Genomic DNA, 71,873 nt, shown 5'->3' on the forward strand with positions numbered 1-71,873 from the left:
ATGGAAATTTTCAGGTCTCCTGTAAAAAATGTTAACACTACATTGCAGATGACTTCCTGTAATCTTTGTGACACAGTTTATGCACCAGGCCCCGGAGAATCTTTGTGTCCAAAAAGCTTCCCTTGGTGGATTTCCAATGATGCAGCTGGGAGGCAAACTGGGTCCATCTCATTTGTAGCAAGGATTATTGCAGTCTCTGTTAATTCTTGTTTCCTGTGTTAATGATTTCTTTCCGACAAAATGCTCTAAGAATTATTTTCTCGCAGCATAAAGGGTAAAGGATAAAAATACACCCTCCACTGCCTTGGGTCTGCTGCCCAATTCTGCCAAGCCAGAGTGAAGATGGAAGCAGGAGATTTTTGTCATTCTGAATTTCTTGGACAGTGGGGTCTATTTGTTTTGTTTTGCTTTTCTTTCTTCCATATGTTTTTTGGATACCTTTTACCCATTTGGAATTCAAGTCTCCCTGTTTCCTATGCTAGTAATCCTGCTACCTCCAGCTGGGATTCTGCAACACAAAGTACTTACAGGCTTGAACCAGGAGTCTTTAACTGCCTTCAGAAGCATCTCAACCTATGCAACAGCGTTAGATAAATCCCTGAAGTATGGAAGCTGGTGCCATTCTGGCCCAAATGAGTTTGTCTTATAAGTTTGATTATACCTGCAGTAGTTAAGGGAAGTGTTCATAGTTTTCCCATCCTGTAACCAGGGCTGGCACCAGTGCAAAAGCCCCAGGACTTCCAGATCTGGGCTGCTTTCAGACCATTCTGTGAGTACATAAAGAGATGTTAGAACTGGGCATGCTGCAGTAACTTTACCATGAGTTGCTCAGAAACATCGTAAAGTTCATATTTCACAATCATTAGCCTCAGCAGTGCCCATCTGTTAAGCACTGGTAACAACTGAAGTGTTTCACAGCAGATGTTCTCCCTGAACAAGTGCCTGCACAGAGTTTACTGATTTCCTGGATCACAACTGTTCATCCCAAATAACCCTGCAAATAATTGCTAAAAGTCAGAGTGAATGCCCTGTCTTCTGGATTTACACTGGTCTGAGCAGTGCAGAATTACACCCACTGCACTTCAGCCGTGTTCTCAGATACTGATACAAATCAAGAGGAGGGTCAGTGAAGTATAAAACAGATGGAAGTGAGATCAAAATAAATCCTTCCACTTTTTCCCTGTAACACTTCAGATCACAGATGGGAGAGCTGGGATGCAGACAAAATATGACAGGAGGTTACATGAACATCTGGAGTCCAAACAAATGCTTCTTTATATAAAATAACGTTTAGTAAAAAATGCCTAAGAAATGTGAAAACTGGACCCAGGCTTCTCATGGAAGTCACTGCCAGCACTCTTGTTCACGTCAGCAGTCCTGCTCTGATGACATTACAAATGTCGTGTCTGAGTTACATCCGATGGTAAATTGAATTTTAAAAGTTTTCTCTGATTCTTTCTGGTAGAATTGGCTTTGCCAAAAAAAACTTCACAAGGATATTTCAGGCAAGACACAAATGTCCAGTATTTGGACTCTCTCTTCAAAGCCACAAATATCTATGAGGTGTCCAACTCCTCGTGAGAGCCGCTGAGAAACAAGCACTTAATTCTGCTTTGTACTTTTAGAAATGTCTCATCCGATTTAAATTTTGACTTAACTGTTAAAATGGCATGGCAATTTAAGCTAACACTGTGGTCCAACCATTTGTCATAGAGCCTCTTTCAATGAGAAGAGATTCTCTCACAACTATCCAGCTATGGAACAGATTTAGACGTCTGCTCTTCATGTCTTCCAGTGCAACACCAAGTTGCTGCTCAGAGACAGTACAGGATAATCTGGTTGGCTTTGCACTTTAGCTGTTGAGGAGCACTCACATGGGCTGTTTCAGCAGGACAATAAAAAGGGAATGTCACAGAATCAAGCCTGCTGAATGTTAAAGTCTCTGCAGGTGATGCTGCTGTACTTACCCAGATAAGAACATCTACACAAAGCCTCAAAACCAACTTTCTTGAGAACCTGATCTTTTCAGTTTAGTTGGGAAATGTTGAGCATAGAATAAGAACAGAAGTTAGTTTGTATAAAGTTCTAGGAAATAATGTGTTAATAAAGAAGGTCTTTGGATTGCAGAGAAGGAATCTGGAATTCTTGATAGATGATTAGAGTGGACAAAATCTGTGTATCCTAGTGTGTATATTTATGGTTTGTATAATGAAGGACAAATAGGCAGCCCAGCCTCTACCCAACTGGAAATCTGTGTGTGATTAAGGAAGGAAGATGTGCTACCTTCACTGCCATTAAGTGGGTTTCTCCCTTATATCACTGTCATGGACCACATTCTGATTTAAACCACATGTTGTAGCTGGTAACCTCAGATAAATCAATGTTTTGTGCCCTTCTAAGGTATTGTCTGTCATTGTAGGGCATTTAACAAACTGCCTGTAAGGGAATTGCTTGTTTAATCTAAAGCAGAAATACAGCCATCTTGGGGAGAGAAGGCAGAAGCAAGACCAACAGGACTCGTAACAAATACGTGAAAAGTACTGAAGTGGCTGAGATCCTCTACTGAAGGTGGTGTCCTGTGTGCATGAGGAGGAGGGGATTTCTCTGCACTGAAGGTCAGATATGCAGTGCAGCTATACCCAGTCAAATAACACCAACTGAGCTCAGTCCTGTCTGCTGGATCAGGGGCATGGTGACAGAGCTTCCCGTAGGTTCACACCGCTGCACGGCGCCTTGCTGACACAGCTGGAAACTGCAGCCTAATCAGAACTACCCCAGCCATGGTGCCAGTCACATTGCTCTTTTGGGTGCTCTTGGTATGTTAGCAAGACTATGCTGATCTTGTAGAGCTCTCAGGCCTAGGTGATTGATTGATCTTTTGGTGGGATTGTCTCGGGGCTTATGTACTTTAAATTCACAGATCTCCTACTCATTTTGCTGCAAACTTTTAAGTGAGGAAATTAGATGAGATACAGATTTTAGGCAGCTCTGGATGAACAGTACTCCTAGTTGGAATGCTCATTCAACTCTTGAGAAGGGCAGGGATGGGGAATGAGTATACAGAACTTACTTTTTGTTTATTACCTCTTCAAATGTAAAATCCTCAGCTGTGATCCAAGGGGAGTAGCCATTTTATGTTCAGATGCAGCCCAGGGGAGACATGCGCCTGCACCTTAGATAGGTTCTTGTTGTTCATTCAGATTCAACTGAATCTGTATTTTGAGTTTCAGCTGCTGACTATTTAAAACAACCAAACTTAAATGTGCCAAAGCCAAAGAGGTTGTCACTAGAATAGACATGTTATGTACAGTGTGTGCCTGTCATTAAATGCTGTTAATTGCTTTGGCTGGGCAGCGTGCTATTCCCCAGTTGATTTCTGCTGTAATCCCAGCCTTTGTTCCTCTTCTGCAATGGAAACATTTCTCTCTTATTTATTTTTGCGTGAGAAAACATGTTTCCATTCTGAGCCTCTAGATACCACTTGGGTGCCCCCCTGACCTTTCCTCGTGGGCCCGGCCTGTGCGAATGACCAGACCAAGGAATGTGGACAAAGGAAGTGCCATAAAGTAGAAATATTGCTGGCTCGTAAATTCCCTCCACCACAGCAAGATTTCAAAATAAACAGAGCTACAGTCCCTAGGACAGCATAACTCCGCAGTGCAAAATTCATCACTGGTTCTTGCGCAGGAGAGCAGCCTGATGTCAAAATTAAATTCCTCCAAGGGTCCCATCTGCCCTCGCACCAGATCTGCATTATGTTTACATGTGGACTTCACCTGGCTTTGCTCTCCAGGTTATTCCTCTCTGTGGAACCCATATCAGACTGAATCCAGAGTGGGAAGCTGAACTATAGTTTTTATTCAGGTCACCGGGATACAGTGGCCCTCATATCCTCGTGGTGACTTTTATAAAAATACCCAGTTTTTTATTTAACTGCAATCTTCCAGCCTACGGCATGAACGTATCTGTATTTCACATATCTGGGAGTTCAGCCGTGAGAACTGCCCACTGCTGAAAACCAGGATTGCTTAGGCAGATCCAAGCATCTTCTCAGTGTTGGATCTGCTCAGCTGCACTCTTGCCTCTGCTGTGGGGATACTTCTGTCTCTTTCTATAAGGGCTCGAGATCCCTAGTTTCTGAAGTAAGGTTGTATCCAAACACCAGATAACTACCACATGATTGAAGAAGAGAAAGGTTTATGCACCACACTGCTCTCAGCTTCTGGGTGCAATATTCTGTCATCAGCTGTCCATAAGAAGATGGAAATTCCTCTTCATATTGGGAGCTTTTTGAAGAAAAGGAAACTTTTTCCTACCTTTTCCCAAAAAATAAGCCCTAGCATAATTTTCAGGATTTTTCAGGATATTCAAAATATAAACCTTACTCCAAAAATAAGCCCTAGTTACAGTTCATTTTAAAAAGTCACTTTAAGTAGCGTCCAGGTAGCTATACACATAAAAAAGTAAGAAGTTTTGGACCAAAAATTAATATAAGGCCCTGTCTTATTTTCAGGGAAACAGGTTAATATTGCATAGGCTCACTCTGATAGACAATGGGCAAATAACTATCAAGTTTCCCAAAATCTCATACAATGTGAAGAAGTGGGATCAAATTGGGATTACCTGAAAAAAAAATCAGCTCTGGAATATAGGTAAAAGCATGTATCTCAACTTCAGGTACAGTTCACAAGTTCCCACTCAGAAGCCTGTCTTACGAATAAGAGCAATAGAGTCAACAGACTGGCAAGCAGACACCAGTCGTTATTTTTCCACACTTTTTTGGGTTGACATTAGAGGTTTTCAGAAGTTGAAATTAAGGAACATTGTTGAAAAATACTCCATTTTGACACAAAACATACTGCCTTTCCACTGAGAACCAATATCCTCCCGTTCCTCTCCCCTGACTCTGTTGTTCTTTTCTAAAAATAATTTTGTTTACTCAGTGAGAAATTGAATGTTTCCAAGGGCACTGAGACCTTTTTTCTCTTCATCAAGAGCTCAAATGTCCACTGAAGAAGCTTTTATGATAAATTTTCAATCAGATCTAATGAAAAAAGAGATGGGGGAGGAAACAATGATACTTATTTTGTTGAAGCACACAACAGAGTTTCTTAACATCAGTTGTGGGAATGAAGAAGAAAGTGTCTGTCTTTGATCTGAAGGGAATCCTGTAGTTTTCCTGAATTCTACCAGCTGCTCCAATTCGGCACTTCCACTCAGACAAAACCCTACATTATGATTGAGCCTGAGACTAACATAAACAATCCTGTGCCCTTTTAGCCCTGCTGTTAGAAAATGGAGTATCAGTAGAGCTGAGAATTTACTCAGTACGTCTAAATGAAGCGTAACCTTCCAGAGTTAGATGGCATCAGCTAGATAACCTCATTCAAGTGGAAATAGATGAAGGATGACACTGAAGATTGCATGACGGGGCTGTAGCTAATAGTCCTGCCTTTGAGTTCTGTACTAACTACACTGGACATACAAGCATCAAAAAGTTTGTAATTGCTAAATCTACAAAAATCTCCCCAAAAGGCCAGCTAAAAGTTTTGTCTGAAAGTCAAGGAGAAGAGATTCATGACACTATAGACTGTATAATGCAAGAAGAAATTTGGTATAAATGTATGAAGAAAAAACTGAGGTAGCAGTTAAGAGAAAGTCCTTAATTATTCAAGCATCCAGGCTTTGGAAGTCTGTCAGCAGACCAAGTGAGAGAAGTGCAGAATCAGAGGGTAATTTGTGTGATAACAGGGTCTGGACTCAGCCCAGAAGATCCTTCCCTGTACTGCGTAACCTTAGAGTCCACAAACCTTCATGTACTTTTTAACCTCTGCAGCTATATAGCTCTTATGAATTAAATGTTCTCTAAGAGTGTGAGAGAGGCACTAGTATTGTCTGAAGGTCATACAGGGGTGCTGAAAGAACTGTCCAATGGGACAGGGACAGTCCCACAGACTAGAGGACATGGATGGCAGATATTTCTGAGCCCTCCTTCCTGAATGCAGGACCATTGCTCAGGATGGGTCTTATGGGATGTCTTAGGCAGCATCGTGTAAGGGTGCAGGTTCTATGTGCCCAAGTGCAATGCCAGTGCTTGCACATCTCTAATGGACCACGTGGGACCTACTTTTATAGTAGGTGCTTCCAATGGAGTAGAGCACCTGGAAAGGGTAGGCTTTGGATAAGAAAAGGGAAAGGCAAAACAAAGGCAGAGAAAAAAGTAGAGAGAAATGGAGAGCTGAAGGAGAAAATAGAAAAGCAAAACAGAAAACAACAGAGTATAAATGTGTGAGGCAGGCTAGGGGGTGGGAAGGAGGCTGAAAGGATGGCAGAGATAATAAACTGGGGAGACTGGACAGAAAGACCAGCTGTTGAGCATGTCCTAAGCAACCTCTGGCCTTGCAGGCAGTGGAAATTAAAGAAGCTGACATTTGAGTCAGGTCTCAGTGCAAGTACCAGGTAGCTGTTGTTCACTTGACTATGCCCCTGTTTCACAACAGTGTCCTACCTTGCTGCTCTGAGCTGTTTTCCCTGTTGAGTACGACCCTTCCCCTCTCTCTTCCAGCTTCCCAACCCCAACAGAGTAAATGTTTGGGAAATTCCTGTTCCTCTTCTTTTGTAGCATCTGGTGTTAGGGCTGAATAAAGCTCTTCAGGCTGGGAGGTTTTGGAAGGAAGCCCCACACTCACTGGGCCTTTTGCCAACAAGTTAATCCTTTCTGTATTGACCCTTCTAGAGGCAGCAGTCCCAGGCCACCAAGGATCTGATAGCCTTGAACTCTCCATGCCTGGAACTGTGCTTGCTGCTTTTTAGTGCTGATCTCTTCCCAGCAATTTCCTTCTGAGGCCCCACGCAGCAAAGTAGGGGCAATGCAGATCAGTTAAATCATTCCTTATTTTCTCAGTCAGTGCTCCAGAGCGACTGTCATTGTGTCAGTCAAGATAGAAGATGTTATGCCATGTGCTTTAGCTGCTTTTGTTTACGATGCTGCTGCCTTTCATATGTACATGCCAGAAACTCTACATTTCCCCATAGACACCCAAGGCGCTTTCCCAGGGCCATTGACTGTAAGCTGTATAGATCATTGCAACATCTCTTACGCCCCTGCCTCAAGCATGGAACTGAAATCAAGTTGGGCTCAGGCAGAGCTGGAGGTACAGAGCAGTTAAATGGTGCTTGCTGAGCTGTATGTGTACGTGTGTTTGTGTTCATGGGTGTTAAAGGCAGCACAGACGCATCCAGAGCAATTCAGTGCAGTGTGCATGGGCATGCATCTGCTGTGTGGATGTTTGTCCTGTGTCCCATGGGGAGCCTGGGGTCAGTTCCATGACTTGGAGTAGGTAAATGGAAGACAGAGGATATTAATTATATTTGGCAATGTCTGAAAGTCTCTCAGTTTTCACAAGGAGCCATTGTAGCTGAGGATCACTGCAGCTATGGCAGTAAACTGCACTGCTTGAGAGCCCAGGCTTAGCATTGTCTTTAAGACAGACTTTCTATGTAATCACAAATTCCATAAATAGCTCTTTGAGTCATAGTCCTCCTTCAGCAGCTGTTTTCCAAAAACCAGAACACTCACACCAGGCACTGAGTCCAGCTGGAGCTGGTAGCGCTCAGCATCTCCAGCAAGCAAGGTTTGGTCTCCCAGAATCTGCTTCACTCCGAGGGGATGCTCTTGCAGCCATTGCCCAGAATAACACTCCACCTTGGTTCTTCCATCCTTAAAACAGGAATAAAAAGCCATAACAGAATCATTTCAGTGGGATTTGGGTGCCTGGATATAGTTTCCTAGTGCTGTTTGGAGCAGCTCAAGTGTGCAGGATGCCTGTCAGGTGATGATAAGCTTATAGACCCATGTATTTCTGAGATGGCAGCTGGAGGCCAGGCAGGTATCCCACAGACTTAAAATGACCTGATGTATGCATTCAAGGAACTGATGCCCCTTTCTTAGGGTCTGAGAGGTCCTAAGACAGCCCCCAAAAGAACTCCATGGCAATGTCTATGCAAAGATATGCTTAATACAGTCAATCGGTTGATTTCTTCTTCACCTGTGTTACAGACAACTCGCAGGCAGGCTTGCTCTCACTAGCACATTAGGAGGAGTGCAGAGAAGCATCTGCCACTTGAGTTTTTCTTCCACAAATAAAAGCTAAGCCCAAGGGTTTTTACAACCTTTAAACAAGTTACTCTTGCTCCTGTATCCCAGCTGCAGGCAATCCACCTGGTCAGGGTGTTTGCTTGGGAGGAAAAAGCTGCCTTCTGTGGGAGATCTGAAAAGCTTTTGTTTCCACACCAGTTCTCCTGTTTGAGAGTGCATTCAACACCTCGAAGAAATGTAAAAGGGAAAACTATGGCCCCTGAGGAACCGACAAGACTGTAAATCCAGAGAAAATCTTCCTGTGTCATTTACGAGCCAGCACATCAGATACTGGCCTCTCATGCAGAGTGGCTTGGTGCAGGCACATTCCTTCCTCTCCTTCTCCCAGTTACAAGAGCAGGGGATGTTTACTGTCATGTTGTTCTGGGAAAGGAGATTGCAAGAAACAACATTTAAATCTTCAGATGAGCACACTACAGAAGTTTGTTTTGTTCTTCTTCACAAGGAAAACTAGTTAGCTGTAATCTGCCAGACAGACATAGGGAGAAAGTCCATCATAAACTCCTGGATTTAGCATTCTAGAAGCGATGATGCAAGCCTAAAGACTGCCTTTTCTCTGAATTCCCTGGCTTTTTGGTGCATGTTGTCCTGGGAAGTTTACTATTTTGGCTTTTCCCATTAAGTTATTGATAAGTGTTTTACTGCAGAGGGATACTGCCATCAGCACTTGCTGCGAAAAGGAAGGTTCAATATTACTCTTGTTTCTGGATGTTCTTGACTTTGTCTTCAGGGCAGACATTGACTATTTCATAGATTACATCTGCAGGTTTTCAGATATTGCAGGAACTGGAAAAAGCTCTTTATAATCAGGGGTGGGAAGAGGAATGAAGCTGGGTTTTGTTTTTCAGGGAGAGTGGTGCAAAATTTTTAAAAAGTAGAGTCTATACCCCACAGTTCTTATTTCTACTGAAGTTTCTGATTCCCTGCTAAAATAAAATGATGTGAGATCTGCTTGGAATTGCTGAAATCAGTGAGAAGTGAGGAGCTCCACATCCTTGCTGGAGCTGAGCCCAGGCTCTTGGCCATGTGCCGAGAGGGCATGCTGCAGGAAGTTTCAGCCATTCTTGCCCTTGAGCATCTGGTCTTGACCATGACTGGAGAGAGGATTCTGGGCTATGTAGACCTTTGATGTGAAATAGCACGGCCTTTGTACTGCTCTCATCCTCTGGATTCTTTGCATCTGTGAATGCCATAGTGTATGTTAGCTGGTTGTGCTGTGTCAGTGATGTCCTTCTCCTCTATAAGACACCAGGCTTGTGTCCAACACTAGTCCTGCCCCCGAACACCACTGAGGGAGCCTCACCAAAGCAGGATGAGAGCTAATGCACTGGGTGAACTCGTGTTGGGCATTTCATTGCATGCGAGGAATTTCCAGCTGTGAAACTCTAAAAAAATGTCAATGCCTCTGTGCTGTGTTTGCTCTGTGGAGTAGGAGCAGGGCCAAGGATTGGGTCCTCAACCTGGAACATGCTGTCAGAGCTTTGTGTACACGTTAAATTAACACACACCAAAAAAGATGTAACTCAACTGTGTTACAGATGTTGGGGAACTGATTGTATACATGTGTGAAGGAGGTAACTATGCCAAATTTAAACACCTATTTTATTCCCTTGTAGGAGGCTGATGTTCTTAGAGCTTAACTTAGTGTATGTCACGAAACATGACGACTCTCACATTTCTCATGGGAAAGGAGGTGCAGAGGCTTACATACATACAAGCATTTTGAGCTAGGTCTTTTTCCTGAAAATGTGAGCAATCACCATAAATGAGGAGAAATGCAAAACTCTATGACAAATTTTCTTCTAAGTCACCTTGTTGTTTAGATCTCAATGTTTTTTTACTAAATGAAGTCAGTCTTGAGGAACCAATTCCTGCAGTCATACAGTATGACCATCCTGATTTTTTTGAAGGTCAGTAATTTTGAATTTACTTCAGCCCCTAAAATTGAGATTACAAGATCTTCTCACATGTTTCGGTCAAATATTTATCATTTTCACAACTGTGTTCCAGTCTGGTTAATTAAAATAATGGCTGAACTACTTGAAATGGAACTCAGTCTGGATGAGTCCCACACCTTTGTGCTCTTTGTTGAGTTGAAAATAGCATGCCAAACTGCCTTCGGTGAGCTAACAAAGCCACAAGTGCTTAAAAATATAAAACCACCTGCACATCAGCAAATATCAGTCCTTATTTGTGACTTAGATACAAGAAGATCAACATTTTTTGGGACTCATGATATTGACAATGAAATAACATGTGCACTTATCATTTTGTTGTGTGGGTCAAAGATAAAATAGAAACCATCTCCAGAGAGGAATATTGTAAAGTAGTAAATGAGTTTAAGTAGAATTTTTACACTCCAGAAGGGAGGAATTAAAAATAGAGACATTAGGGAAAAAAAAGTTTTCTGATTGCAAGATGTATTGGACTATAGAAAGACCTCCTGGGGGGAAGAAATAGAAGCTGACTCTCTAAAAACTTTTAAGCACAGATTGAACATAGTAGCAACAAATCTTCAATCAGAAACAACCCTGTACTCTGAGAAAAAAGGGCTAGATTGTTTTACTATACTTCTCCAAGTCTTGTAACTGAGTGACTCTTTGATGCTCTTTGTGGATGGTTGAAGTTTTATAAGCAGCTGGAGATCCATTAGGTTGGAAGATACTGTGAGAGTACCAGCTGGTCTCATTCCTTCTGTGTTTTGGTATGTATGGTGATAATCCCCTGAAACATATACCCAGGCCCAAATTCTGAAGCAGAAGTTAGGAAGAGTAGCTATAGCCACAAGACCAGACCTACTCAAAAGAGGAAAAATGAGGAGCTGATACTTTTGCCAACATACTGAGGGAGCAGCAGGTCACAGGTATGTACTTCAGGGACTGATTTCTGGCCGAGTATTTCCCTCTAAGTGAGCAAAAGGGAGCTGACCTTGAAAACCTCAGTTTACGCAATCAGCTATTGGTTACAGGATCCAGAAAGGATCTGAGTAAAACACAACTATGACAACCAAGCCAGTGATGGAATCTGGCACAACCCAATTGCCCACATCCCAGTTTGGTCTGGTCCTGTAAGACACATCCTTGTTGTGTAAGTGACACGTATGTTAAATGATGTTAATGGTTGTTTATTATAAACGAAACATTTTTGCCATCTGGCAACTTTATATGACAAATGTTGGATCATTTCCAGCAAATGAAATGTTTCAGTTACCATAAACACGCTGTTTGCTGGATCTCGCTTCAATGTGGTATTAATACAGCTGCCCATAGCCCCGAGAACAAATCTGTAAATGCAAACTAGATTTAGTTTACACTGTGTGCCTCCTCAGCCCTCTGTGTATTCAGTGTACAGGTTGCCCAGGCTCTATTGCCTGCTCCAGGCACAGAGCATCCTATCCTTTCTCTCCCACCTGATATTTTTTTTTTTTTTCTTGCTTGTTTTTATCTTACCTATTACTCTGGGCTTTTAGGTGATTAAACTCTCTGGTTACTCTTCCCTAAAATGGCTATCTTCATGGTTACATGAACTACAATACAGTAGTATTATACATTTTCAAATAAACACTAAAATAATCAAATTTTTAAATTATAAAAACTCATTTTTTTAATCAATCCAACTTTCAGAAACTTCTTGAATATTCACAGAAGGAGACGGAGGGGTGGAATTTTCAAACCCCAAAGGAAAGACAACGGCACTTTGAGGAGCGGCTTGTCAGGGCCGTACCCGTCTCCCGTCACTAGAGGGCGCCCCGACACACGGGACCGCACGGCCGCGTTCTCGGAGCTGCGAGTGGGGTAAGTGGGGGAAGTCGGACCCGACTTTTATGGCCCTGAGCTTGCAGCGACGTTGGAGGTTTAATTGAGAGCGGGGATGTGCTTTTGGAGTGGGCTTCTCGAAGCCCTCTCTCTATTCACTTTGCATCGCAGTGCTGCCTCTGAGTGGGTGATTTCTATTGCTTTGGGATTAAAGAAAGTGATAAAATGAACTCCAGAAAGGCATGTACTCCAGTTGCTAAATTGGAATGCAGTCGTTAGGACAAGACTACAGCTAGACTAAAGAACACCCTTGAAATGGGACAGAATGACTGCTTTGCTCTATAGATCTGTTCTTACTGCTCTGTGCAAGTTGTTATAATAGCATAGGCAAAATCATGAGGCCCCTACACTTTGCTGAGGGAGAAGGCAGCTGGAAAGTTTGTTTCAGAGCCTGAAAATCCCCAAAGTGTGTAAATATTTGAGTTATGGTGTTTCATTCATGCCTATATTAAATTAAAAGCAAATAATTTAAAAAATCCCAAGAGACAGGTGACTCATATTTGTTTAGTCAAAGGAAAGCCTGAAAGAAATGAGATGGGTGCTGTATGGACTTCTGACCATTTTGACCTGGCTATCAGGCTAAATCTTTTACCTGCAGACACAAGTCTGATCAGTTTTAATGCTCTGGTCTTCTGTGTATCAGTTTCCCACGGAGAGTGTGCAAAGGCAGAGCTGAGCTTGGCCCTGGCCAAGCGTCCCAGGTGCCTCTTCTTGCTGGAAATAGAGAACCTTTGTTGTTGAGGTCTAGGTTCCTTGAAGTGGCCTGCAAGCTCAATGAACCTGAACACTCCAAGCGAAACCCAAGCAAAGCCACACAGTTTTAAACACTCTTGGAATAAAATCCCCTCTACACCGGTGGCTGGTGCTCAGGGGGAGAGGCAGAACATGCCGAACTTGGCTCTGCTTTACCCCAAGCTTTCAGGAAACTCCTCACAGTAAGGCCAAGAGCTATGTTCATAACAAAACTTAAACCCAAGCAAAATTTATCACGTTTTGAGTTTCTTCTTGAAAGGTTAGACCATCTTGGGATGTGCTTTGCTGGGATAAGAGGAGGGATGGATTCTGCCCTTAAGGGCCAATTTCACATCCATTAAAATCCCAACAAAACTCCCAGGGAAGCAAGCTTAAACCTTTAAACACTGAAAAGCAGCTACCACAGTTCTCTGTCACTCTAGTTAACCATCTATAAACAGTTACTCACTTGACCTTCATTTGATCTCTCCTTCTGCCCTCCAAGGAATCTTTTGGAGCCAACACACATTATGGATATCTTTGTGTACATGAGCATTTGAGGCTATTTTACTGCAAGGAGAACAAACGTCTTGCAATTCTATCTGTAACTTGGTTATTTGGGGAGATTATTTTTTTCATTCTGCTTAGCACACAAATCCAACAAGCTGCTTCTATTAGTTTATACTAATTTTTGCAAATAATTAATACTGAAAGTCCTGTTCACTACACATGTAAAGGAGGAGCTTGGAACCCTGACATGGCAATAAGGAGGGAAAATGATCCTAGCACTTGAAACAAGAAGGTCAATGACAGGAGTCAATAAAAATCTTGTTTGTCCCCTTCTAGCTGCTGCTTGGATGTGCAGCAGGACTGAAAAGCCTTCAAGCTTTCACCTGATTAACAGTCTTGGGAAAAACAAACAAACAAACCAAAACAAACAAAAACCCCAAACCATTTAGGAATGCCACAAAAATAAGATGGCTATTGAAAAAAAGAATTCTTTAGCAAAACAAGAATGTCAGTAAGATAGAGGTAAATCTAAGGGCATAGCGTTAGTAACTGAAGAAAGAAGAACTTCATACGGTTGCCTTGATTTTTTTTTTTTTTTTTTTGGAAAGTATGATAAATCAAAGAATTTTAGAGTTACAAAAGAATATAAATACATAAAAACATTGCAACACTGAAAATTTCCAAGCAATCTCAACTCTGCAGCGTAAGGATACCATGCAATAGTTAATGTCAATTGTAACATTTTAGCTTAATTTATTTCCTTTCCATCACAGCATCATACTATGTGGCAATAAGCAGTTTAAGCAACCATGCTTTCAAAAACGTACCTTTAAAAAAAAAAAGTTACCTCTGCAGACAGAGGTACTAAACTGTTGTACTCATTATCATGTTGCCTAGTGGATGATGTTACAAGGCAGAGATAAGGTTGATTTGGTACTTTAATTGTGCAGTTTCACAGCCTAATATATATAGATTTCTAAATGTAATTATCTTTAGCTCTAGATCACTGAATTTCCTGGCACTAACATGCTTGGTTTGTATTATATTTTACTTTAGATTTCCGAGATCTGCTGTGAATCTTAACTCCACTTAAACTTAGATTCTGTGTGAACACTATTGCTGTCCAAAAAACGATGCATTTAGTTACAGTTAATAAGTCCAGGAAATATTAAGGAAGATCACAGTCAAATAGTATTAATGAAAACTAGATGAAAACAGGGGTACTATTTTCCCAATCTGAGCACATTTAGTTAAATTCTTAACTCACAAAAAAGTTTCTTGACAATAATAAGTTGTGTTGTACTGACCAGAAATGACTTACTTTAGTCTATGGGGATTTAAAACAACTTCATATAATGATGATTTCATTGCTGGGTTATGCCAGTCTAAAACTCTAAGCAATAGAATTGTTGCCATCTCCTCATTTAAGAGGAAATGTAATTTGATACAAACACACTAAAAATTTGGAACATTGTATTATTAAAAAAGGCTGTCTGAGGCTGTGTTGAAATCAACAGTAGGTCTGTTTAAGGTTTCTGAATTCATCCTTTCTTTGTTAGCATTCAGATAAAAGATTAAATTTACTGGCTATTAAGGAGCTCTGGCTGCAGGTGTTTTGTGGAGGGGTGGGATCCAGCCAGCTCATCGAGGGGTGCAGACTGGATTTTTTGAGCTCTGAGATAAACACTGGTCAGTTCTGTGGGAGTTAACATGAAGTTGAAACGAATTTTTCAAGGAATTTAACACTAGCTAAATCATTTGATTTCCTTTTAAAATATGCAATTCCTTCAGATTTCCCTGAGTTCGTAATTCTAGATGGGGGGCGGGGGGGAGGACGCAAACCATAAGACCTGCATAGAGGATTTTTTCCTTGTTTTGATTTGCTTTGTTGTTTTGCTGCTGTTTAAATCTTAAGCTGAGAATCGTTCTACTATAAGCAGCAATATGTTCTTATTGGGAAAAAAAATTGCAGTTCATAAAAATTGCTCGGTGTTCAGATGACGTCGGTTATTGTATGAAGATCTCTTCTTCGTCCCAGTAGCAGGAACATAGCGGTGAAGTCGAGAAGGCAGCCCCACGGTGCAGGGCTGTATGTTGGTCGGGTCTTTCCTCCCTCCCTCGCCCTGCAGCCTCTTTCAGCGCTTGGGTTTGCTCTGGCCCGAAACAAAACTCGTTCCCTTGACGAAACCCAGCGGGGGAAGCTCTGGGCACTGAGCAGGCTCGGCTGGTCCGGTAAAATTGCCCTGTCAAAATAACCCTGAAACTTGCTGTGATTTCTGATTTTTGTATAGTAGAGAGAATACCTATAGGTGGGAGCAGATGTGTGTGTGTTCGTGGGGACGAAGGAAACGGAACACAAAATACAAGCGGTTCAAGCGGCAGCCGTCGAAACGGGGCGGTCCAGCACTGCAGGGTCGCCTTTCCTCCCATCAGAAGCTCCCCGGGGACTTTGCCCAGCACCCAGCGTTGGCGGCGACGGAGCTCCGCCTCCAGGTGGTCCCTGGGTCCCCCTCACCCTCCGCCGCCAGGCGAGCGCCGGGACCCCCCCGCCACGCCGGACACCCCTCTTCCCGAGTGGGGAGGCAGCTCCGCGCTGCCGCCGCTGCCGAGACTCAGCGGGGCTGGCCCCGGCGGTCGCTGCTGCGGGGGCGCGGGAGGCGGTAGAAGGATGCTGTCGGGTGCGGTGTCCCAGGTACTCCTTTTCCCTGCTCCTCGGGAGACGCCGTCTCCCACGCAGAGGCGGCTTGGCAGAGAAGGACAGCACGGGGAAACCGGGCAGCCTCCAGCTCTAAGAAGGAGAGTGCGAGCCCTATTTGAAGCTGCCTGCACTCGGTTGTCGAGGGGTGTAGGGAGAGCCTGTGTATCTGTGTGCTGCATCTCTTCAAGTGGGCTCTAAAGGTCTGTCCAGGTATTTGCTGGGACTCAGCCAGTTTTCCCCTTCAATTATAACATGTATATATGTCTGGGGATGCCGAGGGGGAGACTGCTACTCAGATTTAACTCTGATCTCATTCTGCATCCATCCAGTCTTTTTTATTAGATCCTTGAATTGCTCCTCTCTGTGCCTGTAGCAACGGCAAAGATGCACTATTACTCATGTGAAGGGCAGTGTGAACATCCCCATGCGCCAGCCAGAGCACTGGTGGGACAGCAGTGCTCCTAGTAGTGTTTGCAGTGGGATTAGGATTCACTTCTTGCATCCCTGCAGGATGTCACAACTGTCACAGCAGTTGTGGCCAGGCTCACAGCACTCATTATATGATTATGGGCTCTTTCAGTGCATCAGGTTCCTGCGCTACTATGCTAGCTTACCTAAAAGAAAGAGGGGAAAGCAAGATCAGCCTAAACAAATTCAGTGCTCCTTGGTAAGCAGGGACCAAGAAATCCAAATTACTAGGTTTAGGGAGCTGGATGTGAGAAACAGCTTCACCAGTGTGTGTCAGGGAAGGAGCCAGTTCGCGGCGCAGTGTCAGTGCAAGCATTTGCCCCGGTGTTAGAAACAAGCTCCGCTACGTGAAACAGCACAGGCACAGTATTTGGGTTCCTATTTCCAGTCTGCAGCTGAGTTTGAAGCTACTCAGGGTATAATCTGACTGTGCTGCTGTCTTTGGTAGTATCGTGGACCTGTCCTGTAAATACTCAAGACCAGTATTAGCTCTACCCACTCGGCCTCCCTCTGTCCCAACGGGCACCTGTTTTAAACGCAGCCGAGGGGTCCAAATTCAATCAAAGCCTCGATGTTTATTTAAACTATTGTATGACTACAAACAGGGCCCTGTGGGCTTGGACTGCAGACAACGAGGACATGCTTAAGTCAATTACACTTGACAATGCTGTAACAGCTCAGGGTAAGCGTCACCCCTTAGACCTCCCGGCTCTGCAGCTCTGTCGGGCTTTCAGCCGAGGTGCCAGGGTGCCTGACGGCATCTGCAACACAAAGGAAGAGAACTGTGACAGCAAATGTACAACTGGGGTCCAGCTAATACGGGGAAAAGGTGGTGTTTTAAGCCGAACATGCGGAGGCAAAAACTGAAAGCCTCGCTCTCTCTTCCCGCCGTCCCTAAAACTCCCCAAATAAACTTCGGGGAAGATGCTTCGTATGAGGTACTGGATCTGAAGTCCAAGACACCACTGTAAATATAGATTCGCCCCCACGGGAGTGGAGACGGATTTTTCTATTCTTCCTGGTGTGAATGCTTAGACGTGACAGGGTGCCTCCCCACAGCTGTCCCAGCTCCAGCAGCTCTGGTTCAAGAGCAGCGTGGCCGGGGTGCCCAAAAGGAACCTGGCTGACATAGTTTGGCGAGGAAACTTTCTCCCCCGTCCTGGCTGGATGGGGTGACCGTGATCCCGGTTCTCCGTCGCAGCCCTCTGCCGCCGTGCGGGAGGAACCGCGGGGGAACGCGCCGCCGCTGCCGTCCCACTGCCGGCTCGGGTCGCGGGGCTGCTGCGACAAGCGCTTTGCCTGGGGGAAGACTGCCGGGCTGACGGAGCGGAGAGAGGAGCCCTCGCTCCTTTGGTTCATTTCCAAACATTTTTGACAGAGGAAGGATGTAATAACATGCCACGGGCAATAAATCATAAGTTAGCTACTCCCCCTGGCTCCCCTCCCCCAGCCCCGGCGGTCCCGGCCCCTCTATAGAGGGAGGGGCGGAGGGGACTCCAGCAGAGCGCCGCAGCCGCCGGGACCAGCAGTCCAGCTTCTGCCTCGCGCCCCGTCAGCCGCCCAAGCATGGACCTCCGAGCCCTGGCTCTGCTCGCCTTCGCCCTGGCGATCATCTGCCTCTCGGAGGGTAAGTGCGTTGCCGGGACGCCGCCGCTCTCCCCGCCTGCTCGCCGCCTGCACCGCTGCTGCTCCGGGCTCCAGGGAGCCAGGCCGGGGGCGACGGTCCCGCGGAAATCCCCGTTCTTCCCCCCGTTTCCCGCAGCTCGCCCGCTCTCCTGGCTCTGGCGCGTCTGGCGATCCCCGAGCGATAGCTGTTGTGAGCTGGAAGCGGGCAGGCTCTGCCTCCCTGGTTCGCTCGCTCACTTTCTTCAAAAGAAGGCTGACTAAAGCGGTCCTCTTTGCCAAACTTAGCCCAGATTGAAATCGGCTGGGGGAAGACTTTCTACAGCACTCCGTCTGCAGGGAGGTGGTTTGGTTGCAAAATATGCGTATCGATTTCTCCTTAAAAAAACCCGAGAAGTTACAAGACATGAGAAACATGCGGTTGTTCGGTTCCTTTTCTGTCCTTCTTCGTGATCTATCTTACCTCGATCAGGGCAGAAGTGCGTCAAAATGGTCACTCAGCAGGAATTCACTGCACCCCCTGCAAGGGTGCAGGGAGAGGTTTTGGAGGGGCGCGGAGAGGTGCACTGACGAGAGGTCTAGGGAAACGCGGGCTGCCAGCCGACGAGTGCTGCCGCGGTGGCAATTATCGCTAAGGCAGCGACACCGGAGCCGCCTTTCCCGCACCGCGGTGCAGCGCCGTCTCACAGCCCGCCCGCCCCACGCCGGGCCCCGCGGTACCGCCTGTCACCCACGCCCGCAGCGGCAGCTGGCCGACTTGCTTTCTGACTGCCCGCTCTGGGACTCGCCGGGCGCGGGCGGCCCCGGAGACCGTGGCAACCTGCGCTTCTGGCTCTGCCTCCTGCGGGCAGCGGGGAGCCCAGTGCCGCGGAGCTCCAGAGGAGCGGGGACGGCGCGGGACAGCCCCGCTGCCCATGCGTGGCGGGACGGGGGTCCTTCCCGCAGCCTCTGAGCATCTTCCCGGCGCTCCTTCTGCGGCTGGCTTCTCGCCTGGCAGAGATCTGCCGCCTTTTGTCCCCTCATCGGAAGCTTGCTAGCTAGGTAACGAGCGTCCTTTCAAACTCCACTCTCGTACCGTTCTCCCATTCTGGCTCACCGAAACTTGGGTGTTCCCCACCCAGGGCGGCAGAGGATGCCCTCCGGTGCCCTCTTTGTTTAGCCTGAGAGAGTTAATTGCTCTCGATCATTTTGCCAATGCCTTTTCACAGTGCTGTCCCAGCAGCAGCCCAGTCCCGGGGAAGCACACAAAAAGCCAGCGCAGAGCAAGCACCTCCCCAGAGACTCCCACAGGCAGACCCGGCCAGGTGGGCTCTGGTCCCCGGCGCGTTGGGGCTGCGGGCTGGGAAGCGATCGTGCAGGTAGCGAAGGCAAACCCCGGGGGCCGTAGGTGGCAGGGCCAGCTCCGACCCCTCGTCCCCCTTCGCCACCAACCCCGCGGAGGACATGATGTTCGGGCACCCAGAGAGGGCTCTCCTCCCCCTTCGATGTGGGTCTGCAGCGAGGTGGGAGAGCGCTGCCGGCCTGCACTGGGGCTGCAACCCGGACGGGAGGCGCAGGCATACTGGACCGGGGCCGGCGGGGGCTCAGGGGTTCCCCCTCAAATCCTCTCTCCTCGGGCAGCGCTCAGCACAGGGCGGAGGGGCTGGCGGAGCTGCACGGCTGCACCTCGCTTTGCTCCCTGCTCTGCAGCACTCCTCAGCTGGCAGCAAATGACAGTAGGTATCCTCATGACAGAATAAGCGTGCCCGAGACCTGGCTACTTGCGTGAGGAAATGGCTTAAAATGTTGGAGAAAAACTAACCTAAGGAGAGAGACCCCACCGGCTTGCAGGGATCAGAGTGCAGTTCTTTGCCTACGACTTTGCATGCCATGTAGTGCTCTCAGCCCTGATCCAGATGAGGGCTTGCAGGGCTACCTTGTTCTGGAGGTCAGGTGAACTCTGAATTCTTCCTAGCCACTGTGATAAAGCTGTATCTGCCTATCATAGTCTCAGAACCCAGGGAAATTGAATTGTTCTAGTCTTTAAAAGTTGCCAGCCCTCCCCTGATATTGACAAATTCACCCTTGGATGAACAGAAGTAAAACAAGGCTTCCATGAAATGTGTTGTGTGTTCACACTCAGCCTGCTCACCTGGATAGAGCTTCCCTCTCCACTCAAGCACCCCGAGCTTTCCAGGTGACACAGAAAGCTACTGGTGGTAACTTTGTGGCAGACATGGCAACTCACTTGTTCCTTTACTGTGCCCAGTTCCAGCCTGAGTGAGGCAAGCCAGATCCCAATAAGGTACCATCCAATGTTGGTAAGTGGCCACTCTGTGAGGGAGATTTTTGCAAGTGCTTTCTTGCTAGACAGAATTTGCCAGTAAAAGTGGGTGTTTCGAGCCAGCAAAACTCAGCTTGGAATTAGAAAACAATAAAACTATTTATTATTAAAAAAACCCAAACCACTCAACACCAAGAACCTTTCATACCCTTCTAGTCAAGATCAAAAGAGGTGTTCTCTTTTTCTTTTTGTCTGAGGAAATAAGGATGAAGGAATGACATTGAGATGTCTGAACAGCCTCCGGCTCTTCTGTAACTTTTGACTATATTGACCCTTTTTAACCAAAAGGGCCAGACAGACAAAGGTCTTAAAAGCTTTATGTGCAGAGAGTTTCATGAAAACTAGTGTTTTAAAGTAACATTGCAATTAACAGACTACATGAATTTATCCTGCTGAGAGCAAGGCTTCAGTGTTGCTCAGTGCTTGTTAGACATCAGAGAACCCACAGAGCATTAACTCATGCAGTACAAACCTGTAGAATAAATGACTAAATCAGCTTTAGTGTGCATGGGACAATTGTTTCAAATTTTGAAATGAGATAAGGAAGATGTTTGTCAGCCTCAGGATAAGACCAAAATATGGCCCCCAAATGGCCCCTTCCCCCTTCTACTTTAGGATGATAAGGGTTCATGTGTTCGGAGATGCCACATGCACTAATTTTCCCCGATTTTAAGCCTTGCTGAGAGCAGAGTGAGCTAAAGCCGATCTCTCAGAGCCAGAGTGTTAGAGGGACAGTGGCAGGACACACTGTTTTCTTCTAAATGATGCTGAGAACAGATGCAGTGCCTGTGCTGCTGCTCTGTGGTGCTTGGTGCCTGTTGCTGATCATCACTTGGGGGCACAGAAATGCTAAAGGGGTTCTTGTGCTGGGAGGGGAGCTGTCATTCCACCTCATGTTGGGGTGTCAGAAGAACACTGAATGTTGGGGCTTCCCTTCTTTCTTGCTGTGTTGGATGCCAGGGAACAACTTGGGACTCATGGACGTGTTACTCACGGTTAAATTTGCTCTGTTGCTAATTTCAAGTGAGATGGGATTTTAAGTCTCCCTCCCAGTCTCACAGAGGGCAGGGTTGCATTCCCAAGTCACAGATCTGAACAGTTCATCTCTTGTGTCTTTAGGGTAAAGCTTGCTTAAACTTGGTTGGTACAAGCTGGCAGACCCACTTCCACTGCAGCTGTGCTGAGCATTGTAGTATGACTGCATTCAATTTCAGCGTTCCTTTCAAATACAAACTCACTGATGTGTAGCTATCAGGCACAGATTTGCAGTGGGAAATCCTAGTGCCTTTCTCTTTCCTTTCCACATTAACATTAGTCAGTCTAGTGCATATTTGTGAGGCTCATCCTGCAGATGGGACCTTCTCCTCCCATTTATTAACTCATAGAGGATATAATTGTTTGGTCTGCCATAAAACTGATAGAATAAGTCCTCCAATTTTGTTAACTTATAGGCCAGATCTTGGTGGAACTCTGCTTCCACTGATGAATTCCTCTCATGTCTACCTATCTGCCTGTGGGATCTGATTCTGGCTCATCTCTTAGTAGAGACACCTGGAAAATAGGGTTTTCCCTTCTGAGAACAGAGTGATTTTACCATGTTGTCTGCAGTTATACGTGCTAGAGACAGGCAGTGTGCAATCTCTGCGGATCCACTGCACTTTGAAAAGCTGTCTCTTTTCTCACCTTTCTAGATGGCAGTTCAGGGATTCCAAGCCTTTCTTTGCTCTTTAGCTCTCCATCTGTCTTAAAGGGAACTGGATTTGGACGCTGGGTGTGTGTCTGTGTGGCTAAATAAACAGAGCATCAGATTGCCTTGTGGGATCTAAAGCCCTGTCAGATGTAGATCTGACCATCTACAGCATGAGCCAGACCTTATGGGTTAGGAGTATGAATTTTAATTCCTCCCGGAGGCTGAAAACTGCTCCACTGAGAAATTGTTTAAAATCCTAGGCAGCTCCTCCTAGATTTCCAGGCAAGGCTTCTGTGTTTGTATTTTAGTGTGCATGGGGCTTTGAAGCTTACATACAGAGTGAAGACCTTATTTATGTGCACTTATTTGCCTGTAATTAAGTTCTTCCGTGGAGAAATCCGGTAGCAGAAGGACTGCATCAGAGGGTGTGGTAAGAGCCAGGCTGATCAGTTCTGCATGCATATTCATTGCTGATTTTTAGCCTAGAGGGCTAAACATTAAGAATTAATCTGTCCCTAGTGCTGCCAGTGACTAGCCAGTCTGGTGGTCTCTGATTTGTATATGAGGAGCCCACTGCCCGATAAATATCTCCACGATTGCTGTTACTTTGCCACCGGGTGGGAGTTCAAAAGACTCCAAATCTCTCCTGTGAAATCACTGTGATCTCGCACCAACTCGTGTGAACATCTCGTCTGGGAGTAAAGGTTGGCTGTAGTGGGAAAGGTCAGCTGCTGGGCCCTGGGAAAGCCTGAAAGACTCAGGGCTTTTCTGTAGCCAGTAAGTCCCCCGTGAAAAGCCTGCACCTGAGCTGAGCCGTTTTGATCTGAACTGTTTGGAATTCATCGCTTTCTTCTAGCTACCTTCTAATTTGGCCTCGGGTCAAAATAATTTGGCAAGAACAACACCGAGGACAAGTGCCCCCTCTTATGGCCTTTATCTTGTCTAATTACCAGGAGCATCACTGCACAATGGAGCAGTTCCTTATTCTAATCTCTTGTTCTTTACTTATCTCCATTTTCTCTCCCTCTTCTTTTGTCTTCCAAAATCCCACGCATCATTATTGAAAGGCTGGGTACTGGGGTAAAGGGACTGTGCTGTGAGCTGTGGGCAAATGCCCTCCCAAAGCTACAGCTTTTCTATTGCTTTTTTTCACCTGCATATTTGGAGGGAGTTTCTGTCAGCCCTGGTCTGTGTATCTGTGCTGCTGATGGGGGAGCAAGAGTGAGTAATGTGTCCTTTCTCTCCCTGTGTTTCACAGAGAAACCTGTCAGCCTGACTTACCGGTGCCCATGTCGATTCTACGAGAGCAACGTGGCAAGAGCCAACATTAAGCACCTCAAAATCCTCTCCACACCCAACTGCTCACTTCAGATTGTGTAAGTCTCTTGCTCTTTTCATCTGGTTGCAAATCTCAGGTATCAAAAGGAAGAGTCACAGAGCTGGTTCCTGCTTTGGTGGCTGCAATTCGTTCTGTGTGTCATGCCGTTATTTCCAATTCATCTCTTCACCCCATGTGTCACATACAGCTGGATCTTGCTTTGCCTCACACAAAGGATGTCCATTGCCTTAGATGTGGAACTTCACAGCTTGAGAAAAAGACTTTACTATAGTCTGAGTCTTCTAATGCTCCACTTCTCCACAGAAAGGAGATAAACAGGGAAAAGGAATTACCAGATTTTGTGTAGCCTGCACAGGAGGTACAGACCCTTAACATGTGCTGAGCTGATCTAGGGACACACGAGGTACTGACAGACTCTGGTAAATCACAGATCACAACAGGACAGAGATTATAGGTTCCCCACGGAAAATAACTTCTTTGTTTTTGTTGTAAAAGAAACACTGATTTTCAGAAAAAAATAGGGTTGTAGACTTCTGAGTATTTGTGTTTTTAGGAAGGTCTTTTTGGTTCATTTGTTCTTGGTTGACCCCCTCTCTCCTCTCTTCAAAATTTAGAATCTTCAGAAGAAAAACTTTAGCATTCATCTTTTCATTGCAAGGGAGCTCTACTGCCATCAGCTTCTGTTAGTCTCTGTAATAGGGTCTTAGTGACTAGACAGGGTTTCTGCTCAGTGCTCCTAACACTAGTTTTGTCTTTGATCCATGTTGAGCCCTTCCAGTTGTAACTTACATGCTCTAGAAATCCATCTTTTGTCACGCAAAACATTCTTGTAATCAGAAAATTGATGCAGTTGCATGAGATTTCTCAGGAATCTACAGATATATTGAACAGCATGCCTCCATTCATGAACCAGTTTTTATTCATATAATGTTTTCCTTTTTTAAACCACTCTGGGTAGATCATACACTTTTTCTCATGCATGCTTCTGCCTTAGGGTTTGGTAGAAGACGGTGAGAAAAATGTAAGACTCAGCTGAGAAATAATTTCCTTTCACAAAAATGGCAAAACCAGCTGTGACTAACTCTGATCTCTACCTATAAACAATTTTAGAGGCAAGCATCCAAAATGCAGTAGTGTATGGATTTGTGCTCTGGGATTGTAAATGGATGTCATAAGGGTCCCAGCACTAAGACTTCGTAGAGGATTTGGAATTTTCTGGAGCCATTTCAAGAAAATGACAGGCATTTAAGACAGGATAGAGTATACATTTGTCTCTTAATTAACATGGGATTATAGTAATTAGAAATACATAGGAGTATGAAATGCAGAAACACAAACAGCTCATGTTTGCAATATGATTTAGTGGCACACAGAACACATGAACCTATGGTTGTTACTTTAAAAAGTAAGGCACTTAAAAACTTATCTCCGAATACCCCTGAAACATCATGAGTTCGAACTAGGTCTTTATCAAAACAGAAGCTGAAATGGAATAAAAACTAACATACAAATTACTCATCTTGGTGGTTGTAAGCACACTCTGAATTTAGTGGATAGGCATTTTACAGTGGAGTTGTAATTAGAAGCTACTGTTTTCAGGAATAGAGAATCTCAATGAAATCAAATAGTTTAAAGTTGTTTGGTTTTGTTTGTTTGTTTTGTTTTGTTGTTTTGTTTTGTTTTGGTTGGTTGGTTGGTTTCTTTTGGATACTTTTGCACAACTACAGTCCCTTTTATGGTTGAGGGGAATTGTACCTGAACAAAAAGCCTAAGAGCAGGCTTTTGTCTTTGCTTCTGTTGGAAGTCATCTCTCCAAATTCAGGAATCTGCTCTGTCAATGTCTACTTCTACAATGCTCACCCTAATTTTCCTGCTTTTCATTATGGGGAAATAGGCATTTTTTGCATGCAATTAATTGTATCTTAAAGTAGACACCTAAACCAGTTCAGGTTAATACTCCATACAATTGCCTAGGTCTCTGCCATGACTGTACAAGGAACAAGGGTTAACAGGCTCAGAATTAAGTGTCTAAAAAAAATCCTGGGTGACAGGAATTGCATTTAATGTGGCCCAAGGCTGGTTACGTGTGCTTTTGGTTCTGTACCCTGTGAGGCCAGCTCAAGAGTTCCCAGGCATTGCTAACATCAGCAAATCCATTCTTGCTCTCTGTTGGTATCACTCCACTGGAAATACTCCAGCTTGGCACTGCTGTAAGGGAAATATGAATTAGGCTCATTCATCTTTTTTATTGGCACAGGGCTTGCAAGACTGAATCTTCGATGTGTTTATGTTACAGCTGTGTTGTTGCATAACTTCAGACCAAGGAGTCTTTTTGACCTGTTACTTCTTACACCATAGTTTCATATTCTGCAGATTTTGTTTTATAAAGCAGGGAACATTTTGGCTTCCATCCAGCAAAATACTTTAAAAAGCACTGAACTTATTCCTATAGGCATTTCCATGAAACTGCTGTTTAAGAGGAAGTTTCTAAGCAGCTGAAGCAGTGGCAGAGCACTTTGGGGAATGTGGGAGATCACAGATCTCTCAAGAAGCCCTGATATCCCTGGAGGGTCAGACCTGCTGAAAGGCTATTTATACTGCTTCTGTAGAAAAGACGTAGATAGCCCAAATGCCAGTTTCACAGGAAACTCAAATTAGCTAAACAGTTCGGTGTGCAAAGTACAGCTTGGATGCCCAGGAGAAACCCCTCAGGAGGTTTCTGCTTTTGTTTCCAGTGCCGAGCAAATACATGAGGAAAAACTTGCCTCCGCCACTATGGTACTGCCAGTTGTCTTCCTGCCTGCAAACTGTTAGTTCAGACTTGTATAAAACAAAAGGCTAGTGAGTGACCAGATCCTTTCAGAGCATCCAAGAGGTATTATTTGGTGTCTGTCCCTAAAACATGTGAAACTTCAATTTTGGGTTGAATCCAAAAGCTGTTATTAATTAATTAATTGAGAAAATGACCTATATTTACCATGTCAGTATTTCCAAGTGAAATTTAGCTGTTGTCAGCACTGAGCTCATAACAGCCCAGGTATGAATTGGAAAACTTAGATTCAAATTCTGTATCTGTCCCACCCCCACATGCGTCCCAGTACAGACCACAAGAATCAGCATCAGAGACAGTGCTTTGAAACCAGGGCTATTTATAATAGGTACCTCGAGGATGGTGGGCATAACCCATCCTCTTCATGGATTAACTTAGAGTAGCACTGACACTCAAGGAAGACATAGCTCTACTGTCCCTAATAGAATTGCAAACCTGTGTGCAAGATCAGGCATCGGGAGGTGGGTGTGGACCGAGGAGTATCACACACTAGACTCACTCTGACTTTTCTCCTTTGGCAGTGCAAGGCTCAAGAGCAACAGCAAGCAAGTGTGCATTGATCCCAAGTTAAAGTGGATCCAGGAATATCTGGAGAAAGCTTTAAACAAGTAAGGCAAGAGACAAATGGACTTAACAACTAACATCCAGAGTTATTAAAGGGTAGAACATTGAGGGCTGGCTCCTACCATATGGACAAACTACTCGTGGAATCAGATATTGTTTTGAAGATGGGTTTGGAGTTGACCTAGTCTGTATTAAAACAACGGCTTCTAGTATATCCTAAATGTTAAAGGGAGAGTTTTCCCAGGATTTGAGGCAAAATCTGTCCTAATGAGTCCATTCTGGGTTCCCCAACTCATCCTCTTTTTTAAAAGAGCCATTCTCCCAAGGAAAATACTTCCTTTATGCCCCCTATTCCTCAAGCCAAACTACAATGACTTAAAAATCTATATTGTTCCAGTTTCTTTGGAGCCCCTTCTCCATGTTACACTGGGAGTCTGTTTGCACAGGCAGCTGAGGCTGAGGGGGTCTTCATGCTAAATATTGTTTCTGTTTTGGTAAGTGTGGAGTGCTGTTCATATTGGCCAAGGCAAGATGTGCTGCATGAATAAGGCTCTCCCACACGGCCAGATGAAAACCAGCCACACTGGGCAAATTCAAACATTTAAAATCTATTTTTATTCCCTTTGAAAGTGGGTGATCAAGGCTATCCCAAGGTGGACCCAGCGTATCTTAGTTCAATTTTACACTAAGGAAGAGCAGCACAGAGAACATTTCTGTGCTGAGCAGCAGGGGAGGGCTCCAGCCTTCCTGGGATGACTTGTGATGGTACAAAGCATTTCCTTGCTTGCCCAGGCCCCTGCGATTGATCCTCCAGCAGTATTTTGGCCAGCCAGCCTACCTGTGCACTCAGTACCCCTTCCACCCTTGCCACCACATTCCCATCCCTCAGTAACCGCTGTAACCATGCTGAACCTTGTGCCCCTGCATCTGTAGGGTAAAGACAGAGCTGGAATCCAGTCATTTGCAAAAGCAATGCATTCTTGGAGAAATGTGAGGAAGGGTATGGCCTCAGGGCAGATGTGAGGCAGTACAGGTAGCTGAATGCCTTCCACTATTTGCTTTGCAAATGCATCTGCCAAACAAGGGGTAGAATTGGGAAAAAAAAAAAACAACAACTTTGTTCCCTTGTACTTTTACAATAAGCAAGGCAAGAAATGCTTCCAGAGATTGCGAGATTCCTCCATGTGGCCCATTCAGGATGACACTGGGGCCAAGAGTGAGGAGGAGGAGGGAAGGAAGCCAGCTAACAAACTGACTGTGATTCCAGCTCTGACAGCTCATCCCATCTCATCTGATGCTCAGTGCCTTCTTTGCCGCCAGCACCCAGCCTCTTGTCCTTTGGGCAAATTCTCTGCAGAGTTAATCCAGGTTAATGCTGCCAGGATGGCTGTGGATTTAGGCACAACTGAACCTGAGAGCAGGATGTGGCTCATGCTGACTATCCTAGGGGCTCGGGCTACTTTGTTTTCCAGCTTGGGAAAGTTCTCAAGCCCCTGCCTAAGTTTCTGCTTGCTGTCAGCTCCAATGAACCCTTGGTGCTGTTCATAAGATCTGAAACTTAGGAGGCACTTAAGAAATTTGTAGGGTTGGACAAATGTGATTATGTGCTCTGATCCTGCCTGCCTAACTTAGGGGAACAGCTCAGCTGGTACATGTTCTGCTCTCACTTCCACTAGTGAAGATCTAGGGCCAGCTCTACTGAAACCAGTGAGCTTGTGCCTGATCTCCAGCCAGATGCTGGGTTTTGTTTACCTAATGCTAATCCAGAAGCAGTTCTGCTAATTTGGTGGACTTCATCCTGGTTTACATTGAGTAACAGAAGATAATTTGGTCCTAGCTCTGCTGAAATAAGATGACAGGAAGCATGTATCTCCATCACCTAATCCTGTAATCATGACATTGTTTTCATTTTCCAACTAGTAATGATAGCACCAGTGGCATTTTCATGCTCCACAGACAGTCAATGCTCTGTCTGTAGTATTTTCACAACGCATGTTTTTGACATATTTTAGTGCACAGCTTTGACTTCTTCAATGAAACGTACTTTGGAATATATTTATAGCGCATCAAACAATTCATATATTTGAACTGGAGCCATATGAATGTTGGTAGTTTAAAACACCGATATCCCTCTAAACTACTAACAACTTGTAAAATAAATATATATAGATCTATAAATGTTAATGTAGCTATCAATTTCAATCAGCCATATATTATATTTTTTCACTTGTACTGAAATTGTATGAAATGTGACATTACCCTATATGCACTAGCAATAAAATGGCTAATTGTTTCATGTTATGAAAACCCAATTGTACATGGGAATTTATTTTTCTGGAATAAAATCAATACATTTTGTAGAAAGAGCTCTTGTAATTGCTTAAGTAAAATCCAAACTGTCAAGACATTTTAATCTATACCAGTGCTTCAATATGAGAATATCTTTTGTGTTATAATCTGCAGCTAAGGGTAAGGAAAAGTTCATAGAATATAGTAGTCCAATGCAGTTGATTGTGAGACCAGAGATGGTTTTCAGTAGGGAATTTTTTTGCTCACTAATTCTGCTTAGCCTTTATTATTGCTTGATATTCATCACATCTCCATGTAATAGACACACTTATGAGACATCAGTAAAATACATTCAGGCTGTCAGGAATCCAGATTCCTTAACTGGCTTTAAAAATCATTGTGCGGCTGCTGTGTCCAACACCATTCAATGTTCATCCATTTAATAGACAAGGGGCAAATCAGTGTTTTCTTGAAATATCTAACAGACCCTTTATCACTTCCAGGCAATCTCAGTCATCATTTACAGTCTATTGACTGCCTTTCCTTTTTTCTTCTCCCTTTATGCAAGGATATGCAAAACCATGCCCTTGCAGAGTTAACACAGCCCAAAATAAACGGAGACCAGCTTGTCTACTGCCACATTATATAGTCCCACCTGAGAAGTTCCCTCACTCTGAGGTGCTGGAGTCCATTAAGCTCAGTGGCTACTGCTGGCATAGATGAGAGAGCTGATGGATTAGGAAAAGATAACAAATTGGAAAAAAACTTTCCCTTGTGCCCACTGGGAGACAGGAAACTCCCAACTCCTAGGGGCTGGCTGTGATGGGAGCCAAACCCTACTGCTGCCTTCTTCATAGTGTTTGTAAATCCTGGTGTGGCAGCTCTTCCTAATTTCTGACCTCATTTCTAAATAAGGGCTCAAGTACATGATGCCAAAAAACTACCTTCCAATACCCCACCACACATGTGCTGTGGTATAATGTAGGTGACTATCTTTACCACCTCGTTTTAAGGCACCGAATGCTCACAAATCCTATAGAGTAGCCACTGGTTCTCATTGATGGCAATGGGAATGCTGGGTGAGAAGCCAGAAATCCAGTCTTCCTCTGCTTTCATTGTAGCTCAGGGGGTATTGTGTGGATAGTGAGGCTCCTGGCTGACAAGTTCCGGCAGGCATTTTGGGGAGCTTTGGTGTTTTGGGGAAAAGAGTTGTTCTGGCCTCAGAATTTGCAAATGTCCTGTCACCAGGGCACTTTCATTTGCCCAGCGTTCCTCTGAGGCAGAGTGTATACAAAAGAGGACGTTATAATCATTTGCACCCTGCCAACAAGATGGGAAGGGATCATAGGATAAATGTGAATAAGGCCTTTGTATATGGATAATTCATGGCAGTCTTTTTGTATTTTTCTTTTAATTTAGACCACGTCATCGCACTCATAAAAAAAAGCAACAGAAGAAACGGGGCCCACTCTGCCCTTCCCGTGCAACACCACTAAAGTCTCCAGGGAGGAAGAATGGTAGGAAGCATTAGTTTCTGAGCTGGGATATCTCATGTTCAAGTCCCTGCTCTTCCACTGACCATCCTATGTGATCCTGGGCAAATATATTAGCCTGTCCAGACCTCCATTATTTTCTCATATTTGTAGAGGATAACATCTGTAACCTCCCTGCAGAGCAGTATTATATAGATAAAATTACTAAAACAGGGTCAAAGTTCAGCCACAACAAAGGTGGGAAAATTTTCCCATTTTACAGGTGGGAAAATGGACACCTAAAGAGGACAAAATAACCTTGAGGAAAAACCAAAGTCAAAAGAGGTTAAAGGTTTGGAAGCCATATTACTTTTAGCTGGCCATGTTCTTCCAATACCAAATTGACAGAGTTAAGCAATAAATAACAGCTGTGAATTTGTCACTGGTGTTTTTTAATGACAAATGCAGCACTAGGTGGTGATAACATGATTCGATGCATTGGTGAGTGGTTGACATCTGTCCTATGGGAGATGCTAGGCAAGTCCCAGAGAACAGTGTTACATATGCCAATGCTCTGAATGTCCCAGGTTTATTTTATTTTTTTCCACCAAGGTGTTGTGTCCTGCCTTTCTGCACAAAAAGAAGCAGGGTTACTGGTGTGGAATATTGGCAAATGTATCTTCAAAGAGGAAAATTTTGCTCATGACTTAAGTTACCCTCTTTATGCCTGGATGAATTTTCCAAGGCTACCTTCAATGAGAGTAGCCACAACTGTCTCTGACTGTGGTCACACAGTCTTAGCTGTCCAGCAGGTATTGAATGGGAAGCTTGTCCTGATCCTGTAGGCTAGACAAGACATGCTGGGACATCAGGGTTTTTGAATACCTGGTGTTTACCCTCTAACACTTGTAACTCAGCCTTAGTTACCTTATCTATATTGCAAAAGGCTGATCAACCTGGACCAGAAGTAAGGGTCACTTCAGACAAAACCCAGAGGCCACCAGCACAGCCTGGCTCCCTGTTCTGAGTGAACCCTGCACACAGTACACTTGCACTTTGCTGTAATGTCTAACCCACCACTCCCCCTGGGTACCATGCTCACACTGATCACGGGAGACTTGATTTGTCTGCCTCCTACCCTGAGCTCCCTACCTTAACACTTAATGCCTCACACATTTACTATGCAGCTCGTGGCTGCTCACCCTCTGCCACCCCACCTTCCCTGGGCAGCTGGTCACCATGAGCTGTGATGTTCTCCCCAGCTGCCCACAGCAGGTGAGGTCCCAGAACAGGGAAGCCACAGGGATGGCTTCTGGCTGGGCAGTACACTCAGCAACCTCTGGTCTACAACCACGACATGGTGGCAGCTGAACACCAACAAGAGCAGAGCGTGGACTGTCCTCTGTGTTCCTCCATCCCCACAGAGACGTGGCACCCTGTGGAGCTGCAGTCCATGATCTCCAGCACAGCTGTGGGGTAGGGGCACGTAGAGGAGGCATTCCCAGTGTCAATTGCTCCACTACCGGACTGCTTACAAATGATTAATCCCCCCTTTCCCTGCTATTTTTTGTTTTTATTTTGTGTGTGTGGTGTTTGTTGTTTTTTTGGTTTTTTTTTTTTTTTTTTTACCTCCTGAGTCTCTTTGCCCACTTATAATTCTCTGCTCTGACTTTCAAATCCAGAATAAGCTTCCTAGCCAGCGTCCCTCCTAAGTTAGCTCTGAACACCTTACTAACTGTGACGAGCACAACCTGCCCAAAATAACTCCCATTGCTGGCGTTGTCCTGCTGGGTCGCAGTAGCTCCTTGTGGAGAACTTTCCCCAAAATATTTAACAAATACTGGTTGGAGGGGCTGCAAAAGAAATGCCTTTGTGTTAGTCCAGACACAGATTTGCTGATTGACTAGGCCTGATATCAAAGCTTTTACAACTGAAATAAACCTTAATAGTGTTTCACTCTGTTCTTCATCAACAGGAGGTTCAAGATGTAAGAGGCAAGCATTGTAAGCCGTCTACAGGATTTCTTACTATAGGACCCAGAGAGCAGATAACCAGTATTAGGGAATGAATACATTTCACTGTTATCATGCAGCACAAAAGCAACGCTTCATGCATTTCCAAAGGATTTTTTTTTTTTTTTTTGGGTTTTTTTGTGATTTTTTTTCCCCCCCGCAAATTGGCTTGCTTTCACAGTGCTATTTTTATATCGTAAGATGTAACTATTTGAGAAAAACTATGTTTTTATACAGGTTGTTTTATTACCTAGCACTGAGGGCAGATATGAATTTAAACTAACCCTATGTTATTATATAATATTTTATTTCCTTTGCTATGTAGAGGTCCTGCTTTATTTAACTTTCTTTTGGTTCATGCAAGTCTCCTGGAGTTTTAAACCTAGAAGGACATGAACTGTACAGTGCAATGATGTTGTGTAAGTAGTGGGGGAACTCCTTGCCTCCAGAAGTCATCAAGGCCAAGAACATAGGAAGGCTAAAAGGCATCAGTCATTGATGAATGTGAATAGCGTTACTGTGGGTGGCATTTATAGGTATATTGTATAAGGGATCAAACTCAGGTCTACAGGGCTGAAGCCCTTCTCTGAAGATCAGAGACCTTGGTTACAGCTGTGAGCAACTGGGTCAATGTAAGGTGCTAGTACTTGGTTTGTAGCAGTTGTGTGTTTTAGGAGCCACAACACTGGCCTGATGTCGCCTGGCATTTCCTATGTTCCTGTGTTTCTGATGACAAATTTTAGCACAAAAAGGAATGGGTTATTAAAGGTCTAACCACACAATCATGTTGGAAATCGCTGGAGCAGTCGAATATGCTGCCATGCACCAGGTGTCTCTTCCCACTCATCCACAGGAGTTGGCATCAGCTCATCTGGCTAGCTTTGCACTGAAGTATGCAGAGATGCATTCACATGAGCCTTCACCAATGATGCTGTAGCCTTGGCTACTGAACAGTCACACATACACGAGGGCAGTAACATCTCTGATCACTCCGGAGATACCTAGAAGAGGATGTGTGGCCACATCTTTGGCAAAAAGAGATGCCTGGGCAAGAGATGGTCTGCCTAGTTTGTGGAAGGAGTGGTGTTTCCCAGATGTGGAAATGAAGGCCGACACTGTTCACCAGTGGTCATAGCTCTGTTTGCTGGTGAACAGGATGGCCTCTGCAATTTCCTTTGCAAAGTACACCTGGGGACAGGTACCATTTCTTGCACCAATTCCCTCTCTTAGCCAGAAATGTCTTTCTCCTGATTCTTACTTGTATATGCACTGTCTTTGCTATATAGTGTATGGAAAGACACTTGGAGTACTGCAATAATCACATTGTGCTCTGCGCCTGGATCCAAGGGAAAGCACATTTGTGCAGCACAATGCTTGTGTTTGTGTCTATCTGTGTGTGTATTGTAAACAAAAAGATGTTATAAGATTGTACTTTTTTTGAGCGGGTTACTTCAAAAGGAAACCTCCCTCTTTGCAGCCTGTGTTGGGAACATTGAGTGTTTCACTAAGCACTCCTTTTTGTGGCAGGCATCTTCTGTGCCTAAGAGGCACTTTGGCTAGCCAGAGACTACCTTATTTCTATGTGGATTCAGGTAAAAATCTTTGAAGTATTTTCCTCTCTGCAAAACAGTGCTATTACAGAGAGTGCTTCAGTTGGGACCATATCACCTCATTTGCTTTAAAGAAGAAATCAACTGCTGTGCCTAAAATGTATGTGTTATGATTTTGACATTCCTTCTATTATTATCATTACCAACTTGATGCTTTAAGTATATTGTGTCTCTATTTTGAAAGGTCTGATACCACTATACTTGATGAGAATTGGAGTGTTGATTTAATGTGAGTAGGATCAGATCGTCTGTTGTAAAGGTAAAGACCGAAAGAACTGTTATAAGAAAACCAGAGTTTCTTGTCTCCACCCTGCACTGTACTTTATATCCCAGGGTCCATCTCTTGTCCCCACAGATGCACCCACAATTGCTAGTGGTTTGCCAGAGGTGGCCACTTGAATGTCAAAGCCAAGAATGACTTTGGGGAAAGAGTGGAAGAAACTTGGTTTTGACACAGGTGGGGAGCTTGTCCTTTTCACCCAGGACAGTGCATTCTTCACAGGTGTTTCCCATCCAAGGACAGCTTGAGATCTGATCAGTTCTCATTGGAGTAAAAAGATAATTAAATAATCCTAATTTTGATTCAGCAGCATACCTTGCTAATGATTATAGAGGCCATGAAGATTTTGTTTTTAGGGGAAACATAAGTTTTCAAGTTAAAAGATGGGGTGGGTAGATGTGACTGTACAGTCTTGCCAGAGCCCTGCTGTAGGTAGGGCTTCGTTAACAGGGGGTGCATGTGGGGTCAATGCCAGCAGGGAAAGGTCTCTGGGCACATGCCAGCCCCACATTACAGCCTGGGCAAACAGACTACTTTGATAGCAGCATTGAGATGGGCAGTGCTGGAGCACCCTGGCCAAACCCTGGGGTCTCAGCTCTGGACAGTATAAGCCAGATAGTGGAGGTACTGCAGGAAATGGGGTCACCTGACAACCTTCTCTTCTGTGCCACACTAGTGGGCATCGCAGGGGCAGACTGTGCTAAAGGGAGAGCATTTGCTCCTGGGAGAAATGCATGAGTAGCAGCAGGAAGGGACTCCCTGCAAGGCTAGGGAGCACTGACAGCCAGGTGGTGGTTGTCTGGGTGCCTCGTGGGCTCTTTGCCTTGGGCATTTCTTGGGACTTACACTGTGACCTGGGCCCTGACACAGCTATAGGTAAGACCACTCAGGGCATGGGGCTGCTCTAGGGAGCTAGCACCATGTCCCTCACTGGCCTGGAGCAAGGTTGAGCCCAGTGTGAATGCAGGGTTGCCACAGACCTGGCCAGGAGTAGCTGAAGACTTAGTGAGAACCTGGTGAAAAGTTTCTCATTCTTTGGACCAAAATTCAACCTTGAGTAGGAAGCTTTGCTTTTTGCCTGACATTATTTTCATGATACAATGGGAAGAACAGCCATGCCCTTCACACTAGAGAAATCCATCACTTGGCTGCCCCTCGCTCCCTGTGCTGTCCTGTGCATGGCACACTGTTCCTCCCTTGCAGACCACGGTCTTTGCAGGTTAAGAAGCATTAGAAACCCATTCAAGGGGAGCACTAGGTTTTTCTCTCTGCCTTTAGATGTTGACCAAAGATTGAATCAGGGAAAGGAAGTGTGGGCAGATGGGAGTGACACAGGGACCACACGTGAAAAGGAGGGAAGAGATAACACTGAACTGGTGCTGAAAAAGCAGCTTCCATAAATGTGAAATCATCATGTGTGGTATTTTCAAAGTGCAGCTGTCGAATCCTAAGGTTGGATTTTTTCTTTTTTAAATAGAATTAATGGTATTTATTGCTGTGCCAATTTTTAATTTATATTAGCTTTACACTTGTATGTATATCTTATCCGAATTCTGCCCAAGGAAGAATGAAGGGTGACTTTTTGATGTGTTTTTAACTAAGGTGTTTGAACAAAGGTGATTGTTCATTTTGCAATGAAGGCTATATTTGAAGTGAAAGATACACATTTTTTGGAAAATGCAGTTCCTATAGAAGTTTTTGTTGCCATTTCCCCTTTTTAGCATCTAGAGAGTCTTTTTTTCTGGCAACTTGTGAGTGATGTGACCTATAGTAACCAGGGGGTTCTGAGAACTCATAATCTAAAATCTGAATTATTTTCTTTACCAACATACTATCAAGACAAGCCTTGTCTGCAAACATGAAACTCTGGTGGCCACAGAGAAGAAAAAATGTATCATGATTAAAGGGCTGCATGAACCTCCTGTTTTCCACTCCTTAAGAACTTGGTGTTGTCAGAATGTGGTAAATACTGTATTCTATTTTTTTATTAAGTAAAAAAAAATATATCTTCCCAGATAATGTGAAAAGGGTTTTGTATTTGTGTTCCTGTATGGCAGCTTTTCTGAAGGAGTTATATTATGCTTTTGAAATTACTCCTTTCATAGAATATTTTGAAAATAAACACTTTTATATTGTTGTAATTTCTCCCATAAATGTGTATGCACTTAACATTTTCTTAATAAAAATGTTTATCTAAATGAAATTATTACTTATTTCTAATTTCTTTTCCTCACATACAAACAGCTAAAAGGTTCACAACAGAAAAAACATTCAGATGTAGTTTAAGTGTCCAGTTTCAAGGATGCCTCTGTGTAGCCCCATGGGCTCAGACTCTGTGTGGGGAACCTGAGGCAAAGTGGCCACAGGATTTGGCAGGGAGGGGCAAATATGCCATCTTCAAAAGGAAAGGCTTAACCATTTTCTTCCCAAACAGAAACCTAAACTTTTTCTTTTTTTCTTCCAACTTGTCTCCTGCAGCAGGTTGACTTCAGTGGAACTGGGAATCTTGAGCTGTACTCATTCTAGCAACAGGGAAGCCATCGTCATCTGTGCTGGGGGAAGGGATGGGAGTTTCTCTGAAGAGCCTGATGGGTGCCGGGTTATGCATTTGACAAAAGAGCAGATCTTGTGAACAACACCCTCCTTTGGGCTCTTTTTTTTTAGGGCACAACAGGGTTAACCTTCAGTTTGAAGTAAGGAATGTTTCTGAGGTTTTTAGGACTGGCTTGAGATCCTGGAGGTGTAACGCTAACATGGATAATGCCATAGGGAATTTGCTGTGAGCTTCAAAACCTGAGTTGAAAACTGGCTTTTGTCAATGCCTTCACTCATCTCTGAGTCCCCATGGTAGGAGGGAAGTGTTTCCTCAGGTCACCCTGCTCCCTCCAAAGCTTTCCTGCTCAAACATGCCAGTTCTCCTCCATTCATCCACTGCCACACAGGTGAATCCCAGCACCACAAGCAGCTCTCGCTGGAGCAAAAGTTAGGGGTAATATAATGTCTCATAACAGTGAAACAGTGCTTAAGCCTTACTGAGCTTCTTATTCAATAAATATTTCTTGGCCAAATTGATGCAAGGCAAAAGACATGTAAAAATGGAAAAAGGAAACTCAGATGACTGATTATTCCTCTGCAAATCCAGCAAGAATTTAATAAGAGATCATGAAAAATTGAGCAGGTAATTGTGAGTGCAGATGGTCAATGAGAGATTCCCAGGCCACTGGGAAATCCACTGTGAGTAATTAGCTACATTACATGTTAATATCAAGAAAAGGCTCCATGTTACATAGAGCACTTTACTATGACTTCCATCAGGTTTTTTCTCTTGAATGTGGAAGTTTTGGTTCTTAATTCTTCAGCAAAACATCATGGCAATGTATCTGTGAACTGCCTAGGAATTAGTGGAGAAACCACTTTATTAGCACATCTGGCTCTCTTCATAGGCAGATTTCCAACATTTGCAAGCTGAAGGAAATCTGCGTTCATGGTCTCAGCCATCCTGACAGAAGACAGCATGGGAAATGCTCCTTCTTGGGACCAGCTGGGGATGTTGCCACTGAGGATGTTGCCCAGGAGCTGCTGTGATGCCACATGACAAGGGTCAGTCCCAGCTTCTGGTGAATATCTCCCTGTTTTATAACCAAGTCATCCCAAGAGTCCCACAGACAGAACAAGTGCATAGCTTTGAGACTAGCAAAGGCAAAATAGAGAAAAAAAGAAAAAAAAAAAAAAAAGAAAATAAAGGGAAAAAAACCCCAAACCAAACAAACACAAAAAACCAACCAAACCAAACCAAAAAAGGAAGGTCTAGAACCTGAAGCCAGAGAAATTAAAACTGAAAACGGATTCCTAAGTGTGGAACAGATTAGCCTTTGAAATACATTCCAGAAGAGAATGAGGGGAAGAACCAGTCCTTCCTATGTCTTCAGAGCAGGTCTGAGCACTGTTGTGGTGTTAGCCACATACAGCTCCCTAGGCTCTCAGGGGACACAGGGTGAAATTCTGTTGCCTCTGTTACCAATAGAATCAGATGAGATGAGCTAATGATCCCTCTGGCCTCAGAAATCCATATGCAGAAAGCCCCAGCTCCAAGGGAGCATTCCTCAGCCTGTGATTAATAACACCAGTACATCATCAGCCATCCCAGCTCTGCTTGGACCGAGGCTGATGATGACTCCTGCTGTTACACAGGAAACAGATTTGGGGTAAAAGGTCTTTGGTCATTAAGGTTGCCCTCCAGCTGCAGGGGCAGAAGCATGGCAGTGAGAGAAGGCTGCAGCTCTGTCCCTGCTCCATGCAGCCCCAGAGAGGGTGATTTGCTCACATAAGTCCCCTCCAGCAGGAATGCTCACAGTGGTGATTTTTCCATGTATGAAACCCCCAAGTTTCTTCTTTTGCCTCTTTTTTCCCCTGACTCTTATTTGTTCTTCATTCTGTCCTCTGGCTCTTTGAGGATGTCCTCTTTCCTTTCAGCTGCAGTTGACACAGCTCAATCAACAAGTCTTGCTGGTTTAAAGCTGTCTGTCACTCTCTGCTAGTCATCAGCATTTTCTTGCTTTCTCAGCCTTGCGGGTGCTCTTTGGTCCACCTCAACTCTCCGAAAGAGGTGGTAGGACTCTTTCCTTTCTGTCCTTTGCAGTCACTGTATCAGAGCAGGATCAAGGGCCCTTTAGGAGAGGAGCTGCCTGAACACTGCTGCTGAGCTGTTTGGCTTATGGTCTTGGGCTCATTCCTGAGCATGATGTCTGGTCCATGTGCCCCTGCCTGCCATAGCACCATCCTTTGTCACTTAAGCGTGTTGCTGGCTCAGGTGCCTTCCAGCACCTCCCTTTACTGTTGCGCACAGTAGCTGCCGAGGAAATCGGTGACCTGCTATTGCTTCCTTCCCACCGCCAGCAAACAGAGATCTGAACCCTGACACTCTGGCTTTGTGAGCTGGCAGAATCAAGAGGGTGCTTTAGGCTTTTGGCAGATCCAAGCCGGACCATTGTGGACTGAATGGAGGGTGAAGTTTAGCACAATCTGTTAAGAGGTGCAAGAACACAACCTAAGGACAGAAGGACAGAGGTTTAAATGTTGCTGTAGCTGACTGAATCCTCAAAAACATGTGTGATTCTTCCACTCCAAAGATATACAATAACTTCCAGCTGCCTAGCATGCCGCGTGATTTATTGCAGTGCTTGGAAGAAGATTTTGGCTGTGGTGAAATATGTTTCTATGTTGCCTGTAAAAACAGCAAATCTGAAGAAAGTGCTCTCTGGATGTTGTTCAAATTGCCAGATCGCCAAGTCCTTGCACACAGTACCACAGAAATATAAAACTAATATAAATTTAATATCTAGCACACGCTATCTGTTTGCCTCTGAGCACCACAGAGAGACTTAAAATACTCCATACTACACTATACAATTCTTACGCAAAGGGAAGACTACTTACATGAGCAAACGCCAAGCCCCATTGCATAGCCTGGCCCGGGTTTTCTAAATTAGAGCCTTCCCACAAGGCAGAACACTAGTAAAATAATTCTGTAGTAAATATTTGGAAAAAAAAGGAGGAAAAAGAGAGGAAATAGCTTTTTATTTCAAAATCTAAATACTATGAATGCAAACAGGAATCAAATCCTGTGTGCCAGATCTACAGCCACAAAAGCAGCTGGATGACTACTGTCGTGCTAAGTGTCCACATTCAAAATGAAGGTCCTCACAGTAATTTTTACTGCTTTCCCCAGCCTGGTTATCCCAGTCTTTCTCCTTCCTGCATTACTGCCTGCTAAGCAATCTACGCTAGCTTTGTTACTAATGGACTGGTACCTCTCCCTGCCCCTTGAAATCCCTGGAGCAGACATCTAGTCTTACCAAGGAAGGGGGGAAATTCAAGGGACATTTCCAGAATATATCTATTGTACAAACTTGTACTCCCCTAGTCTTGCATCCCATCTCCTCGTTTGATTTTCTCTCTGTCCACTAGTATTATAACTGGGAAAAGTCCCCGCTGTTCAGGAGTTGCATAAACACAGAAAGATAGAGACACTCCCTACCTGATTGATTTCATGGTTGAAGATCTGCTCTGCTGGGCTCTTAATCGAACATACATGTTGCAAGGAGTGCAAGTTGCTATGTCTTCGTTGGGTGTTGGAGAAGCATCACACCAGGTGTAGGATGGCTTGTTAAGCAAGTGAAGAAGTACAGATCATCTAATGCCACATTCACCTCTTTCACCATATGTAAGATTTGGTTAACAGAAAGTATTTCAGTTCCTTGGAGGGGTGGAGTAATATAAAAAGATAATAGAGAAGTGACAAGGAGAAGCAAGGTTTCCCAGTCATTCAGTTACAAGAGATAAAGCCTGGAGAGGGATGCTCTGCAGGCGGGAGGTGAGTAGGTCTGAGTGGCGCAGCTTGCTCTGCAGTGTTCCCACGTGGCTTGCTCCCATGTGAATCTTAACAGTGCTCACCCTGTGTATCACTGTTTTGGGCATCCAGCCATCAAGGCTCCTCCCCTTCTCTCCCTTCCCTACTCTTCTCCTCCCTCCTTCCTCACTTTTAACTACTTTAAGATTTCTGTTTCCTGCTGCCATATTATTTGCTGCTGACTTTGGACATTCTTTATTGCCTTTCATCAGGCTTCTCAGTGCTCGTACACTCTATGTTGGTTTGGCCCGCTCTGCCTTTTGTCTGTGCAAAAACAAAAGCTTTATCTGTTGCCCAAAGACCATGGTGACTTGAGGGCTTTCCTAGTGCCAGCACTTAATTGCAAACAAATGGAAGTCCCCTGTTATGTCTCCAGCCATACTGTGCCTTGGTTGGGAGGGCCTGATTCTGCTCACTCTGCATTATGGGACTGGTGAAATGCTCTTGATTTACAGCAGTGTCTCTCAGAGTTCCATCTGGCCTACAGCAATCTAGCTGCCTTGGAATAGAATTCATAAAAGCCAAACGATGATCATAACATAAATATCTCAGATGTCTGTTTTCCCTTAACATCAATGAATAAGGGGCAGTTGATTGCAATGGGCAATCTGGACACTCTTCAGAAAATCCTCACAGAGCACAGAAGCAAATGCCATGACGTTTCCACTCCATTTCTGCCTCCTTTGAAACCCACAAAGGGACCATCACTCCGTGACAGGGACTGCCAGAGAGAGCATACGGAGCAGGGCATCAGGCTGCAAACGTGTAGCTCACATGCTGCACACAGACACTCCTCTCCCCAGCATGCAGAGCTGCTTGAAAATTAAACTTTCACCCAAGAAAAAGAGGGAGAGATTCTCAATAATCTGACATTTGCTTTATTCCAAAGCAGGACAGAAAAAGTCTGAATATCATGTTTTTCTAATGGAATGGAAAACTTGGAAATAATTCAATCAGGAAACGACAAAGTAAGTTGTTCTGCTCAAACTTACAGAGAGTTGGGTTTGTCTAAGTGCCATAATGACTCATAGGAGTTGTAGTTCTAGCAGTCCACCCCGTCCCGGTTTTCCCAGGCCGGACTACATCTCCTATGCTTCATTGCTGCTGTGGCCCATCTATGACTTACTAGAACACATCAGTCAAAGGTGCTTCATGGGGTTTACAGTTTCTCCACAACACCTGCCTCATAAAAGGTAGTGGGAGAATGAAGAATATGGGAGCTGGGACAGGGACTGAGCACGACGGATTTAATCTGAAATATTTTCATTATGATTTTCCCCCTTAGCAGACAGTATAAAATTTTCTGGAAAATTCCCCTGAAAATCTTCAGTTTCATGAAAGCTATTTTTAATTGCATAAATAATCTGACAGAAAATTCTCAATCACCCCTGCATTTCCTGACAAGTTATGACTTAGCTGTTATTCATTGTTTTATTCGCCACTCTTCAGCTTATTCAGCTTCACTGGGGAATCATTCTTAGGTATCAATCAGTAGATGAACAACCCCAAGTCTTGCCAGCATTATTTCTTTCTCTGTTGCTCTCAAGTGCCTCTTTGTTCCTTCTTCTGGTGGTCTGCACAGGCTCATCCCAAGCAGCAATCTCATCACCCTGTGTGAGGGCAGGTAGCAGATAAAGGAGAGGGAGGATTATTCTTGCCTGCTCTCCAGCAAGCAGATTTGGATTTTTTTTTGTCAGGCTGATTTTCTTGGAATCCAAACATCAAGTGGGAACATGGCCATGCTGGTTAAATTTTAGTGGGAAAGTCCATATGCTCTGAGGTAACTTTTTCATTCTCTCTCAATAGTGCTCAATTGTTTCATTTTCATAATATTGAAACCTCTAGTTGTGATAAGGTAAAATGACTTGTTTTGACTTCACTATTTTAAATATGACCTAATAATATAACACAGCAGAGCAACATCAAAAGTAGATGTTTTTATGTTTTTGAAATTAAATATAGTCCCAAATAAAATAATTTTTGTGGAAATAGTCTTCCTGCAAGAAGTCATGATATTCTGACTTCCCCTGAGCCAATTAGTAATGGAAACAAATGACAAAATATCAGTAGTTCTCAGGAAAAAAATAGATTTTTTTTTTTTTTTTCTTTTTTAATCAGTTCTAACAGCCTCTCCAGACCATGGTTTTGGAGAGAGGAGCTTAAGAGGAACAGAAGACCAATTTTTCCATCCAGCCATGCTGTAACATTGAGGGTGAATCCCTGCAGTGCTTCTGGGATCTGTTACTAGCAGCAGGGAGCCTTAGTGGTAAGAAGGGGAAGGTATGAGGGTGCCCAACAATGATGCTCTGTCAATACCAGTGCCTGAAAACCGTGGAAAGCAGCAGCCAACCTGGATGAGTCTTTCACATACATTTCCCTCTGGGGGCTGTTCTGCAATGGATTTGAATTAGGTGCAAGATATGAAGCTACAAATGTGGTATTTTTTGTCATGTTGCCTGTTTTGTATTAAATCTCTGCAGCTTAGCTTCTTTTTCTTTTTTAATTTTCTTTTCCTGCATTTTAGTGGCTGTGCAGGATACAGAGCGCTGCCTTAACGTGTCTTCAGAAAAGAAGACAGAAGAGTCATAGGAGTAGGGGAAAGGTGTAACATTCTCCTACTGGAAAAATATTTGGGGTGTCAGCGGTGGGTGGACTGAAAGAGTAGAAAGGTGTTAATCAGAGAAAAAGGCCAAGTATCAGATTCCAAGTTTTGTTCATTTTAGAATTAAGGAAGAGCCTCTACAGGCAAAAAATAATAGATCTGATTTCTGGTTTTCTGTGGATCTGAGAAGGAACCCACAATCAGATATGCACAGTATGCCCATGTCCTTTAGTCCTTCTTGGTCTATAAATTCAGGACCCAGATCAGTGAATGCTTTTACTTATCATACAAACCAGTCTCTGTAAAAGCAGAATGAGGTATCAATGACTGCAAGTCATTTTGTCGATCTAGGGAAAAAAAGAACAAAAAACAAAAAAAAACAAAAAAACCAAACCAAACAACAACAAAAAACAACAACAAAACAACAAAAAACCCAACCAACCAAATAACAAAAACAAAAAAACCCAAAAAACAACAAGACAAAACAAACAAACAAAAAAAAAACCCCCACACCAAAAAAAGCCCACACAAAGAAAACAAACAAACAAACAAAACCTCAGGGCCTAAATAGTTTCAGTTATGTAGATTTAATGATGTGAAGAACAAAGTCAGTGGACTTATTTTGGATTTATACTGTATAACCAATACCAGAACTTTGCCAAGTATCCTCCCCTTGGACTGTTCATTGCTTTGTTTTACTTTAGGATCTGTGGATCTTAAGTCTTTGAACATTTGCCTTCAGAGGAATTAAATTAGATTATTGGTAGCTTTCATCCTGCAGTCCTAGTTGCTCAGACTTTGGCAAATGTCCTTCCACAGAGGAGCAACCTTTGGGACCTGAAGAATAAAATGCAGAGAAGGCTGAGACAAAACCCACACTAATACACTGTGAGGAGTAACAAAACAAACGACTAGAGCTGGAAGGTGTGCTGTTCCCCAAACACAGAGATGTGCCTGGTCTCTGTGAATAAGATAGGTGCTGCCATGTTCCACAGCAGCATAATGAGCAGTGCTCTGTGCTGAATCTTTCTCAGTAGATTGTGCAACAAACTTATCCCAATGCATGGAAGATTGTCAGAGGTCATGGCTATCGGTGTGTGTGCGTTTGGTTTTTTGTTTTGTTTTTAAGGGATAGTTTTGATATGGGAAAGAGGAATTTCTAGGCAGGTGCTGATAGATTGTAGTTAGGGAAGATTTTCACTTCTGAGAAGGTGGGATTTCCTTAGGGGGATAGCATAAGCAACCCAGGATGTGTAAGAGCAGTTTGCTCTCTGTTTCTCTCAGGGGCTGCATCTTCAGCAAAATGGTGTCAGGTGCTAAATGTCTTCCTACATTGCCTTCTCACTTCTAATCACCCTTATTTGCTCTGCTCACAGGAGTTTCTATACAAGATGGGTTCTGCTCTTCTAATGCATTGTCCAAACTTGCATGAGCAAATCACTTTAAAGAATTGCTTAAGGAAGCCATTTAGGAAAACTCCTATTGAAATGAAGTGTTGCATGACCCCTTCAGGGACCAGCTCTCTCCAGTGCCGCAGGACAGCGGAAGCCTGTGCTCTCCTCAGAGATGTCTTCTCCTGGAAGCTGGCCCAGAACTGGGTAGGAGCAGCCAGGGCCTTCTGGCTTCACAGCTCCTCAGAGATAAATCACCAAAGCCCCCTTTGGTAGAATCCGAAGTACTCTGCTTCAGAGGGGACAGTTTGCAGCTATGATCTGCATGATGTCTCCCACAGCTCCTGGACCATTCCCTGCTGCCGGGAGGTGATGCTTGCACATCTGTGATGCTGCAGGAGTGACAGTCAGTTCAGCAATTTGGCAGGGCAAGGTGATCTGATCAGACTCCCTTCTTTGCTGAGTCACCACGCAGTTATTAAGCTTTTAAAATCTCCTTTACTTATTTCCAGTGGCCTGGAACAATACCTCTTTTTCCCTACCCAAATGCTTATGTTATGAAGTGGCTGTTGGGTTTGAAATGAGTCAGGAACTGACACAGTCCAACCCATCAGCTGGGGACAGTCCATTTCCTGCGCACTGAAAGCCAGAGAATATTTACAACTTTCCCCCCACCCCCCAACGGCTAAAGAAGATCAGCACTACAACAGCGTGCTTGGTCGTTCTTCTGTTAAAATTTATTTATATTGTCACCTGCTCACAAGTGCTGTCATACCAGAAAGAGCCAAATGCAAATTAGTAGGCAAATGAAAGGCACAGGATTGCGTGCTGGGAACAAAAATGGACAGAAGCCCTTCTCTTTGTTTTCATGAGTGCAAGCATCCCTTCGGGGAACCTGAACTAAGCACTGCAAAGGACACAGCAGCCCAAGAAGACCAGCATCTTAGATATACAAAGAAAAAGTGAGGAATTCCTACAGCTTGGATCCTCATGAGAGGAACAAGGAGTAATGAAAGTATAGAAGCCTCCCACAGCAATAGGTGGATGCCTGGGGACCATGAAGCTCCTCTTCCTTTGCACTGTCTGCAGGGAGAACCAGTTGCAAAGCTTGCTTCTAGCTTCCAGGTGTTGCTGATGGTGCCTGGCTAGGTTCAGGTCCCTGTGTAACAGAAATCTCCCTCTAAGTCATCACAAACTCCCCTTCCATCTCCCCTCTTTGCACAGCCACAACCTGCGCAACAGTGAGGCTACAACAGCTCCAGCAAATGGAGGAGGGGTAGCAGTTAGCAGGTGCTGCACCATGAGTGGGAGATGATGACAAATAAGTGAAAGAACAAGGAGCTGAGCAGGTTGCAGATCACACATGAACTGAACTTACCTGCCTTTTCCTTTGGCTCTTTGATTTTCAAGTCATCCTGTAGCTCTAGTTCGGTTTGTTCTTCATTCAGTCATCTGGCATGCTTTGAAAGTTAAGAAAACAAAACAAATCAAGAAGCAAGTCTGAGTTTATTGCTTTGAAATTTGCACATTTGTGTGTAAATTTAAGCAAGGCCACTTCATGCTTCAACACTTGCTGCCCACTCAGTTGTAAAGAAACAGGAAGCTGTAATTATGCCAAACATTTTTCGTGAGTAAAATGTGTGTATAAGAGCCGTATGTGTATGAACACATACAGAAATGTACCTGTATACAGGTATTTGTGTATATATAGTCATACATATAATCATTTTACATGTGTATAAAAGGTGTGTGTAAAAGGCAGCCAGCAACCTAACAGGCCAATAAAATCACACCCCAGGTGCTCCAGCTAGAAAGCACAGAGAATTTTATTAAATTTGCTATTGAACTTGGCGTGTATATCAAGCCTTACCTAGTGCTACCCATAATATTAATAAGGAAATGGCACCACAGAGAAATTTGAGAGTGTTCAGTCCTTGGAAGGGACACATGAGATGTGCATTAGTCCTTCCAGTGGGAGCACAGAGGAGACTGTAAACACCCAGGCAAAGCTGTACTAGAGATCTGCTGGAAATTAGTGCTTTTTCTCATTGGAAGATGGAGTTGTGAGAAGATTAAAGACTTTTGAGGAAAAAGACTGATTTTGGCAGCATCTTCTGTTTGGGAAAATTGAAGTCAAATGACTGTAACAGGGGGATTGCCCTGCAGATCAAGAGAGGGAGGCCAGCCGGGACTAAATTCAGCACAGGTGGGGCTGAGGAACTGCATATCACTACCAAGTCTTGCTGCAGAACAGGGGAGAGCATCATGTTAGCCAACAGCAAATAGCTCACCATTGCTGAAAATGGTTCTTCAGTTGATCTCTCATTCTGTATCATTGCTTTTCCTCACAGTTCTGGATGAAACAGTGTAGAAAATACCAGAACTGCATAAGAGGGATTGCATTTCTCCTTTAGGCTCTAGCTGATAAGGCATTTGAAAAATTGTGTTATCCATGAAAGAATATTTTTTGGGAAAGGTCCACTTAGTTTAGAAGTAAACAAATGTTACAGGGGGGCATTGTATTACAAACCTTTATGCACTGAACTGCTGGAAAATAGACTAATTAAGCTCTGAGATAGTTCATATGTGTATAAGGTGCAAGTGTCATTTACTAGCAGGACCCTTTGTGGGCAGAGAAATACTGAGTTATTGCAATATTTTGGCTAAGCTTCACTCAGCTGTTGTTTCTCAGGTTAGCCTGATCATCCTGAGGAAGTTCACACCAGCAGAACTGGATTCAGGTGCCATCTCAGCCATCATCATCATCAGGGCAAGGAGATGCTCAGCAGACTATATCCTACTTCCAGCTCTCATCTGCTCCATCTTTGTGCTAAATAGTATTGCTTCCCATCTCTCTATCCTTCCTTTATTCTTCCTGCATTACAGGATTATCCAAATTGCTCTGAAAGCCCTTTTTCTCCCTGATATTCTCCTTCCATTTTGGACTGCAGACTGCTCTCCAGAGAAAAGAGGAGAGAAGGAGCTGGATGGAGGGTAATAGTGCAATAGCTACAAACCTGGTCTCATATAGATGCTGCCAAGTGGGCTGGGACATGCTGTGTAACAGCCAAGGCTCTCTCTGATTTCTTCTTCACTGGGGTGACTACGTGTTGGCAACAGCCACTCCACATCTGTCCCTCAGTGCTGCTGGGTGACAGTTGTCTTTTTTATAATGAACACTACCAAAGCACAGGGGGATTGAAATTAACCACATGCTTGGCTGAATCCAGTCAACCGTTTCAGATGAAAAACATGAAGCAAGCCTCAAAAGTAGTTCAACATTTTAGTTTGCCATTTTAAAATGAAAATGGTTTAATTTTTCCTTTTAAAAGAACCTTCCTTGTCTAAATGTTAATTTAGTCAAAAAGATAATTTGAGACAAAACAAATTATTCTGTGTTGATAATCCATTTTTCCTTTTTTTTTTTTATTTTTTATTTTTTTATTGTTCATTAAAGAGGTTCATCTCGGTGCAAATTACCTCATTCCTTGCCTAGGTTTCCTAATTCAACTACATAAAAAGTCAGTCTCTTTCCAGCTCCTCTTCATCCATATTCTCAGTCAATGGTCTCTTCTTGATCTCACCACATACTGTTTATCAATGCTGAACAACTGGACTGCAGTGGAAGCTAAAGTACTCCGGGTATTTCCCATTTTCACTTTCTTGTCAGCAGGATGTATTTCTTCCTTCTTTGATGAATGTGTCACCTCACCACTAACCTCTTTGATTTCCTCCAATGACTTTTTCTAAGGTTCAAGTCTTTTTAGTATCTCTGCTCTAAACTGCACATCAAGCAGGTGTAACTGCTCATGCTGGGGCAGAGTGTGTCTTCAGGACTAGTCAGTCACAGAAGGTCCTTTTGCTTGTGAGTATGATAATGAGCACGTCCTCAACTGCTGTAAACTGGAACAGCCCCTATACCTTTGCATAGATCTGAAGTGCCTTACACTCATTCTGAAGAGATGGTTCATCCAGGAAGACCACAAGATACTTTGCACAGGGCGAGTTAAGGGTCACTTTGCTGTGGCTGGTGTGTAGCCAGTTTCATTCTGTTTTGTCTATCACTTTTATGAGACTTGCCTTCCTTACAGGCAAACCTCTTGCAAGCCTCCTACTTGGGTAATCTGCTCTTCATCATGGTGTGTATTTCAATCCGCATATTTACACGACTGGGGTTATGTGGGAAATAAGATCCACATCACCCCACATCTGTACTCCCATTCTCGAAAATATTTTACTGCTAGGCTGTCAGGAATCATTATAAACCTGAAGAGCCAATGCCCTTGTATGAATGTTTCAGCTCACCTCCACAACCAGAGATGATGTATGACCTGTGCTAGGCTCTCTGCTTTCCCTGGTGCTCAGAAACACAGCTCCTCTCTGGAAAGGAGGATGCTTATTGCTGCAGGAGTCTAAACACATCTGCATTCAAGGAGCAGAGAGAGATAAAAACCTGAGCCTCCCATTACTGTGAGGTGCTCCACAGGCTGTGCAACCCAAAGCATTCCAACAGAGACATAACCATACAAATGGTATTCCCAGCTAGGGAGCCAACAGACACTGGTGAGATACTGTTACAGTAAGTCATGGCTCTATCCCAGAATGATGGATGGCATCTTGCTTAGTCTGGGGAGGATGGTGCTCATCCTCCTGCTGGCACCTGCATTCTGTCTTCTGAGTTGATATAGCATGTTGTGATGGTATCACCCACCGGTGACAAGTGCCTCGTGCACACCCACTCCACAGCTGCTGGTACACGTCAGAATGCCTCTCAGGACCTTTCTATAGGCAGAGCTCTTGCCTTCTTTTTGCCTGTTGGCTAAAATAAGGATGACAGTACGTCCTCAACTCACAAAGGTATTAGAAGTATGAATGTCTTAATGTGAGATTGCTAAAGCCCGTATGAGTACTTCAAACTGATGTCCCTTCTATCAAGACCCAGATATGCAAGGCACAAAAACTCGTGGGTGTCTTTTAAATGCACAAGACCAGGTTTAAAATTTTTGCTGTTGTTTCTCCTCTTCATTTGGATGGGTAAAATCCTTCTCACCATTTTTTTTTTTCTGATAATTGTGTCTAAAAAAGAAGAAAATGGGAAAGGGTAAACAGCAGTGAGAGAAGACAAAATATTTCCCTTCTTCGTTAGTCTTCAGTGTCCCTTTCTTCATCAGGAGAAAACTGTGGAAAGGAAGTTTCAAGGCAAATAGTATTTTTAATAGAATTGGATAACTAGTTTCTTGGGAGAGGAGGGGGAAAAAACCCATAACAGAAAAAAAAAATCCATAAAAGCCCTTTCTCAGAAAATGACCACTAGCCACAGGAACTCTTCAGGGACCCCTGAGCCCCTGCAGCCAGCAGCACACCTCTGCCTGGACCCACACCTCCTCTTCCTCACTCCATACCACTTCAAGGGGTGAGAGAAAGAAGTGGCTCAGGAGTGAATTGAGAGGAGTTTGGATACTGTGACACTCAGTTTCCTATCAACACATGAAATCCAAGCCCTCTTCTCTGTCTGTTTACTGCCCATTTAAAAGAATTTCCCTGTTTTATGTCAGCTCATGGGTGACACAATGTCACATTCAGAATTAACGAGGCCAGTGAGGCCAGGAGAATGTCATTAGACTAAATGCAAATGCAGCACTCAGAACCAGCCCAGACCTTTGCCCCAACACCAAAAGAATTCAAGGCTAAATCTTGGATGCAAATAGCCCAGGGCATGACCCAATTCTGCTTCAGACTAAATCCAGACTTTGAACTTAAGAAAATTTTGTTAGTTTTTCACTTTTAATTTTCATGCACTACTTAGTTCCTGTCTGTATGCCAGAGATGAAAGAAGAAATGCAGAAATACTGCAAAGGAGGTCATTCTTCAGCTCCCATCAGTCAGATTAGAAGAGGAGGCAGCTAAAAAGTCTAGATGTGTTTGAAAGATTTCCAGCATTCATTTGCAGACTCCTCAAATCTGGATCAATTCCCAGTGATCATCCAATCTGCTAGGTCTTTCATGCAAATTGATCTCAGCAAGGTCTACTCCAGCACAGAAAAAGATGATCTCTCTTTTCTGCCTGAATGATATCTCTTAGACCTTAAGTATAGAGGAACAGAAATACAAGTTCTCAGGGAACCTCTATATGGGATTCTTACCTGACATATTTTCTCTGAAATTACGAACTCAGAGTGGCCATAGCCCCCAGTCAGTCCACAGCTTCTCTTATGGCACAGGTAGACAGAAGCCAGGTTTACCAGGTTACACATAATTCACCTTTTTTTTTTTTTTTTGTTCTGAAATGGAACGAAAGCCAAAATAAAGAAGCAGAAGAAAAGAAATACTGAAGAGCAAAGATGAAAGGGAAAGACAATCAAATGCAGTGTTTCTAAACATGAAAATTCCTCATGATCCATTTTGACCAAAGTTTTCACTTTCAAAAATACCAGTTTTCAAAACTAAAATAATTGCCATGCATCTTCTGTGTCTTTTTATTTGTTATACAATTATGAAGGTTAACCTTGCTTTTTCATTCCAGTTGCTGATTTCATTTGATGTATTTTTGTGCTGTTTCTTAGGCAGCCTGAATACTTTCTATGTTGAAAGTCTTGTCTTTGCCTTCTCAATATAATTTCTTCCCCACACAGAGATTTCCATCCCTGGCCCAGAGACAAGCATATAATCTTAATGTTACAATTCCTACTCATCTCGGCACCTTCACTGAAACTGCAAAATTCAGACTTGAAATGAGGTTCAGATTTCAGCTATGCTGTTTGGAAGCTGGGCTTACTTTTAAAAGTGTGCAATATACACCAGACCGTGCTAACTTTGCCTGGTACTGCCCAGTATAAAGATTTCCTGCATTCAGGGACCAATTAAACAAATAACTCACCGCAAAAGGAAGCAGTTTCTCTCTGAAAGCTCTGCATAAAGCTTGCATCTGTACATGTTCTTCTTTTTCTCGGGTCTACTTTTATTCTTGATGGCCTGTTGCCAGGGCAGAGTTTACTAGTGAAATTCACCTGGGAGTAGTTTTGAAAGCCTAAAAATCAATCATGACTTAAGCCTTTTTCCCCCTCCTTTTCCATAGAAATAACAGCCCTCCATCACCCTCCCTTCTCCCCAGTTTACATTGCTCTGGTAAGTTATTTATCAATAAAAATTCCACAGCCAACACACAATTGGATTTCTATAAAAGCTTTCAAAACTGAGCTGCACTGAGTTGCAAGAGGCTGATAATTAACTTGACAAAGGAGTTAGCACTTCCAGTTTTGCATCTGTTTTCACTGCCTGTTTCTTTCAAAGCAATCATTTTCTCATTTTATTCTGTCTGTGGAAGGAGCAGGTGAAAACAAGCTACAGTTTCTTTAGCAGCCAGATCTGGTGACTGTCTGATACTCATTGGAGTGTCAGTCAATTAATGCTCTGGGAACTGCTGCTGGCAATTGCCTTCGAACTAGTGCTTACTGGGAAAGGTTTTGAGGTAAGAGAAGCACATACAACAGGTTGCAGTTTAATTTCAAGAATTTTCTGCTTAAGGATATACCTCATCTGAATAAGCCAATGTCACAGGTGAGATGGGCTGTGGAAGCTGGGAGGCACGAATGGTGTGGGTTTTAACCCCAGTGGTAACACTGATTTGGATGAGAGCAGCTTCTTTCTGATGAACAGTGGGTATGAAGCACAATCACAGAGCTCTGTATCCTTGTGTCTGCCACCACAGATATTGCCACAGCACAGGATTACTCAAGCCAGCTAGACAGTGGGACTAGCTTAAGCAGCAACAAATACCAGTTCTTTCTGAGTTGGTTTCTCCTCCTTACCTTCAGTCCATCTTTTCAAGCCTTTGTATTAGAGGGGCAAAGGGGGCTACACTTCTCCCTGAGGTAGGTAAGTGGCAGAGATGCAGATGGGATGTGGATGAATTACACAGGAGACTGATTGGTCTCTCCTCTCTCTCACCATGCCATTTTCCTGCCTTCAAAGGGGGTGTGCATAGCCCAAGAGCAAAGTTTCCCTGGTAAGGGGATCTGTACTGCTACGGTACATAGACAATCCAGACCAGGGAATGGGTAATGAAAGGCAGGGTACAACCAATGTCACTGGCAGCACTTATCATCAGATTTGCAGCCACCAGTGTTACCAGACATTAATGTCACAAACCCACAGTGCCCAGCAAAAGATGATTGGGGTCCTGCTCTGCTACACTGTGCAATGAGATTTCAGACTTCATTACATACCTGCAAGAGAGCAGAAGCAAAGCTGTGAGTTATTTTGTGCTGCTGGGTAAATCCCTCTCAGCTTGCAGAGTGATCTCTCCCTCTACTGTAGCTTTCTGGTGGGAAGCGTTTCCTTGTCCTGCTAGGGCTCAGCTGGGCTCCCTGGCAAGGAAGCACTACCAGTGTCTCCTTCGCAGCTGGCTCCACTGCTTCCCCATGGTGGCCATCAGCTGCTCCCCTCACCATCACCTGTTCCAGTCATTTTTCTTTCTTGATCTGGGAATGAAGGTGACAGAGCTCTTCCTGTTACCAAGGTCCCTTCCACATCCTCCAGGCGTTTGTTCTGCTCTGCCTGTCAGCTTCCATGATCCCAGATCCATCTCTTCTTAACATTTCACATAGCAAGCCCATTCATCATCTCCGAAGCCCTGACAAGGTATGGGTCTGAGTTTGATTTCCTAGCTGGCACCAGAAAGGAGTGGACTGCCTTGCGGCTGCAGGGCTGTGCAGGCATTTCTGATGAAGAAGGCAGAGATTACAAATTAGATTCAGGTCTAAACCAAACTTTCAACCCCAAACACTTCTAAAATTAAGCTCAGAACTGAACGTGGGCTTGAAGTTTAGTTTTGTTCCTATTGTGAAAAGGAGCTGGAGCTAAGCACCAGAGCTGAGCTGTCTTGAACCGTCTAAATGAAACATACAGTGCATGTCTTAGCTTGTCTATCTGAGGGCTAAGAGTTGGAGGCCAGAGAAGGAAATACAAACAACTCAGCAGAGCTTGAGGTGTAGGGTCTTCTTAGAGCCACCGTCTTGGCCCAGGCCATCCACCTCTGTGTCCTTCTGCTAGTGGTGGCAGACGGGAAGACTGGTTCTGTTGCAGGAAATAAAATTTCTTTACTATTTGCTTCCTGCTTGAAAAAAAAACAGAAGACCAAATTACCAATGGCAAAGGTATTTTTTAAAGGCAAAGAATTTCAGGAGAATTGAATTAGGAGTATGGAAACAGCATTTATTAAGGCATTCTCAACAAAGATTAAATAAACAACAGTAAAATCGATGGGAGCAGATTTTTCCATCTTGACTGAATGTTTTGAAACTAAATAACTTTATTTTGCTCCAAAGCTCAAGTGGAGGCAAGTTTTCTTTTTGCTTCATTTCATCTCCCTGGAATATTGAAAAACATCTGTCACGATGGCCAAGTCCCTCTTGCCTCCCCACAAATATTGCTTTCACTTGAAACCACATTTTCTGATAGGAAAAAATTTTCAGGCAGAAAAAACAGTCTGTGTGAGAATGGACACAGAGCTGTCTGAAAACAAGCTATAACTCAATGCAACTTCTCTGGCCACTTGGTTTCCCCCCAGTACTTGGGCTTGTAAATAAAACATAAAGGCCTCCTGCTCCCCACAGCCCCAGCAGATGGAAATAATCTGCGCTGGTTGTGTATCACTTTACACCCTGGGGAAATCAAGCAGGTGGTGACACAGTTACCTTTAACCAGGACTTTAAAGCAGTTGCAGTCTCCACGGTGCCCAAGGGCAGCCTTCCCCTCCAGCCAGCAGAGCCAGGGAAGGGAACAGACTGGATTCGGGGGGCGGGGGGGAGTCAAACACACGTGTTGTGCTCTCCCCTTCTCTTGTCTGGTGTGTTGACTCTGTACCCTCCAGCTGTAGCTGCCTGTGCAGGGACCCCTGGCTCACTGTGCTGCTTGAGAGAAGCCCTTGGCATGTGCATTGCTGCCTTCTAGCTGGCTGGGAACAGCCTTCAGAGGGGTTTCACTGTCCACAGCAAAAGCTGCAGCCAAGGCTAGAACCCAAATGCTGCTTCTAGTCTCTAATATTTTTTGCCCGTTTTCAGTATGGAAATTCCCAGTTTAGAAGTGCTATTTTCCCTCACTGCAAAATTCTGCTTGGATTTAACACTGTTCTTTCTTCCCTTGCAAATGATTCCATTTTACTTATTCATGTATTTCTGTTGGGTTACTCCAGAAGGCAAGGGTTAAATTAAGCAGTGTTGTGCAAGTGAGACCCCTCAGCTTTGGCAGGATCTGTGTTCCCCACCCCTGCTCCCTGTGTTTTATGAGGTTTGGGTCAGGGATAACTTGTGCAGAGACGATGTAGGGATGAGGTGATCTGGGAGCTGCTCATTCTTCTGCTGAATGAGTAGAAAGGATTTCAGAGCTCCCCCAACTCTGCCTCACATGTTGTCTTTGGAATATTCCATAGGATCTGGAGGGAAAAGTCAATTATGTTTCATAAAAATATCAGTTGGTATTGTAAAAAAATTATGCAGTCTTCTTTCCCTCTTTTGTTTTTCAAGAAGATTCATGGAAAGGGAAGGAAGATACAACTGAGCTTTTAAAAAAAGTGTTTTAAATAAAAGGTTTCAGGTTTTGTATTTCAGTTTCCCGCCAGAAATCCCCATGAAGTAGTAAAATAAAAAATAAATTAACAGGGGGAGAAGGAAACTCACATTCTTTGTCTGAAATCAAGATCTAGTTTAAACAGCAAACATCAGGCAAATAATCCGTCTGCCCATCATTTCCTTCCCAAACACAGAAACAAAGCAAACTTTTATTGATACAGGATTTGTCTATACAAAACTGTGTTACTTAGGAGAACATGGAAGTAGTACACATCTCACAAAATTTCTGTGCATTTTTTTCCTTGCTAAAATGCACATTCAAGCTGGATCATTCATGCCAATACACAGCTGGGCATATGCTGTGCTAAAGTAAGACGCCTTTATTTTGATATAACCTCATTCACATTGAAGGTTGCACATCTCCATAGGTGGAAAAAACGCATTCCTGACCAAAGCTGTTGTGGGGATAAAAAGTTGACCTTAAAACAGGTTGCCCTTGCTACAAAAAAGCAGTACTGTCTGAGGTCTCCTCCAAGCTCTTCAAACCATTTCTGAATGGAGCAAGGCTACCAAATGGGAAAGCACACTTTCAGTTAATAATTTTACCTGTGGCAGGGGTTTCGCTGCACTGGCTTCACACTGCTATCCCACATAGTTACAGTAGAAAACTTTGGGCCAAAGTATATTTCTTATGGTGAAAGGAAAGCTGTCAGGCAGATAGTACCAACGCAATGCCAAGAAAGGGCTGCTTGATTTGCACAGCCTATTGGATTACTCCTTTCAGCACTATTGATAGGATGGAGGGTAATCCAGTCAATAGCATAAAGATATTGCTTGTATCAGTGGGGACCCTATCCCAAAAGGATGCCCTGGAATCAGAAGTGTGATTAGAGGCAGGAAGAGAGATTACAGCCTAGGAAAACACATGGGCCAAGAAGATACTGAATACAGTGAGACTTGCTTTACAGCAGAGATTAATGCAAGGGATATTATAGAAGTTGACAGGGCTACCAGGGCTGTATAGAAGCCAGATCATCACAGAACTTCTGTTGCTGCATCTCCTAACACCGGAATATCGTGGATGTGCACAGATACTTTGTGAAGTTACGTTATAACATTTGAATGTAACCGGAGGAATGGCTTTTCCACACATTGCAAATACGAGGCTTTTGATTAGGGAGATTCAGAGTAAAATAGGATTTTCCTCAAAGCCATGGGAATATTCGTAATGCTATTCAGTTGCAAAAATAAGAGTTTGGAGTTATAAAATACATTGGCAGACAACTGTTAATAAAGGAAATTAGTAAGCAACTCCCCCAATGGGCAGTTTCTCTCTTCCTTAAGAGCATGTGGTTCTGAAATAACTGGAGTTGGGATATTGGCCCAGATGTCTCAGGCGACTTGGCAAACCTCAGGTTCTTCCCTTCTGAATTTACTCCTATAAGTCAGCAAAGGTTCAAAACGCTCAGTTTTCTGTCTTCCTTTGCATTTTCTCAGTATCTATTCCTGCTTTCCTTATTCACACAAACAAGGCTTTTATTAGCACACTGGAATCCTCTAACCAGCATCCATGCTCCTATGAACTGTGGAGTCTGAGTTTTGTAGAAAGATTAAGAATATTTTTACACAGATTTTTGGTTTTAGCCCAGACTGGGTTCCTCTTGCGGCATTTCCAGACCAATCATAAACCTCTGGAGGAAGTTGGGGGCTTGAGAGATTTGCAGCTTCATTCTGCTCACTGTAGAAGTTGGAATAACATGGATAAACATTGGTTAATCAGTACAACTCCTCATACTTATCTGCAACAAACACAGACTGCCTACTCCTTACTATTCCCCCAGCACTAGTTTTCACCCGACATAATCACAAACATTCCTGTTTCCAGATAACACAGAAAGAAACAAAGTTGATTTGGAAAAATTTTCTTGTGTGTGAGAGCGCGGGCAGCTGGGTCTGCTGCCCCCACCTGGGGCTGATGCTTGCAGGGGCTCACCAGAGCCAGCTTGACTTCCAGCCCAGCTGGGGAGATAGGGAGCTGAGGAAGCATGACTTCTGAAGAGCACAGATAGCCTGGGATAATCACTTCTTGGAAGCCACTGAAGTAGGTCTCTCAAATTTCACTTCCTGATAGTGCTGTGAAGTGTACATGTGAGATGGTGACACTCAGGAGAGAAATGAAGAATCAACTGGAGGAGTTAGACACTTCTGAATGGGTGCTGGAGAGTCACGAATTTTTGTTGAGTCTGGTCAATTCAGCACATTTTAAGTTTATGGAGGGAACAAAATTATTTCAGGAGTTTTCTTCATCTGAGGGAAAGTTTCCAATTAAAAAATTCAAGGAAAATTTTGAAAATGTGTCAACATTCCTTGTTCACTTTTTCAAAATAATTAACTTTTATTTAGAAATGGTTTTGGTTTAGCATTTATCAAAGGGGGCATTTTTTATTTGGTTTGCATATGAGATTTAGGATGGAATATTCCCATTAATTTTATCTTTTTACCTAGCTAGAAAAAAAGTATATGTTTCAGCCACCCTATATTTTTGGTCTTGTTTCCAAACAAAAAAACCTCAGGCGAAGATGTAGTGTATACTAAGACATCAGTCACCACTCAAGATATCACGTAGTTTTTCTGGGCCACTCTTTAGAAATCTCCTTGGGCTAAGGTACATCATTACACCCAGCTCCCCACTCAGCCCAGACTTCCTGAAGAAAAACTGTAACCAGGAGGGCAATAAACTCCTGAAGAAGGTGAATCTTCCTCTCCCTGGCTGGTGGCAAAGAGCGGAGTATTTGGCTAGCAGATTATTTCAGAATAAAGATCTGAAATCTGAAAGTTTGCATGGCTGTGTTTGTGCACAGCTGCCTGGCAGCAAAGGAAGCAGGAAAGTGCTTGATCAGTGCCGGGTCTGTCCTCTGCAAACACATGTTTTTGGAGAGGGTAGGGAATGGAAGAGGGCTAATGGGATTAGCTCTGATACACAACTTGCTGCTAAAACTCCCACAGCAGATGTGCTGTTGTGCTGGGAAAACAAATGGCACTTCAGCCCTCCTACTCCCTGATGTCTGGTGGACTTTCCCCACACCATCCTTACAGCCAGACCTCCATAGGCATGGCCACCCAGCCCACCCCAGGAGTCTGGGACTGCAGATCCAGCAATCTAACCTCCCCTCTGTCTCCTATTTGCTCACCTGTCTCTGCCTTGAATTGCCTTGTGGTGCTGTCAGCCCACACTCCTGAGCCAGGGGTTGGCCCTGGGGAGCCCTGGGTTTTTGCAGGCATGAGTTAGAGCCTCCGGATTTGCAGACTGCAAGGTGGGTACCCTGGGGAGCTGCTCAGGCTGGCATGGTTGCACTAGGCATCCACTGAATCTTGGACAATAGATTTGCCTGTTTCACTTCAGATTGTTACCATTGGACACTGAGAACACTAGAACATAAGTCCTGGACTTCAGGAGACGGCATTACATCTTCACACACGTTAATTTACAACAATGTCTATAGCTCTCCTAGCTCTTTTGAGGACATATCTATTTATTTATTTTCTCATTTTACCAGTGACATTAATAGCTCAGCAGCAGCTGCTGCCAAAAGAATGATCCAGTTTATAGACCCAATGAAGAATGACCTTATGCATTATTTGAGATAAATAAATCTTAATTCCCCAAGCACATGAAATGGTTTCATTCAGTAAGGTAACTCAGCAAAGAAATGCTTTCCTTCCAAAGGGTTCAAGAAGTGCTAGTACTATGGAATGCAATCACCACAACAGATTTATTTATCCATTTTTCCCCCATCACCTGTCATATACTTTTAAAACCAAGCTGACTCCCAAAGGGACCAATTCACAAGACATTTATAGTAAAACTTATGTCCAGCCAAACCAGATGGAATGCAGATAGTGCAGGATATGACAGGAGAGCAGATGTTTTCTAATCATTCCCGCATCATTCCTGGTCACTAGCCAGTTGTATTGGGATTACCCAGTCCCCATAGATGAGGAGCATGGCTTTGCACTCTGCAGAGACACATACTAATCCAGATGCCTGCTTGAGAGAAAAATTAGGAGACTCAGCACTGGTATTTTTATGATGCCTTGTTGTTGCACCTCATTTAATTTTTTGTGCTGATGGTAAACAAAAGGAATGAATATCAGAACTTAAATCACACTTTTCACAACCATCTCCAGCACAAGTGTGGCTGCTCTGGAGCCCTCTCCATCTCCAGGAAAGGTGCAGCAGCCCTGCAAGGCTGTGCATGGCTCCTCTGCTGTCTCCTAGCTGTTGTCTCTCATCCCTGACCTGGAACAATATCATTCATTTTTGCATGCTTACTGTCATCTCTAAGTCCATGACCAAGTCACTCTTTGAATTCTATTAAATGTCATAGGTTTTTTCCCCCCATAAGGGCTGAATACTACTTCTATCTGTATCCTGAGAAGAAATCACTTTTGTCTTCATTTAGACAGTGGATAAGTTCCAAATGGTTCCCAGAAGAGAAAGATTTATTCCAGACAGACCTGCTGTGAAATCTCTGCATTCATTTACATGCATACAGACATATGTAGAGGCAGACACACATAGATACCCATATACATCAGCTATAACTACATCAATATCAAAATCTATATCTGTATAATCCATATCTATCTATATGCAGTCACACACAACACACTGCAAAAATATGTAGAGACAGCTCCATGATGCTTTTGCTCATATTGTCCTAGAATCAAACCAGAATGACATTTCCTGAGTTAAGACAGAGCTGCTTTCATTCAGGAGGTCATATGGATTAGATAAATCTTTCTTTCCTTGGGAAGCTGTGATTTTCTCAGGAGATCCCATTCACATGTCCATGACCTGTATTTCACTGTATGATGGTTACTGTATTTTTACATTCTAGTGGCACCTGAAGCAGGGAAATAGAATCATGGTTTTTTACAAGGTTCTGGATAGATTTGTGCCTCCTGGGCTTTAAGACTGTGTGTGGTGCCTGCCTTAACATCAGTCCCTCATCTAGCCAGTCCCAACTCTGCCTGCAGGTATTGCACTCCAACCTCAAGGCTGCAGAGCTGCTACATGCTTAGGGCTGTAACCAGTTTAGGCACATCTGAAGATAGTTCTGATTTCTTTGTAGTGCACTATGTATGCATACATCTGTATATATATGGACTTGAGTAGCTGATCTATGTAGAAGCAGCCTTTCCTTTCAAGAAGCCACCTGATAAATGTCTGCTTCTAAAATAAATCCAGAAGTTTTCATAACACTTCACATGTGAAGGACTGAGATTTTGGTGCAGACAAGGAAAAGTCTGATAAACATCACTGAAAGAGCTGTCTGTATTGTGGACACTAGATACTGGACAGAAACAAACCGAAGGCCCAGTGAATGCTTTCACATTGAATTAACAGAATGCAATTATTTTCTTTGGCTGTTCTGCCTTTGTCAGCAAGGGAAGGGCCTAAGCACCAAATGTACTTTGTAGAAGACTCTTCGCCACCTCTAAAAGAGGACTACAGGGCAGACAGAGGTGGTGGAGAGTCTATCAGTCAGCTTGAGAGCAGAGATAATCGGGCTGCTTGGGAAAAGACAGGAAGGCAACATCCTAATGCTCAGGAGCCCTGTAACATTGACATTGCTGATAGTGACACACTAGGGGGGCAAATACCAGATGGACTTAGTCTGTGAGATCTCATGCTAGGGCTGCAGAAGCCTAACAGTTTCCATCCCTTAGCTGGATTCATTTGTGACTTGGATTTCTGTCAAACCAAGGTCAACACATGATACTTTCCATTGCCCTTTCAGGAAGGAGTGTGGCTGGCATGGGCAGTCTTTGTTGGGGAATGCTCCCAAGGAGTGAATGAGTATTTAATTGCCCTCAAATCCCCAGGGAGACTCTTGAGATGCCTCTTGGCAGGGGCAGGACATGCCTGGAGGTAGATGGAGAATCAAATTTTGTTACTAGCTTGTGCCAGGCCACTTCTGGTGTCCAGAGGACTTTGCTCTTTAGATCTCCTCAGCCAAGTGCTGCTCATGAGGGTGCAATTTACAGCAGACTTTGTGTGGGTGGGTCTTCTCAGAGAAGAGTGATACTAACCCAAACACAGAGCCAAACAGCTTTGCTTTCCCAAGGATGAGGTGAAGATAAAATAAATTATGGCTAAAACATATTTTGCAACATGAAATCTGGAAGCTGTCAGGAGTGTGGAATTGTAATTACAATTCTGTCCTGCTCTCAGCCACACCATAAAAAGAAGGTCACCAAGATCCTTCTGTTGATGACAAACATGATGTCTATTGCTCTAGGTATGACAGCTGCAAGAAGATAATTGGATAGGGGAATTTCTTTACAGAGAATCACTATGTTATTCCAACCTGCAAAATGCTGCTTGTCTTTTGATTAGGGCCAATCTGGAGGCATGAACTCTGCAAGGGCAATAGACCTAGCTTGAAAAATTCATATCCTCACCTGACCTTTCTCTTTTCACCTCTGCGAGTTCATTTCCAGGGAACAAATAACGTGACCATTCATGAGTCCATTGGGCAAAACCAGCCCTTTCATGGTCTTCCTGTAACCTCCAAGCATCCAGAACAGACGAACATATGCCAGCATCTGAGACAGGGGTTATGGTGGTTAGAGCAGAGATCAAATATAAAAACCTCCTAAATATTGCCTGTAGCTTTAATTCAGCAAAATACTAAAGCATGTGCTTGGTCTGAAATTGCAATACAAGCAACAGTCACTTGTCTACTTAAAGCTAGGCATGTGGTTAAGTACTTCGCTGGATCGAGGCCAGCACATATAGCATGATGTTACTAGAGGAGTAATCAGCAGTGGGGACTGAATCCATACATGTGGAGTGAAGGCATCACCCTGATTCGTTGAGCTGAGCTCTGCAGGCAGCCTTTAGGAAAAAGGGCTGCCACACTAACCCCTCGAAGGAGACAGCATACTCACTGCCCAGGTTTAGCTTGGCAATGCTGCCTGGCACAAGGGTGTAAACTGTCTGCATAACTTACATATGTTGGTAACTTTACTACCAAGGTGGTTAGGTCCTCCCAGTCCTTTTAAATGTGTGAATGTAACATAGGCAAACCTAGAACAAATGGGAGAAGCTGAGAGTGAACAAAACAAGGATGTATCTCAATACCTAAGATTTTGGTCATGGCCTGAACAGCCAAAAAGGCAGAGCTACCTATGCACAGGGCTGCTTGGAAGAGGACTGGAGCTGTGAGCAGAGAAACTCCGTCTTACTGTGTTCAGTGAAAGGAGTTTTGCTCGTTCTTTGCAAATTTGCAGGAAAAAAAGCAACTCAAAACAGCACGAGATTTTTTTTCCTCCTGCCAGAAATAACATGTGACACCTTGAGCACTGCTAACTGCTCAGGGCAGGGAGGGCTGGCAAACCTGAATATTTCACGTTGTTAGCATGTTATCTTCAGACAACCCTCTGAGGCAAGGATGTTCTTGGAGGTCGATTGCTGCACAGAGGCCATATTCAGAGCTGTGGAGCACTGCTGAGCTCCAGAGCCCCCTCCAGCTGTGCCCCAGGGAGCTTTGCTGTGGGAAGGGACTGGGGTGCTGCTGGCACAGGGCTGTGCTGTGCAAGGGTCCATCCAGCAGCAGCAAAGCGTTGTGAAGCAGTGTGCCCATCTCTGGACATCTTATTTTTTCTCCTGTATGAAGGGATGGATCCCGCTTTGTAATTGTGACAGGCAGTCAAAAGAGAGGTTTTTCTCATGAATAATCTATGGTGGTTTTTTAATTGCTCTACCAAAACACAGATGAAGCAACAGGGAAACAGTATTTTGTTAGTAAGAAAATGAGATGCATTTTTCCCACTTAAACACAGATGAGATTAGACAAATGTGCATTCCATTAGAAGAACTTTTCTTTGAGGAAACTACCTAGTACTAGAGGAGAAAAAAAATAGCTTAAGGAAGTAACTTCTAGTATTACACTGTGTCACTCGAGTACTCTTGGCGAATCAATGCCAAAAGCTAGAATTCATTCATTAGAAACCATATACTGTTCGATCTAAGTCTGTGAATGAGTTAGGATCTTGCTTTTCTGTCTTATGGGAAATTCAGCATGAGATGTCAAAAACATTTCTATTTTAAAATGAAACAAATAAAGACAAATTGGGGATTGCTTAAGCTTTGTGTGTGAAAAGATTCAGAACATTTCATTTTGCTGTTGACCTTTAAGCCTTAAAATGCTTTTATGTGTTAAAAAAACCACAACCAAACAACCAAACAAAAAGCATCAAACAAAGAAATAAAAAAAAAAAAAAATACACTGGTATGTTCTAGAAAGTTATTTTCAAAAGGAAAAACATATCTTTCACTTAACTGGTATCATTAAATAGATTGTGTCAATACTTTTGAAAAATTTCCTTTTACAGTTTTTCTCTCAAACAAAATGTTAAAATTAACTTCTGTAACTTTTCAGTATAGAAGGAGCTATCTTTTCCTAGTTAACAGTTATTTCGTTAAAGAATACGAAGCATGCTGTTAAAACTTGCTCGATGAAAGATGGGTTTATTTCAAAGAGCACTGGAAAGCAGTCAGCTCTGGCAAAGACAGTGTGAAGGTTTTCAATGGCTCAGGAATTCATCATGATTAGACACTTAAGCTAAGATGCTTCCCAACAGGGATTTGGAGCACAGAGCTCTCAGTAATATTTAGCCATAAATACTATTCAGATTTTAATACCATGTGTGGTAAGCAATCTTAGACTTCAGTGAAACTCAGAAAAGCTGTCTTTTGTGTCTAAAAGATATGTTTATTGCCAAATGCTGTGTCTCAAAGCTGTGTTTGAGAACAACTCTACCTTGGATTTAGCTGAGTGTACTGGAAAGCATCTTGCCCAGCAAAATAAAGATATATTGCATCAAGAGATTTGAAACTGGTCCATTTTTTTTTATTTGCATGTGTACATTTCTGGGGGTGGAAAAGTAATATATACATACATATATATCTCAAAGGTGAAAGAACTGAAAAATGTAACTTTCCAGAACAAATCTTTCAGCTAAATTTGTTCTGATGAATGATACCCAAAAGTAGTCTTACATATGTATCAGAAGCCATATATATACACACTCATATATATGGCTTTCAGATATAAAGTGGTCTTTGTTAGGAAACTTTCTGACTTTACTTTGATGTTAGGCAGAGGCCTCTTATCTACACAGCACCCAGTAAAGGAATAATCTGATCAAAAGTGTTTCAGATACAGGTAATTTAATGAAAACCACTGAACTATTCTAGGACATGATTACTATCACACTGCTTAATTATATTTTCTTTCTCTAGAAAAATGCAGCTATCTGAAAGTGTAATGAAGTGATTGCTGTTTGTGTAGCTGTGAAGAAGGGAAGCTCATTGGTTCATTAGCAAAGCAAATGATTTGCCTTTGGCATTAGTTAACCCTAAGGGCCAAATTCCACTCTCAAGTACAGCAAGAGGAAAATAACAGAGGATAGACTGCATTTGCAGTACTGGGAGGTGAAGCCAAATTTGGCCCCTACCCTTCAGTGGGAAAGTAAATATAATATTCCAGCTTCCCATCCATCATGTCAGATAGCTAGATGACTTGATTAGATTACAGAGGCCACACTAAAAACTACGTTTATTTGGCTGAATTGAAAAAATGCTATTGAAATGAGATTCCTGGAATATAGTGGGAAAACAAAATATTTCCTCTCCAAACTCATTATACTTACAAAAAAAAATTGGTTAAGTAAATGAGAGCACTTTAAGGGACCCTCCTGTCTGTGTTTAAAATTAAAAGCATTTAAATCTAATCACATTTTAAAATTTTTCCCTGGATTTGTGACAAGTCTCTGGATATTTCTGGCTTTATTTTAAGAAAACCTGTAAATTTTAAACTTTCTGAAACATTTTTAACATCTTCTCATGTAGAATATACACTGAGCATAATGCTTATCCCAGATCTGGAAGACAGAAGAGACCAGCACCAGATTCTTGATGGGAGAAACATTTTTGACTTTATAACGTGTTGCTTTCTCAATCTAAACACTCTGTGCACAGCTTTGATTTTGACACAACTCAGGGACAGCTGAACACTTGGCTGCTTTTCTGCCAGCTCACTTTTCTTGGTTGATAGCTGGAGACTCTAGAATTTGTGGGATGCACCATTCACAGCATCCCACCATTTGCCTTCAAGCTGGGGGAAACAGGCTTCCAAATTTTAGATGGAAGACAAGGGGACTGGGCACTGGGCACCTAAGTATCATTTTTCACAGCAACCACAACAAATGCAGAGGATTTCACCAGGCTGTGTTTGGCTAAAAGCCAGCTCTTCCCAGAGGGGTCAGTGGGAATGCTGACTCTGTGAAGGACTGTCTGTACCAAACCAGGATGGGAACCATGGTCCTGTCTGGCTTTATTTCTGCAATATTAGATTTATATTTCTGTAGAAGATCTTTGCAGAGGAAATTAGCATGGAAACATTTAGTTGTGAACACTGGCAAGGACTGGCTGGTTGTCAGTAGAGAGTAGAAAGGGACTAAAAAGGTGAAGCTACATTGTGGTTGAAGACATACTGAAATATTTTCAGTCCTTGGCTTTTAAGGTCAGAAAATGACTTCAAATCATCTGGGCAGTGTAACACTGACCGCAGGTCTGCAGTGGGCCTTGAAACACTAACCTTGTTTTTCTGAGTTTTCTACCAATCTTCTTGAATCAGGCTTCACCTCTGTATAACCTTGTTATCCCCATGTGTCAGGTATCCCCGCTGTTCCCATGTACGTTTTCCCTTCCTTCCCTCTTGTCCATGCCCACACAGCAGGTAGGCAGAGATTTGTCATCCAGTGTGATTTTTAAAGGTATACAGGGAAGGATTCCAACATTATTAAGTTTTCCCACAGTAAACAGTCTAATTTATTGTTAATATGTTACAGTTTTTTCTTGGACTCACAATCCTTTTGTATGTTGTGTTTGAATCCCTTTACTGCCAGTGCAGTAAAACTTTGACTACACCTAAAAACATTCCTAACAAATAATCTAGAACTCCACTTATTTCCCATTAAAAAGGTATCTGTAAAATTCTTCCCTTGTTTAATGTTGTGGAGTTTTGTTTTGCTTTGTTTTGTTTTGTTTTGTTTTGTTTTGTTTTGTTTTGTTTGTGGTTTTGTTGTTTTTTAATCTTGCATTCAGTGTTTCCATCATTTGTAACTAGATCTAGTGCAAACCCTTGTGGAATAAATTTTGATCTGACTGTATAAACTGAGAGTAATTTAGGTGACATTAGAAGACCTGCTCCAAATTTGCATATGTGTAACCGATCGTGAGAAGGGTCTACTGAAAATGCAGACAGATTTGAATTTGTAAAATAATGCATCACACACACTACCAAGCTGCAAACAGCAAATTCAGGTGCACTTTACAACCCATCTGAAAATAGTGTTTCCCAAGGGCATATCAGTGATTTAGCAAGGGATTAAAACCAGCCCAGATTCTGAGATGCCTTGGGAATGTGGAGCTGCTTTGCCAGCCCATTCCTAGAGGCTTCCAGCTATTTCTGCAAGAGGGAAAGAGAAACTGTAAGTTCTGCAGCATCCACAAGTGCAGGTGGAGTCCTGGGTGCCCCAGGAGAGGGTACAGTATAGGAGAAGCTGCCTAAACTATCACTATCAAGCAGAAAAGGTGGCGGGGAGGACAGGTGGACCGCAGGGTGGGTATCAACCTTCTCCCATCGGGAGACTCGCTTAACTCTGCATCATCATCATCAGCTGTTATCATTCATTCACAGCTGGATATCTAAGCCAGGATGAGTTTTGCTTGCTCATGTAAATTTGATAGAGAGATTGTGTACCTTCCCCACCTCATCTTCTCCAGCCCCTCCAGGGGCAGGGACCTGAATAAATGAAAAATAATTCAGATGGAGTGACCATTTTCAAATGGTCGGAGCTCAGAGTGGTCCCTGCCTCCAGCCTGCAGGGATGACTCTGAGTTGCTGCTTGTGAGGAGGACCTCTCCCCACAGGGTTTACCTGAGCAGTGCGGACTACTCAGCTCACCTCAGGCAGGTGAGACCTCATAGAGCTTCAAAAGGGATATTTCTGAAATCAGAATGAATGTGTGTAGGGAGGGTAGTCAGAAAAACAGTGACTGAAGTAACTGGAAATGAAAGGTTTTATCTTAATGAATAAGTCCACTCATCAGACAAGATTTGATACTTCCTGACTTCTGCCAGATTGATTTCATGATTTTCCTAATATATTCTTTTTGCAGGTAATGTAAGAGACATGTCTGTAGTTAGAGGTAGCTAAATAATAAAGGAAAGTGCAGAAAATTGATGAAATGTATTATTAATAATAGCCTGTTCCCCACCTCTATTAATATCTCTACAGAGAAGTCTGAGGAATGAGGAAGAGTCTGGCTGTATGGGTCAACACCTTTCATAAGTATTTGTAACTAGTGCAAAAGGTAGAAATCAAAGAACAGATTTTAACAGTCTAAGGTTATAGAAAAAAGGCTTCTCCATAGACACAAGCTGTTTTCCATCCTTAAGCAGTGTACAGTGATCTCTGGTGCCTGCTGTCCTGCTGTCTCCAAGTACTCAGAAGTTAAGACAGATCTTTAGTATCTCACATTATCTTACAAAACAGCAATGCAAACTGCCATATATGTGTCTGTTAGCGTCTTCTGGTACTTTTTACATTCATGTTTCCAAGCTTTTCCTTTGCAATTCAAGGACCATGTAAAATTCCTCTGAGAAAAGTTGCAAGTTGAGCTTCTTGTGCAGTCACATAATTTTGTGACCTTGGACTTTAAGCAAGGACAGCAATAGCAGGATCAGTTGACAGACCATCTATAGCTGTCTGGAGTATGGTTGTGTTGGAGTTGTGGTAGTGTCAGATTTGGGTTGGGTGGCTGTTACTGTATCTGTGAGCCACAAAAAAAAGGATTATCTTGAGAAAGAACTGTGCTATAAAGGCATTACAATGGAAGACTCTTAGAGGGAGTAAATAGATGATACATGAGTGGTAGTGGGACACTACCACACTTCAAGTTGGCTCAGGAGGGTTTTATGTGGGAGGGCAAGTCATTTTGGATGAAGCTGTTGTGACAAAAGGGGATTTCACACTGAACATGAATATTAAAGGCGCGCCAGAAACTTTTTTTTTGTCTCCCAGAAAAGGATGCCTAATGAAAATTGGAAAGTATGGGGATTTTTCCTCTTTCAGTTGCGTTTGGCTCCTCTTTATTTTGCTGCTGTGAACAACACTCCGTTGCTAGATTATAAACTGTCCCATTATTTATCTCCTTGGAGACTGAGAGGAGCAATGTGTGGATCAATGCACTACAGTTTTATTCTGGTATTGAAAAATGACTGATTGGTTTGTCTGTGGCCATCAGTGTCCCTGCAGAAGCTGTACCATAGCCAGTCACTTCATCTGTAAATTTCATCCTCCCTATCTGCGGAAGCCTTGCTACCATTGCCTTCCTTTCAGAGCATGTGTGGCAAGAAACAAGCATGTTTAAGATATTGTTGGCCATGTGAGAGATCTGTGTATTTCCAGTTAAAGTATCCCCCATTTATTCAACCCTTTTTTTGTTTAGTTCACTAAATAGGGATATTTATGGCTCCTTGACATTATTGTTGGCTTTCTCTCTCAAAATCTATCTACAGGGGGCAAATAAATCCTAGGTCTTGTCTCAAAGGAGAGGATATCTGCTCATTCTTTTACAGCGGTGGCAAACCCTCTTCCTTTTAGTCTTTTTAAAACACAGTCTCCAGCTTTGGCTAGCTTAAGTCCATGAGCCCAGTGCACATTTGGCTAATGTGAATCTCTGTGGCTCTTCTGTGCCTTGTGCATATTCAGCAATGAGGACACTTCTGATGAGTCTGTGATTGCATTAGCAAGCAGCATATTTTCAAGCTCCTTTGGGGGCAAAGAAGACCATGAAAGACTGGGAAAAAGCACAGTTTCAAATAATCATCACCTGAGCCATTACTCTGGCTAGCAAAGGTTGGGTCTGTGTTCTGTTCTTTCATTTGCCTGGGCTGTGTCAGCTTATAAGGCTAATGTAGAGGCTGAACTGATTTCCCACAGAAAATTGAGCTTGAAGTGTCATGGGTCATCTTGAGTACAGTTACAGGTGCTAGCCTGGGCCAGAACTTCAGCAGCATCACTGCTACTGCCTGATAACAGGTACAAGATCTTTCTGGCAGCCAAGTGGAGAACAAGATTTAAAAGAAAGCAAGATCAAAACCACCAGTTTTCCCATCTTCCCTTTGCCAAGCCTTAGAGCTCAGTAGAGAAGGGCGAAAGAGCAACTGGGAGCAAGTATGCACAGTTCAAAACCATATGTGCAGTAGCATTTGTGAGGATGCCTGCAGTTTTCAGTGGGTGCTGTCAGTGGGTTTTGGAAACACTATGTAAGCCCTTGGGTGTGACTAACATTACCTCCTGTGCAGAGAGCATGCCCCTTGCATGCCAGAGAATATTGGTCTGAAATGCTCTTATTCAGTCTGTGCAGAAGTACTGTTTCATGGGGACATCTCTGCTAGATGTCACCGTCCTCCCTGATCTGCAGCCAGAGCAGTTTCTGAGACTTCTCTTAAAGTATTTCTGTCAGAATGATCTCATGCTATTATTCTAATGTGGTATTTGATAACCGATTCTTGGTAACCCAGCTCATTCAGGCAGAAATGAGGTGGAAAGAACTTTGCCAAGCAGCTTTGTTTCTATGCCTGTGCTCTGGCACACTGCAAGCTGGTGGCGAGCAGAAGGCTCCTCTGTGGTCCAGCTGCCTGCAGTGCACACAGCTGCCTGCAGTGTGCACAGCTGTCTGCAGGGAGCATGGCTGTCTGGCACACAGCTGTCCACATGGCACACAGCTGTCTTCCGGGTGCAGAGCTGTCTGCAGGATGTCCCAGTGTTCGCATGGCACACAGCTCTGCCTGGGACACAGTTATCTCAGGGTGCACAGCTGTCTGTGGGTTACACAGATGTTTACAGGGTGCACATTTATATCAGGGCACACAGCTGCCTACAGCTGCAGAATTCCAGTAGCACTGTTCTTCCCTAAGTGTATTCACTTTAATGCAGTTTAATTGAGCCTATCCAAATTCATGCCTTTTCTTAGTTCAGGTTGACTTCAGGGTTCCCAGGAGTTGCCTGGGACACAGCTCTTTCAGCCCTCGAATCAGGTGAGGTGCGGGGGATACGCTTGCTGAGGACTGCCAGAGAGCACAGTTGATGTTACATGAGGTATTGCCCTGCCTGTAGGGAAGACTCTTTAAATCTTGGCAGAATCCACAATTACCTTTTTCCATGGCATCATGAAGGTCAAAAACGTGGAAGGACAGACCCTGAGAAAGGGAATGGGCTGAGACAAACTAATGTGACATCTGCCAGGAGGGTTTTAGATGAAACTGGTCTTGCCCTAGGCAGAAGAAAAGATTAGATGAGCTCTCAAGGTCCCTTTCAGCACTATGAGAGAAAAATGAAATTCCTCATGTGAATTACAGAATGTTACTGTTATACATGATCATGAACAAAATATTTAATAATACTGAATAATTAATAATACCACCACCAGCTGGCTCAGTGATTCACTGGAGTTGGGAGAAATGCCAAAAACTTTTCCACCCTACCTTCTTTCCCAACTTCTCTGCATGTGTGGCAATAATTCACAGTGTGATGGAAGCTGCCTGGCCAGCACAAGTGTAACAGCCTTCATAGGGTCTGATTTGAGTTTTCTTGAGACCAAAACATCCCAGGAGAGAGAGTCATCTGGTGAAGAGAGCAGCTGCCTTCTCTATGCAAGAAAGCAGTAATCCTGTGGCACACTGCAACTTCTGTGGACTGATTAACTTCAGACCTCTGCTCCTCATGTAATGAACTGCACTTTATGGACTGGCAGCTGCATTACTTGCTCTGTAACTGGCAGCACCCACTCCAGTGTGCAGCAGGGCAGTGCTATCAGGAGGGAAATGTCAGAAAGGTTGGCAGGGTGCAGAGATTCAGAGCAAGCTGAAGAGCAGAGGAGGGAGGATGGTTTGGGCACAAAGGACCCAGGATAATAGGGAAGATGGGTTCCAGGAGATAGGAAGTGGGATGGGATATCCCTGGCTAAGGATATGCCAGGTGGGGACCAAAGGTTATTGACAGGATTTATCCCTTTCTGTTGCCAAACCCCACTGCAGAGGAGCCAGGAAGCACTGCCTCACTGCAGTCCCATTGCAGGCAGACCCTCAAGGCTGCATGAGCCCTCCTGTCCTGCCCTGGGCATGCAAGCCACCATATCCCGCATCTGTGTGCCCCCCACGGGTCAAGTCTCCCTCTGACGGTGAAGAGCAGACCTGCAGAGGGGCCACGCCATGGGAAGCAGGGAAAGGACTGTGGTCAGGCATGTGGTGCCAGGGGTTGATATGCAATGTAAATCATAAAATAAGGAGCCTGGTGAAGGCAGGAGTGCTGGAGAGAAGTGTTATTCGAGAGGCTTAAGCGCCCGCA

The 71,873-nt window shown here is 43.6% G+C and overlaps 1 protein-coding gene across 2 annotated transcripts; it reads left to right on the forward strand.

Annotated features, from left to right (window-relative positions):
• Nucleotides 1-17,850: 17,850 nt before the first annotated feature.
• On the forward strand, nt 17,851-36,616 carry CXCL12 (C-X-C motif chemokine ligand 12). Of its 2 annotated transcripts, XM_065843800.2 has the most exons (5): nt 17,851-18,008; nt 23,276-23,393; nt 26,708-26,794; nt 30,459-30,556; nt 32,487-36,616. In XM_065843800.2, exons 1-5 carry the CDS (start codon nt 17,948-17,950, stop codon nt 32,516-32,518), a joined length of 396 nt encoding a protein of 131 aa, XP_065699872.1. In that variant the 5' UTR covers nt 17,851-17,947; the 3' UTR covers nt 32,519-36,616. The 2 variants fall into 2 exon arrangements, with proteins under 2 accessions (XP_065699872.1, XP_065699874.1); XM_065843802.2 differs by lacking the exon at nt 30,459-30,556.
• The last annotated feature ends 35,257 nt before the right edge of the window (nt 36,617-71,873 follow it).

The sequence above is a fragment of the Patagioenas fasciata genome, chromosome 8, assembly GCF_037038585.1.
Source record: "Patagioenas fasciata isolate bPatFas1 chromosome 8, bPatFas1.hap1, whole genome shotgun sequence".
NCBI lineage: Eukaryota > Metazoa > Chordata > Aves > Columbiformes > Columbidae > Patagioenas > Patagioenas fasciata.

Excerpts from the sequence above, each read along its gene's own strand:
- CXCL12 (XM_065843800.2), top strand. The coding sequence starts at position 17,948 with ATGGACCTCCGAGCCCTGGCTCTGCTCGCCTTCGCCCTGGCGATCATC. Across the intron at positions 26,795-30,458 it reads CTGGAGAAAGCTTTAAACAA|ACCACGTCATCGCACTCATA; the intron begins GTAAGGCAAGAG and ends CTTTTAATTTAG. Across the intron at positions 30,557-32,486 it reads GTCTCCAGGGAGGAAGAATG|GAGGTTCAAGATGTAAGAGG; the intron begins GTAGGAAGCATT and ends CTTCATCAACAG.